Genomic DNA, 72,089 nt, shown 5'->3' on the forward strand with positions numbered 1-72,089 from the left:
AAAGTATCCTGTTTGTACATGATCAATTAGCCATACTGTCATCAAAATAAAAGACACTGCGTGTCCACCCTCATCAAGGAAAGAGAGAGGGAAGAGGGGGAAAAAGTGTGATACCAGCAGATAACTGATCTCAATCTCAGTAGCCAAGAATTTCTTCTTTCTTCCAGAAAGGGCTAATCTTTCATCAGACCCTTTTTTCCCTCTCCCTCTTCCCACCTCACCAGCATGCCTCCATTGTATGGCAGATAGACAGACAGACAGTGAATATGATGAGAGCCGGTGGGGTCCCGGTGAATAAAAAAAAAACAAAACAAAAAAAAACACAGTGCCTTCTGTCTCTCTGCTGCTGGGTTAAAGTCTCAGGACTGCTGTCACTCCATAGAATGTTAGAGAGTCAGGAAGAGAGAGAAAGGGAGGGAGGGAGAGAGAGAGAGAGAGAGAGAGAAAGAGAGAAAGAGAGAAAGAGCACTTACCACAAGGTCACAGGGAACACTTTGAGCGGAGACGATGCTCTCCGGGCGGACCTTTACCTCAACCTGCAATCACGCTGAGATTCCGCGACCCGTCCCGGCTGGCCACTGGGGTGGAAATACCATTCATCTAGCAATCTCTCTTTCTCATCCTTCTTCTTTTTTTTGTATTCTTTCTTCGGCCCATGGCCAGATGCCAGCTACATTTCAATGGCGAGAGAGAAATATTAGAAGATTCGCTATTGTCGCTCCTACCCTTCATAAGAATCAAGATCAAAGGAGTTAAAAGAAGAAAAACATGAAGGATGAATATGTTAAGATCATCAAAAGACGATGGTGTCTTTTGACCTTGCCATTATAAGATATGAAAAGATTAAAAGCTATGAAGTATGGCACTGTCATTGTAGCGTTGTAGTGCAGCTTCCGATCTTTTCTTCTTGCAGAAGACAGAATGTGTGAACGTGTGAAATTCAGAGGTTTTCTAAAGTCCTGGCGTGCACGATTTTCTACGATTGAGAGGTTGGCCTTTTATTGTATTGTGTTAGAGCAGTGGCTTAACTAGGATTTTATGAGCAAAATAAATACAGTAAAAAAACAGTGTCCACCATATGAATTAGCATTATTTAATACATAGAACAAACAATACCATTTGCTTACTTGCTATTTCTATGTTGCGACCAAGCTAGTACTTGAATGTAGGCTAATGGTTGAAGTATTGTAGCTAACATGAGTCATGGCTGTAAAATAGTGTGGGTAGAGATATAAGAGGTTCAGTAAAGACATCAGAGGGCCTGGTTGTCATGGTCTCTGCATGGTATAGGCTGTGATTCATCCATCTGCTCAGCCAGTGTGGTTTCTGGAGTTCTTTTTAATATTCAGTCTGTACTAGAGGCTTCTTAAATTCACACTGCCAACGCTTGAGGTTTTTTAATATTGCGAGTTTGGTTTTCCTGTTAGGTCTCGGAGAAAGTCTGTGAATACACAGTGATTTGTATTGGATCAGTGGCATAAGTAGTATTTAAAAAAAAAAAGCTGACCCCCAAATGAAAAGTACCTTCAGTAAATAAATAAAAGAAACAATACAGTTTGATTGTTCACTCACTATTTCTGTATCTCAGTCAAACTAGTACTCCAGTGTAGATTAATGCTTAAGGTATATATTATTCACTACATGTAAATGTCTGTCTGGTACCGTGCACTGTGAGCCCCAAATTCCTTGTATGCGTAAGCGTACCTGGCCAGTAAAGCTTGATTCTGATTGTGATTCTAAGGGTCTAATAAAGACATTAGTGGAACTGATCCCATGAGACCGGCACCCCCCCCAAAAGCTACAGGTTTCAGTGAAACTGGCCCACCTCCACTGTCAGTAGTTACCCCACCATATTAAATAGAATATATAACTATCTGAAGCAATTTTTCAAGTCACAGAAATTCACAAACATTTGTAAATTCACAGTTTCTAAAGTGTCAATATTTCTAATACTGACTCAGTACTGGAGGCCTCCCACTGTGCCTCAGAGACACCCCCCTCCCCGTGCTCTTAATCCAGTAGTCCGCTAAGGCCTCCAGCACAGATTAGTGGTGTTAGCCTGCAGCGCTTTCAGCCAGACCCTCGACTGAAAGTGGATCCCTCACTGTGCCCGTGACCCCGGTGCTGAGACTGTGGATGAGCGCCATATGGTTGAAGGTGGTCCCAGAGCGAAATCTTTGGGGTCCAGTTCCTCACAGACAGCTGGCCCCTCCGGCCCTTTCTGGGCAGCCGTCAGCCTCTTGTCTGAGGCCAAAAACATGTGCCGCTGCTAGTCTGCTAAATGGTGCAGATATGGATTAGTAAAGTCCTTGCAGAGGCTGCGTTTGTTGGGGTTACAGCTGAGGCAGAGGTTTGCTGTTGTAACATTACATGAAGGTGAATGGAGAAGAGATTTACAATGATTTTTTTTCAGTGCATTTTGTCACTGTTAATGTATAGCGTCTGTACTGTACTTCACATGCTTACATGCTATTGCAACGTTTTTGATGGTTTCTCAGATTCAGCTATTATACATTAGGCATGTTTGGTGCCAAGAGCATTGAGTACAGTCATGAGAAAAAGTTTGTCCACCCCTGGTCAACTTAAATGGCATTTTCCTGCACAATTTCTGTTATTTGTTGAGTGTAACACATTGGGGGAAAAAAACATTACATAGAAGATATGCTGTAATTTTTGCACAGGCCACATTTTTTTGTATTTACTTGCTGTACCTGCTGTTGCAAAAGATGAGTGATTAGTGACCCTATCAGCATGGAAAACGCCCATATGGTCTATATGTGGAAACCTCTATTCAGGCTACAGTGATTTAGCTCTACTAATTCATGCTAAAGTCATAAGGTGTGTTTCAGCCCGGAATGATTTTGGAATGAGGCACAAAACAGGGTAGTCAGAACAGAGGTCATTCACATATATCAGTGTCTTAAAGGCCTGGGGTCTAAAGGGGTAAAGAGAGGGTGGAAAATTATCATGTAGAAATGAACTTTTTGGGACATAAAGCCACGCAAACATCTTTCATTGCCATCTTTTTACTTGCTCTGTAAAAATATCAATACTTTTAGCTAGCCTTAAATGTATGCAATAATTTAAAAATGCCACATAAAGCCAGCTCTGCTTGTGTGGCTAAAACAAACGGAAAAACATGAAAAACAGGATGTGTAACAGAGCGGCTCTCTGATTTGGGGGACAGTAGCACTTTCATATCACTCTAATTCCTGTGCTGCAGATGCAAGCCATATTGGAGTGGGGGATTAAGATGTAACCCAAGAGCTCTCTGAGTGGGGATGAAGCTGCTGCTGGAGGGCCAATAGTAATGGCAGCAGGGCGCGTTTAACAGGGTTTTAGGGTTGGAAGAACAGTAACATGAATTTTGAAGAAGAGCCTGTTAAAACACTCTAAATCCTTCCTCAGAGACACACTCAGCCACTGGTCATCTGATATCATGCTCATTGCTCAGCCCCTTAAAAATGATTCTATTCTTCACTTCTTTAAATTAGGAATAACATAACCAGATTGCAGTTTTCCATGTAGTTCCTAAGCAACAAGCCTTAGTGTGTAATAAGCCTGGGGTTAAACTGAAAAAAAAGAAGAAAACACTTTGTCTTAGGTTTTCTAAGGGGAGCATTTATTTTCCAACTGATAAAATCATAGTAATGTGAGGAGAAAAAAAAAATTCCTGTTTCTTGATATGATTGTGCCCAGGATTGCATTGTATTTTGGGGCAAAGATGCTCTATAGATTGTTTTCTGGGGAGAGGTAATTTCCTAAAAGCACTTTGAATTATTTGGTTACGGGAAAAAAAAGAGGTGATGTAACAGTTGTAGACATGAATCCGATTGCTCACTGTGAAGAAGAAGGAAATCAGCATAAAAGCTCACAACCCTGAGCCGAACAAACCGGCTATCAGGTAGGTCAAAGGTGCCTAGAGGTTAGTCTGTGGGACTATAAGGGTTATCCAAGGCCATCAAAGTGATGAATCTCCATGATACAGATGAACAAAGTGAAATGCAATAATCATAATAAAAACCCATTCCAAAGAAGAGAAGAAAGCGCATGGCAAATATCTCTATACGACTGGCATCTGTTGGGTTGCCTGATGCTCTCACATAGTGAAAAGAGATTACCCTCCAGCATAAATGGAGCTTTTACATTTTTTTTAAATCCAGCAGGCCTAATCCAATCTTATCCCCCTGAATCCAATTTTTAATGCTGGCTACACATAGGATTAGAGTGGTGGAGTTTGCTTTGTAGGCCATTTGACTGAGATGCAGCATCTGTGCCAGTGGAAAAGGGAGCGACGAGAGAGTAGAAGATCAGAGAAACAGAAGGTGGATGCTGGTCATCCTTTTTGCTACACAGCCTGGACATGTGGTGTCTGTCATCTTTTACAGGTTTCACAAACAAGAATTCGAATGATATTATACCGTATACTTTAGCATGTATACAGTACCATGCCAAAGTCAAGAGACCCCCCTTCATTTGTTCAATTCCCAGTCAAAATGGCCTTAAAGTATTTGTAAATTAGCCATTTTTCCTTATCAGGAAAACAAACAGAATCCTCAACAACTAAATATAATGCAAAGTTCAGTTTAAGAAGTTTACAATTGCTCTTTCTTGGGATTCAGATAATCCCAGACATTCAGTGGTGTTGAGGTCTGGATTCCGGGAGGATCAGTCCATAATTCTGGGAATTCCAGTGGCTTTTTTGTTTGATTTGAAAATTGTCTTCTTGTCTTGTTAATTTCTTTTGCTCAGTAACAGCTTCTTGACAGCTATACATCCTTTCAGACCCATAGCACTGAGTTGTCCTCACACAGTGGATTGATAGAACACCTGTTGATTTTTTTCAGGTCTTAAGCAAGAGCAGAGCTTTTTTCCCTCCTGCCTGTCAAAGATGAAAGCTTTAGGTACTGAGGGTGACAGTTTCAGTAGTCTAACAGGGCTTATGGTTATTAGTGGGTATGGTTATTAGGAGTTGCATTATCTCTATATCCTTTAATAGTTTTGTTGAATCAGTTTTTTTCCACTTGATTTCCTTTGATAGTATATAGCTTGTACATTTAGTTTGTATACTGTGGATAATTAATGATAATTGTTCAATTTTATATATATATATTTGAGAATTTGTTAATTTAGCATTTATTGTATTATTTGATTGCTTTTTGCACCCTGATTGTATTGTCCATTTATGTGGGCAACTGCATATCGCATTTGTTGGAGCACAAGAATACCTTGAAACCCATAATACTCACCTGGAAAATCTGAGATTGATCAGGATACTCACACCTGACAGTAAAAAACCTTGTGATTGATTAGAGGTCTCATTTGCATATTGTAGCCACCTGCAGAATCATTACAGAGGCCAATAATGGTTAAAAAAACCGTTAACGATATATTGTGCAGTCCTGCTGTTTGGTATTTTTCTTTTGCATGCAGTAAATGGAGTAATAAATAGGCATTTCCTGTACCTCCAAAGCTCAATGGCCAGAAGAAACATCTGTAAGAATATGCATTCATGTCTCATGGGTTAGTAAACCTTCATGGAAATAAACATGTCCCCAAACACCCCTCCCAGCACAGCCCCACCATTTCCAGGACCACCCCCACCCCAACAGAAGCAATTAACACCAACATCTGTGCTATTAATGTCTAATATACAGTAGGGTAATACACTGTAACACTCATTTGTAAAACCAAGCCCACTAGGCATGACCTCTGGGTGACCAGTTCACATCAGATTTAATGAAAGCAAAAGGGTAGTGAGCTTAAATGCTCACTAAGGAGCTTTTCTCTTTAAGGCACCTAAGGCTGCATCTTTACTGTATGGATCAGAAGGGAGACGTTTCAAAGCGATAAAGGATTACACGTGTGCCCATTTTAAGCAGATAGGGAAAGTCCCTCAGAGGAAAACCTCTTATGCATTGAAACATCGCACAGCTTGGTGTGTTCTGGCTGCTTAAAGGATGTTCTAAAAGATGAGCCAGTGTTAAGTGAACATTAGCATTCTCTTTCAGTGCACGCTCTTACTAGCCATATATTTGATATACGGTGACGACATAAAGAAGATTCATATCAGATAAGTAAAGTAATGAATGTATTGTTGGGCGTCCCAGTGTAGTCTAGTTGTAAGTGGTGTGCATACTGTTTCTAGTTGACCCAGTCACTGAAAGCTTAATGCATAAAATATACCATAAACTCGTGCCATCACACCGATGGTGAATTTTCACTTCATCTACAATACTAAACATTCTTAATTTCGCGTGACCAATGTTAAGTAGGTTTACTTGATTTTCTTTTAATAATGATTATGCGGCAGGTTTAGTTCTGACTTACAAAGGTAGATAAAATACCTACCAGTAGCTAACACTAATGTGAAGTCATGGGTGTGAAAGAGCATTTTTGTAAAAAAGTGTTTTAAAATAGAGAGGACTTTTGATATCGTAGGGGACATCCAGATTTCCAGGTTGTTGACGCAGATAGGTGTTTGGAGTTGGCGATGCTGAAATTTTAAGTGTGGTATGTTGTTACATCATGCGAAAATGAATAAATTACATCAAGTATAACATCATAATGTGCTATAAAGTGGTGAGAGAAGACACATCAAACCACTGATGTATATACCCTGCTCACTCTGACATCTCTCTCATGAATGGAATTAGGACTGAATAGTGACCACTCAAATTGCTGATGTGTCATACCCATATCCACATTGAGCAGGACATATAATGATAAAAGAAAACATACAGTGGGGTGCAAAGAGACCACTAATGAAGATGGTTCTGTTTTTCATTACAGATTACATCATCAGACCTATATCTTATCCTACCTCTAATTAATGTGCAATATCTGCTGCTGACAGAGTGCAATACATACACAAGTTCTGTGCAATATCTGTAATTATTATTGTGCAATATCTACAAGTTCTGTGCAATATCCAGTCATTACCTGCTCAGAAATGTGCAATATCCATACAACTGCATGTGTAAACTGTAAATTTGTATAGTTTCTTAATTCTATTTTTATTTTTTATATTTTTCTGTTAACAGATGCCTTGTTTATTTATTTATTTCTATAGTATATCTTATATTTTGTATTTCGGATGATGCACATCTTTGTCTACTTACTGCTCTTTATCTGCTTACTGTGTATTCTGCTGTAACAATGCAAATTTCCCCCAGTGGGATAATAAAAGTCTATCTTATCTTATCATATCAGCATTACAGTTTGAGTGAACAGCATAATCTTTGAAATTTTAACATCAATTTCTTTTTGGTATTTGCTGTAATGACAACATTCACTGGAGGTGGCACAAATCGATCTGATCACTCTATTTTTCTAATATATTTATAATATATTTTTAAAATATATAAACAAAACAACATAAAAAATACAAAATCCACCTAAAAGAAAGCATACACAGATCTTTACTCACTTAATATATTTTGAAGTTTAGTTCCTTTGTTATTTTTAGAAGTTAAGATAAACAATCCTCAAATCTGGTGGTACTGCAGCCGCCACAGTGGCCCCACATCCCAAGTGCATAAGATCACCTTAACTTTTTTGTTTTTCAGTTAGTCAGCCAACTTGATGAGGAGTGAGGAAGAGTTTTATTCCTGCTGTTCACAGCTGGATTTCAGCGCTAATTTGTTTTTAATTTTTCCTCAGATTTCACGTACACTGATAGTAGCAGCCACATACTTGTCATTGTGCATATTTAAGTGATGATACACAAATACCAGTGGTTTCCATGTGAATATATGATTTGCCTGTGTACCCATGTGTCACATAGACTTCACCTGTGGTTAAGTACTTGGTGAATTGTGTATAGTGTGTTTGTTACAATATTATAAGCTTTAGAACTTCAGGCTCTTTCTGCAACCCTGTAGCAGTTGAGCAATAGTACTGCTATGCTTCACTGCTTTTCTCTGAAAAGATGAATAAAATAAGTCATTCTCCCGCTCCGCAACCCAGCTAGCTGTGGTGGGTCATCCCTAACGTGTTTACATAAGCTGTTTATGTAGTGATAAGCCCAGGTGATGTCAGATTTCCATGCTGAATAAATATTTGCCCGCAGACAGGCAGCTGTTTGTCAGGATGCCATTAAGCCTGCAGGTCTCGTAGCACCTTTTCCGCTGCTGCCGCCTCGGCATTCCCTCGTCTCACAGCATTTGCAGCCTCCTGCTCCACCATTACGTGTTCAAATACAGCCCCTGTGCAGGTGGGCTTCCTGAGGCTTGTTAAAGGTGTGCGGCTGCAGTAACTGTCTGTTGTTTTCAGTTATAGATAGCTTTCTGCTAGTGTTGCATGAAGCAGATAAGTGCCTTGAATTAAGGAAATGATATTTAGCTGGGTTCAGAACACATTTAATTGTTACTCCGAAACTCATGTAGCAGAATGCCATAATATACACGAGAGCGTAGTATATACATAGTATGTTATATAAATACCAATACACAGTTGAATGCAGCAGTTTGAATATCCTTGGTCAGATTACATTTTTGTTGAGGTGAAAATAAGTTAACACATCTACAGAGAACAAATATAAATATGCCAAGTTTTAGCACACAATTGCTGTTTATTTACTGAGTTTAGAGTTTATAATGGAGAGAAATAAACATAAATTACTAAATGTGCCGTAACTTTTGCACACGCCTCATTTTATGTTTGAATCTTTTTTCAAAAAACACTTTAATGTTTAATTCAGCAAGGATACTGCATTTGTACTTCCAAAACTGCCAAATATTCCCCCTTAAAAAACAGACTGGTTGACCTTTAAAAAGCATCCACTTTTAGGCCAGACTGTTTAGCCTTTCTATAAATGGCCCATAATGTTATTGGCCTGCTGTAAGCAATGGATCATTAAGCTCCCTCCAGCCTTGGTGAGGGAAGTATGCCCACTGCACTGGGTATATCACTAAAGTAGAGACATCAGAGCCCAAGTGTAAACATCATTTGGACACTGCAGTTTTTCCGCTCAAACGGGTTTGATGTTGATGAAGAGAGACCTCCTTTGAAAGTGCAACGATCTGCACTGTGCATGATCGATGCTGCCAGGAATGGCTCGTAATTATTTGTGCCACCGAGGGGGGAGGCTGTGCACCAAATGTACAGAACATCGCAAACTTCTTTCTCTTTTTTTATCACCCATACTTCACTGCCCATGCCAATAGCCAGGCTGTAAATCAAGGTGAGTAAAGCCAGTGACGTGTGTTGTGAAGTGAAACGTCATTATGTTTTGCAATTAAAAGGCATGGATGATGCTGTGTGCTGTTTGCTGCTGTTTCATTCAAGTCATTAGAATAAGTATTTGCTATCACACTATGTAGCCATACAAGTATATGCACTGACCATATTGTTTGGTTTGGCTCAGTTGCGATTTTACTGTTGAACTAGGCTTCCTGTTTCCTATTGAAACTATATAAACTTGTTCACAAAACTGTGCATTTTTCACAAGATGTTTTTGAGGACCTTACGTATAGTCCACTTGCACAAAGGACGCAATAGGCAACAGAAAATACATAGAAAAAAAAACAGGATTTCTAAAAGATAAAAAGATAAACAGTGCTGTCATGTTTGAGAAAGAAAAGAAAATCAAGGTACATTCTTGCTTTATATCTGATCCACAGGCATTTCTATACATCCTTCTACTGTGAGAAGACAACTCAGTGCTGTGGGTCTAAAAAAGAAGAAGCTGTTACTGCAAAAATAAATAAACAAAAAAGCAGAAAATCTGACAATCAAATACAGAAGCAGCTGTTGTTCTCTGAACAATGGACTGACCACCCCAGAGTACAGACCTCAGTAGACCTGAACATGTTTGAGATTGCTCAGATTGTGAGAAGAATAAAAGCAAACAACTACTAAGACTGAACTTTGGAAGTGTGGAAAATATCCTTGCAGATTTCTTTGAAAAACTCAGAGCAACTCTCTTGAAAAGAATGGAAGCTGTAATAAAGGCAAAAATGGACACACTAAACACTGAAAAACATGATATTATAATTAATTGTTGAGGCTTCTGTGTTTTGTCTGATGCTGAAAAATGAATAACTTGTACTTAATGGCTTTTTTGACTGGCATTTAAATAAATGAAAGGTGGTCTCTGAGTTCTCCATAGTACTATCTGTAGTATGTTATGCTGTTTGCATAACAAATAAAATATCTGGGTCTGTTTATTACTATTTGATTCAAATCATTTGAATAGGTCTTCGGTGTCAGCGCCTAAAATGTTTATTTTTTAGTGATGGTCACAGGTGCGGGCATGTACATCTATTTCTAAGCATGCCCACGCCTTCAGTTTTTATTCAAAATTCTTTTGAATTTGAATACTTTTTGAGGTCTGATTCATTTAGTTGAGGTCTGATGGAGGATACCAGTAGTCTTGCCTTGTAAAGCACATTTCTAAATTGCACAGGCTGGCTCTATTTACAGTGCATACAATCCAATGAGTTGCCTACATACCGTGTTAGTTGTGGCCCTCCTTATCAAATGTATCATTTGGGAAAAATACGAAAACAACTCTAACATGACATGCATGCCCACGAAAACAAACAAGCTGACAACCGTGTCAACGTCCTTATTATTTTGGTTGGGAAATCTTTTTTGCCCTGACGGCAGAGGAAGCGAAAGCAGAATGCCCCAGTGGTCAATAACATAATGGGAAATTGGAAACTTCGGAAAAATTTCTCGCTCCTCTGGCCAGCCTTGCGCGCTTCCGTATGGAGGCGCACATTGGGCATCAGGTACTGTCATCGGCTGGTGACAGAGTGTTTTATTCTGCATGAGAAGACACCCCGCTCTCAGAGCTGCCATGAAATACGCATTCTGAACCCAAGAGCGAACGTGGCAGAAGGGTTTTTTTTCCGCCAGGTCACTTCAAGCATGCATGCGGAGACTTTATTATAAAATGTAAAAATCCAGTCACTTTTATTTAATCAGCTGAAAAGGCAAAGTGTTTTCCAGATCATTAATCAAGTGCTCTCTCACAGAGGGGGCTTGCCTGCCAAACAGACCTGTTCTGCTTTCTAAGAGATCAGGAGAAAGAAGAAGAAGAAAGGAAGGAAGCAAGGGGGAAATTCATTGTGGCACAGTCATTTAAGAATAGGCCAAGCAGCGTTGTTAATGAGTGAAGCCAAGCACAATGCAAGACCAAGGGACAGCTTCTAAAACAAGGACATGATTTCCTAGGAGGCTGGACTTGTCAAGGCTTGTTGGTGTTTTTTTTTGGAAGGTTGCATTGTGGAAAGGTTCATTTATTCAGACATTGTATGTGTGTCCCTGTGCAACGCAATCAAACCGTTATGAAACTACAATATAAATTGTCGAAGTAGTAGCATGAGAAGAACACTGCACTTTAAATTGCTCTCAAAAACGTCTAGAGTCATACGAGGAAATGAATGAGACTTTTGTCAAACATATCACAAACATATTGTTGACCTTTAGGTTGATTACATTAACAAGAACTGTTGCTGAGTGATGGTAAATGTGTTGTTTTATTAGGCTACCATGACTCCTGAAAGCATCCCATTGTGCTGTACAAATGTGATGATATGCTACCATTACTGATATGTGGGGATTGTTGAAGTAAATGATATAAAAACATCTATGATGCTTTTTGCTGTCTGGTTCCACATGTGTTTCAAGATAGAAATCAAATAATGCTTAATAGTAATAGTTTGCTTACATGGTCAGTAAATTAGTGAACAATTGCACAGTTTTCACAGAATCACTCAATAGATATCCAATATATGACAATCTATGTACTATTTGACAAGTGTTTAACAAGGCTGAGTAGGAGAGAGTAACTGGTTAGCATAAGCTTAGCAACTGCTCGACTCACCTCAGAACATGTTCAGTCCTGGCTAAGTAGCTACCTGGCTAAATTATTTGTCAACCAGGGTGTTCCAGCAACTGAAACTTCTTCAGCAATGTCACAAGGATTAGAATTCTCGAAAGTGTCTCAAACTGGGTTATATGAACATTCAAATATGAAAAACATATCATATGATGTGATAAAGCTCTCCATGCTACTTACATTTCACATGCTGTACTGCACTAAATACAATTAAATTGGACTAATTACGCTCGCTTATCCTTCTGGGTCGCAGGGGGAAGCTGGAGCTTATCTTAGCATTCAATGGGCGGAAGGCTGGAAACAGGTCCATCATAGGGCGTATGTTGAACAATGACTACAAATGATTGTATTCAAACTTTTGGATAGTATTTTTGAATAGCCCACTGCTGCATCTCTTTTATCTGTTTGAACTCAGAAAAAGTAAATATGATATTGCGTATCGAGAGAATGTCTTGACGTATAGTGATATTGTGTTGCGGCCACATCACCCACCCCTACTCTAGAAAACTGTACAACTGAACAGAGCAGAGCTTATTTACCAAGAACAGTCTTGAAGGCACAGGAACAGCCTGTGTAATTTTAAGTGATGAAGAGACGGAAAATGATCAAATTAAAATGAATTCTGACTGTTTTTGATATGCAGTGCCCTCCAAAAATATTGGTAATCATCCTTGGTAATCAAGGGCTGAATGAGATGGAAAGAAGTATATTTTGGAGAACAACTGTTGATATTTGAACTCAACAGCAAAACAGCAAAACCCAGTGCTCCTTCAGAAGCTCCACCCCCAAAATCCATGAATGTGCATTGCCCAGGCGAACAACACTTTTTTAGATCTTCATGAGCATAAAACTCTTTGTGAACATTGTACAGGCAAATACCGTGATATAATGTTAGAGTGAACAACCACACAGTAATAATGTAACTAACATTAACAGTTCGTGGGTAAGCATACTGTTGCTATAGTTGCGGCTGTGAAGCTAAAAAGTTGCTATCAAAAACATCAAACAGGACAAAACAATACTGACCTAATGTTTCTATGCAAAAATCAATCAACATTACCCACCTTTCAAGCAGGACCAACCTCCTCATCCCTTTTCATTTCAACTCTCAGTGAAGCTTAAGTCAGATTATTTTTCACTAGATTCTTGTTCAAATTTTCCTGTTCTGCCTTAAAGGTGCATGCACAGTGTTGTCTGGAGAGTGTCAGCCGTGCCAAAGGACAGGACTAACATGCGTGCGTGGCCTTGTGGACTGGATAAAAAAACAAAAAACAGAGAAGATCGGATTACAATACACACAGAGAAGGTGTGATATCATGCTGTGCTCAGAACACCTTTACTTCACTGTGTCTTTAAGTAGAAAATAGTTGTTTGCTGCTATATTAATGTTTAAAATGTCTTTAATTACTTATGCTATTTCATATTTCATTCAAAATATTAGCCAAAAAACGAATCTTTATTTAATGCAAGATTGAAGGAAAAAACAATCTTGAAGATCTTGAAAAAAAACATCTTATGTCTGTGTGTGCCACAATTGTTGGTATCTAGAAATTCTTAAGAGTGAAATCTAACTGAAGTGCACTTCTATTCATATTGTACATTTTAAAGTTCAGCAATTAGGAATTCTTAAATGGCCAGATATGACTTTCTGATTCACTGGGGAAAATATATGAGATGAAACACAGGACAAATTGCCTCAAGTCCTCAGTTGTTATGAGAAAGACAGGAGAAAACAGCAATGGTATGTGATAAAAAGTTGTTGAGCTGCACAAATCAACAAATAGCTACAAGAATATAGCTAAACAGTAGAAATTGCCCATTTCTACTCTCCCATAGAAATAATTAGGAGGCTTAAAACAACTGATGTTAAGAATTTGCTGGGTAGAGGATGTATGTCTGTACTGACCCCATGCGCAGTGAGGAGGATGGTGAATCTCCAAGGATCACAGATGGGGAATTGCAGACACTAGTTAGGTCTTGGGGTTACAACGTCTCCCAAACCAGAATCAAAGATCACCTATGACCACAAGTTTGGGAGGGTTGCCCTGTTGTCAAACACAGAAAAACTCAAGCTCCTGCAGTTTGCTAAATGTTACTGGAACTTTTAGTGGGGTGTTTTATGGTCAATTGAGACCAAAACAGATGTTTTTGGCAACAAACACCAGGGGTGGGTTTGGTGTGGACACAAAGAAAAGTGCCTCATCCTCAGTGTGAAATATGGTGGTGGATGTTTGATACTGTGGGGCTGTTTTTCTTCCAAAGGTCTGGGACAATTTATTTGGATACATGGTATCACAGACTCAACCGAGTACCAATAGAAATACAATTAAAACCTGACTGCTTCAGCTTTAACTGGGCCATAGTTTGGATCTTCCAGCAGGACAAAGATCTAAAGCACGCCTCAAAATCAACACAAAAATGCTTCGCTGACCACAGAATTAAGGTTTTGCCATGGCCACCTCAGTTCCTTGACGTGCACCCCATAGAAAACCTGTTGGAAGAGCTGAAGAAGAGAGTACACAGTGTGGACCTCAGAGTCTGAAGGATCTGGAGAGGTTCTGTATACAGGCATAGTCTCAGATCTTTTGCCATGTATTTTTGCCTTATAGGAGAAGACTGCTATTACTTCAAAAGGGTTAGATTTTTGTTAATATGTTGTGTAAAACATTAAAGGAACAGCAATGAAAATGTTTTTATAGCCTGCTTTGCTCATGTTTACCAGGGCTGCCAGTATTGGAGGAGGACACTGTATAAACCCACACAAATGGAATTTGTATTTGTATTTTGAAAATACAACAAAATATGCTATTGTTTTGCTGTTGTTTTTTGTTTGCTCTGATGAGTTTTCAGGCAGCAGAAAGACCAAACATTGTGTGTTTTGACCATTTTGCTTACCCTTAGTCAAAACTAAATAACGATTTTTGATGTGTATTCCATTATCACTCTAAACTACCATACAAAAGCATACAGACTGTATGTAGCTGACAGACTGATGCTGTATAACGTATTACTTTTGTCTCAGCCTGCTGCTCTGAATCATTTCTTTTGGTGAACCCAAATACGAACTTCATGTCTTTGAGCCGTGGGCTGAAAGGAGCAACTTTAAATCGCCCAGATGCAGCTCACAGGGAGCCTCTTAAGTGAATATAATTGCAGCGAATGCACAGCAACAGCTTTACACAGTAATAATAGTGGCTCGGCAGTCGGCACAAGCGCCAGGGGCCATTCTCCTCCCAGCAGTGTCTCCTCACCGGCACCAATTTGATCACAGCTATTAAAGGCAAGATGACAGAGATTCAACAAGGCCAACAATAAGGGACAGTTGCAGTCCAGGGTTGTCCTCAGCGCTGGGGTTGCTGCAGTGAAATGGCTGTAGCTTTATACAGTAGCTTGCTCTCTCTCTCTCTCTCGCTCTCTCTCTCTCTCTCGCTCTCTCTCTGTCATTCTGTGCTTTTGATGTTGCTGTTGGTAGCAGGTGTGCACCTGAGGTATGGAAGCATCATGCAATGGACTGCAGTGACCTTGGAGCTATAAGCCTCACTGCATGTTAAGAAAGAATAAAGCATGTTCGTTTGCACACATCCTAACATTTCTATAAGTCCCCACTCTGTATTGATTTATATGCAGCAAGAAAACAGAGGAAAACATTTTGCTGGTTTGGCTGAGCAGCGTTTATGATGTTATTGCATTGTTAATTGTCACTATACTTTTCTGATTATGTATAATTATTATCTAAAATACTGCATGCACGAAAAAAATAATAATTTAAACTTGTACTGTTCAAACTGTGATCCAACAGTAAAAAAAATCCAGTATTCAGAGATTAGATATATACAAGGATTATGCTACAATCTATTAAAATATAAGGCATTAATTGAAATAGTAATCATAATTGTAGTCAAAAAGCTAAATATATACAAAATGATCATATATATATATATATATATATATATCATTCATATGAGGTACTTTATGTTGGGAGGTGTCTGTCCCAAACCCTAATCCCTAAATTTCAATTTGTGAAAATAATACTTTTTTAATACTTTGCAAAATTTTTTTTAATGCATCAGGCATTTCATTTTGAAATAGATTAAGAAAATAGCTTTATGAAAAAATGCTGTTCTACATTTTCATGTCACTACCAACCACACACCTCTATTTTAAAGCAGGAAGTGAGACTGCATCCCTGTCCCTCATGACACCATGGTGAGCTGTTACATCTTATTTGATTTTTTTCCTGATTTTCCTCCTATTTTAATCATATCCAGTCCCACCCACTAGTTAGGACTCCCCCAAACACACAATATTACCTGCACTAGGAGGGCAAAACAGTGTTTCATCCCAGACTTCTTTTTGAATAATGCACAATACACGGCAGCCAATAACAACAGAGCTCATTTGCATATTTTAGTCACTAAAGAACAGTAACAAAAACAGCTTGTTTAAAGGATAAAGAGAGGTTTGGAAAATGGTCATGTAAAAGTGAATCTCATAAAGCCACACAAACACTATAAAGTGGTCCTGTTGGGGGGGGGGGAGCGAATAGAATGCATGCAGATTTAAAACCCTAATGCCTGCCTACAAAGCCAAAAATGGGCCAGCCCCAATACCTATTTGATGGCAATGGTGAAATCTCGAGCTGTACCACAAGCCTCGAGCTTCGAGTACAGCTCAGCTTGACCCGCCATCAAGGCGCGTGGAAGACAAGCGTCGAGAATGTTCTCTGTACTGGCACCCAAGTGGTGGAATGAACTCCCCCTGGCTGTCTGTACAGCAGAGTCTCTTGCTGTCTTCAAACGCAGACTGAAGATGCATCTCTTTACACAGCACGTAAATGAGCATTGAATTAAGTATTGTTTACAATATATTGTGCTGCACTTATATATTATATTGTATTGTATTGCACAGAGTTCTGTGTTCAACTCTGTGACTTTTTGTTTCTGGCAGTATCTGAGCTCAGGACTGTCTTTCTCTGTAACCTATTGGTAACTAGATACTTTCTCTAGATAGACAAAGCACTTCTTGTAAGTCACTCTGGATAAGAGCGCCTGCTAAATGATTTAAATGTAAATGGTAAATATCATATATGTGTAAAATATAGACTCAAATATGTTTTGAGTATTTGTGCTCAGATTATTTATAAAGAGGATGTTCAAAATATGACCTGCAGGTCTAAATTGGCCTGTTAGAATGTTTGCGGTGGCTTGCCAGAAGGTTACCCCATCCCCTTACCCAATGATAGTACAAACCTTTTTTAATACTTTATGTAATTTATTAAATTCTTATTTTTCTTTAAAAACTGTTTGTATTCAAGTATCAAAATATAGTGCAATGTTGTTAAATACATTAAAAAGTTAACATTTTTATTAGTATTTCATTTAGTCTATTTGGCCCTTGGCCCACCACAAACATTGCACTTTAACCCTTAAGACAGAAAGTTTGGGCACCTGAGTGGTGCAACAGTCTAAGCATTGGACGCATCATCAGGAGGTTATGAGTTCGATTCCTGGTGACGCTACAGCCATCTGTAACCGGGAGTCCAAGAGAGCACAATTGGCCTCGCTCTCTCTGGGTGAGTAGCATGGCCCCCCTTCTCCCCACATCACTCAACATGATGCTAGTCAGCACAGGTGTCTGTTAGCTGATGTATCAGATCTGGCGGTTGGCACTTTCCTCCAAGCGTGTTCAGCTGTCCAGTGACATTGCGTGAGCAGAAGTTTGAAAAGATGTGGTGACGCTTCACAGGTCTTGGAGGAAGCCTGTGCTAGCCTTGACCTTCCTAGCATTGAGAGTGTATTGTGATTGGGAGGGTCCTAACTAGCGGGTGGAATTGGTGATGATTAAATTGGGTAAAAATAATGGCACACATATTTAGGCTATTGAAATACTTTTCAATTTTTTTCTTCAAACTATTTATTAGTTTTTTTAAGTGTAGTGGGAGTAAAATTTATACACAATGGTCTATATTTCTGGGGGTGCACCTCCTTGCTCCACTTTGGTGCGCAGCAGTGAGCTGTGATTTAGCCTAGCAAACTAGCAAGCTACAAAGCCCTTGTAAGACCCACTGCATAGCTGGTAAGTTCTTTTTAAAATAATGGCAGAAAAAGAAAACGCAAGTTTTGCCAGTTTCACCTCTACCTGTACACTGGCTTACACAGCAATACAAACCAAGAAAAGAAAATGACCTAAAGGCAAATTAATGTTGTGGCTTTCCAGGGCTGGAAGGAGTTTAATTGAATCTAGTGCATTTCACACATGCTAATTTGGTTGTAAACCTGAGAGAAAATGAAATGCCAGGAAATGTTGTGTATCATACAAATGTCTTTAAGTATCATGATGTTGTAATATTTGCCATATTGGTTAACTTTTGACTAGAGCCTCCCGAGTCATTCTTACAGTCACAGCCCCCAAAGTATTTCAGAACATATGTCAGTATTTCTGACATAGGCTGAACAGGTGCATATACTGTATGTAAATGCATTTGTTTTCTTTACATTTCAGAAAGGGAGAACTGAAGATGTCGTTTTAGTTTTCACATATGGATCATATAGACTGGGGAGTGAATGGTACATTTTGGAATGTCACCAATGTAAAAGTTAAGACGTCCCTGGTCTAATAACATGTTTAACTGGCTTTCTATGTGAACATTAGTTATGTTCTCTACAGAAAACAAATGTCTACATTTAATGCACAATTACTGTTTATTTGCCTGTGCAAAAGTTATGGCACATTTTATCATTTATATATTACACACATGTTGCAGGAGGTACAGATAAATAAATAGAAATTGTGCACTAAAAATTGCAGATAAATGTCATAATGTCAGGTGGTTTTATCTCAGCGGTGGATTCTAAATTACTGTCATACACATAGTACTGTGCAAAAAATCCAGTAAGCTGAGGTCTACTGCTATGGCTTTCCAGTGAAAACAGCCACTACAAGTAAAAGTTATTAATTTTTCAGGAGATAGTTCTAGATAGAGATATAAGTTAATCCACTTATATAATGAAGGAGAAAGGACAATAAGTGGAAAAAATCTGTCAAAAGTTTCCTAACCTGGAGTTCAAAGAGTTATTAAAAGACCAAACTGTCCCATCATGTAAACAGCACTTAAATCTTTCATCTTTGAGAGAGAGGAGGAAATTAAACTCCACTCTTACATCAGATCTGAAAACATACCCTGGCTGTGGGTCTGAAAGTGTGTGTAGCTGTCAAGAAACGGTTAATGAGAAAAGGAGGTAGACTGAAAACAGACACAAAAACTATTGATGTTTTAGGACAACTGAGTGACCATTCCAGAGCCCTGGCTAGTTGGGCTAATGGGATTGGGTGGATCGTTAGAAGCAGAAAATACAGCCAACTTCTAAAGCTGAAAGGCGTGGAAAAATATCCCTGCAGATTTTTCGAAAAACTCAAAGCAGGTTCCCAAAAAAGAGCAAAAGTTGTAATGAACACAAAGTGTCTGTAAATACTCATTAACACTAAAAATGTCTTATATTTAGTTTGTTGCAGCTTTTGTGTAGTTTTTTTTTGTTTGCTTTATTCCCTGACACTGAAAAATAAGTAGTGACTTGTTCTTATTATTTTGACTGAAAATGAAATGCATGAATTGTGGTTTCTGACTTTTCCACAATGCTTTACATACAAAATGAATCCTGTTTAGCTAACAGGCAGTACAGGGTTGGTAATGTAAAAGTTTTTCAGTGTGTGGTCATGATCACATCATACTGAGTAGTTACATTACTGATCACTTCCCAACTTCAGAAACAACATGGCATTAACAGAGCAATTAGGAAAATGATGTGCGTGTGAGTGGGGAGGAGGGACTCTTGTAGCTTTTCCGAATAATAACACTATACGCACCAGATCCAACTGATCTAAGTGGCCTCCTCCATGTAGCTTTCCAAGCACTTTTCCAAAATGGCTCCTGGGAATACTACCCACTCACAGTCAGGGGGAAAAAAGTAAAGCATGTGTGGCATTATCTGTCGAAGGCGGGAAAGAGAGAGATGTTTAGTTCCCATTTTGTTAATAGCATATGGATGGTATGGTTATGTTATCATCCCTTTTGTTGCGCTTTGCCGAGGAGCGCGGCCGCCATGGAAACCTCAAAAAAGCATTAACATACCTGGCTAATATTTCTGTTATTGAGCAAGGTTAAGAGCCCAAGTGCCTAATGCATTGCAGTTAGCTGAGGTCTACTGCTGCGGCTTTGGTGCCCGAGCATTTAGAGCTTTTAGGCTGTGCACATTACCAAACTAGATGAAAAAAAAAATTAAAAATAGAAAATAGACCACCATGGCTGCTTGTAGTCCTGTATCTCCTGCAACATTTGTGTAAGATGTGAAGCAATTTACTATATGACCATTACCTGTATTCAGCAATCTAATGTTTTTAGCAGTATCTACTTAAATTGTATGCATTCTATTTATGAGAATTTAGGAAGGCAAACAGCTCGATGCTGTACTAATCTTCATGAACAGTAAACTGTCCAGTAAATTGTGCGTTTCATTCCAATTGCGATGAAATGGATGTAGAATGTTGCCCTGTCACACTACTAGGAGTGTCTCTGACATCAGTGATTAGATCAGGCAACGGTTCAATGCATCATGGAACTTCAAAATGCACCGTATTTCAATTTGATTTATCATAAAAAAATTAAACATTACACCAGTTTTAGTTTAACTAAATTAAACTGAAATACTGTAAAGGTTTAAACTGTTTAAATTATACACTAATTTGCAAATACACATTGAGTATTTGGCAAACAGGTTCAGTTCTAGCTGGGTGTGAGATACAGCTTCCAGAGTTCTGTGTATTTGGGTACCATGGGCTTATTTACCTACACAGTTTAGCTAAATTACAGCTAAATTTCTAACAAGTTCTAAATATTAATAATAAACAGGTACATACAATACAAGACTGTTCTGGCATCTTTTTACTGCTTTTTTGTCCAATATCACTACTTTCTACCTAGAGATTTTTACAGATTAGTTTCTTGCTTGAATGTATGACTTTACAGCAAAATGTGTTGTTTGTGTTTACCACCTTGACTTCAAATAATTATTAGATATTGTACTATGGACCTTATCAGCGTAATATGTAGAACCTTTTAGATTAGTTAGACTGTCTAGTTATTCGCTACCATTTTACCCAAAACACTTACAGCCCCACAGATGTACAGAGTGAATATCTAGTACCTACTGGGTATTTGAGTGGAGTTTAAGCTACCTTTGAACAACTCAATCAAGTATTCAAGATTCAAGAGTTTTATTGTCATATGCACAGCAGAACAGGCAGTTACACTGTACAATGAAATTCTTACTTTGCTGTTCCTCCATTCACCAAATATAATCTTAAGAGAATAAAAAAAAGAAAATAAAAGAACAACTCTAAAAACAGTAGCAAAAAGTAAAAGTAAAAATGTACAGTATGAAAGTTGAAATAAAATGAAAGTTACACGTGCAAATGTGCAAATATGTAGAGCTCATGATGTTACTCAAAAATGTTGCCTAGTGATACCTCACACTTACATAGAACAGTACATAGAACTGATAGAACTGTAAAAGAAAGTGTTAACCCTATCATGTCTATCGTGTCTTATTTTATGTATTTATTTTTGATGATTGATTTTCTTCATATTCCTTCTATAAACAGTATATGTTTACAAGTGTTTAAAGAAAAAGAAAAGGCTTCAATGTCTTTTTTCAGAAATGTAGCATTACTGGTGCATTTTGTCTGTTCCAATTTAAAATACTGTCTATTGCTGAAGAGTCTTATTACAAAGAATTGTGATTTTTATTTTGTTATATTGCCATACCCTCACTCAGAAACTCTGTGTTTCCACCTGGTTATAGTTTGTTTCCCCTCCTGTCTCAGGTGTATTTACTCCTGTCATTGTTATTAACAGCTCTCATGTTTCAGTTTTGTCTGGGATCATTTCTCTGTGATTTATTTATTGTTTCTTTGTAGTGTTTTGTTTTGTATTCCATTATTTTTAAAATCTAATCCAAAAATCTATGAAGTCTAATAAGCTTTCCCTGTATTTTTATACCTCTGTGCCCTACCATAGGGATATAAAAATACCAGGAGCATGGTGCTGGTGGTGGTGTTTCTGGCCTGGTGTAGCGATAGTACTGGCCTACAGAACACCAGAACCCTCACCAATAACCCCCTCAAACCCTCCCAACTCACTCCCTCACACAGACTCCATCCCCAGCCCCTGAGCAAGGTCACAGGCACTGAGTGCGTAATGACTGGGAGCCCGTGCAGGAGCCATTATCTTGCCTCCGCCGCTGGAGCAGCGCAGTGACCTGGCATTCTATCAAATGGAGGGGAAAACTCCAGCACAGAGATGTAAATCCCTCCTCTGGCTCCCCGGCGAATAGTGCGGCTCAGAGGCACTGACCCGAACACAGCGGTTCCACCCAGATCAGAAATGACAGGGCTGGGGGGAGGACGGGCTGAGGCGCAGGGCTCCGATGAGCTGAGGAAAAGGTGTGTAAAAAAGAAATTATGATTAGGGAGAATAAATGAGATGTCACGCTGAGCAAAATATTACCATCAAATAGACTTCCACAGCCTGGGCTTGAGTGACAGCCTGGGTGAAAAAATACAAGATGCAGGGCAGCGGCCGATTCTGTTTACCCCTGAGTGTGTGTCTGTCTGGGTGTAGAAGAGGAAGAGAGGAAAAACAGCCAACTCAGAAACATCTAGCACTAAAAACTGGATCCCAGATGCAATAAGTAGGGTTTGAATGATATCGACTGATATATCAATGGAAGACACTTCATAACTACGAGTGTATTTGTGTGCATGTGATGTCATCAACCATGCGGCGGTGGGAGGGCAATGTAGTATCATCATGCAGAATGCTTAAAATAAACTACAGTTCACATTCTCTCGGCTGATTTTCAAAGAATGTAATTGTCGTTCATTTATATGTTAATTATATGTTAATGACTGAATACTTTGCAGCTCATAATGCATCACAGAATAATTTGCATATTATTCTGTAAAAGTGTATACAGATAGTGTTAATAGGTCCTTAAAAATGAAATAGTTTTTGATGTCATACAGCCTTTTTTGTATCAACACTAAACACTGTTTGGACTGTCAGCTCTCTTTATGTCTTGCAACTTTGCATCAGAGCATCCTGATCCTTTAAATGCAGAGCTCTGCCTGTTGGTGTGGTGCATGATTGGGTTGTGGTGCAGTGAAATCTGCCTTGCTATGCGATGAAAAAAATCAGCAGATTTTTAACTTAGTGCAAATGAGTGTGGCTACTGCTCTGTGTTTAGCCAGTCAGGCAAGAGTTGGCCAGTCTTCATCAGGATCAGCAAACAAAATGCAAAACTTTCTTTGAGGGTACAGATTCTCAAAATTCTCATCTTCTTTTTTGAATCAATGACAGTTTAGCAGAATAATGAAAAAAATCTGGTTTCATAAAGAGCTGTTCACAGTGAAGATTTGGAAGGAAAGTGTTTAATTGGATAAATTTATGTTGTTCGAGCAAGAAGGAAAAACTGAAATCATATGGAGTTCTAAGGTTACTTGCAAAGGTATCTAGCTTGCTAGTGAGATTCAGTGAGTTGACTAAGTTGTGGATGCCTGACACATTTTGAAAATTTGATATTTTATTCATACTCATTGCAAGCTTCTGTGTTGCACATATATTAAAATTTGTTGTGTTTTAAGGCACTTTTGCTGATTTATTTTACAATTTTTGTGTCTTAAAGATGAGGCTTCTGAAAACTAAATAGAGAAATGAATACGTAATTTGAATTATATCTGAAATTATTTGAATATTCACATTTTTTAAAGCTTTGTGTGTTTTTCATTATTTGAGCATGAAATGTTAAGAAAAATGACAGGTGAGAACTGAATCATATTTCACCATTTGACAGCTGGAATAATTTCAGACACTGAAGCACTGGACGCTATTAGAGTTATAGCGGTTTTCATTTTTGAGCATTTTAAAATCAAATTAGCAAATGCTATTGGCTGATGCAGTTATTAGCTCATTAAAACACATATCAGTCACACTTTATTCATATCATTCCAAGTTGGAAGTGGACATTCCCTTTTTTGGTTTTCTCTGAGGTTAAACTGAATAAACAGTACAGATACGTATTGATCTTAGTGATAATCTTAAAAGCAGGATTTTTAGCACTCATGTGAATTGAAAGCCCCAGAAGTAGCCTCTCTCCCGTAACACTCAATATCTCCATTCTTATTGACCTTTTAACACTGCTATGTAGTCTTGTGTCCTGGGAATTAGTGTAGGTGCCAAAGCTGGGCTTGTGTGAAAACAGTAAGCTCTAGGGACTCCTGAGAGCCAGGCCAGATCCTTCCACACTTCCAGAGGGCCAAATATACCCCTCAGCAATTTAACTCCTTTGATCCTCCTTCCGTCTCAATTTGTCTTTGTCGAGCAAAGTCTCAGCCCTTCAAAAGAAGTTTGCCACAGTGTTTTGGGTGGGTTTTGCCCTGAAGTAAGAAAAAGGCTCTGCTTGGGACATCTGCTCAAATATTTTTAGAAATGGGTGAAAGTGATTTGCCATGCGCTAATATTGCCCACCCAATCAGAATGTTACTAGGGCTGTCAAATAAAATAAAGAATTGTGATTAATCACATTTTTTGTGTAATTCGCATTTGTTTAATGTAGATTGCATGTGCTTAATTTGCTCAATCCTGACCCCAAGGAAAGATTTTTCCTTTTAAAAAGCTATGCTTTTTTGTGGAACTATATGAGCAGAAAAATTAAGCTTCATCAGAGTGTTTATTACTGTCAGTGATTCAATAACATTATGTTTATTATCTGAATGCAGGCTTCATGTGAACCTGTACATGAAAATAGGTGTTACATAACATCCAGTTGTTTTATCCATAGTTCTGTTGTGAGGTATAATTCTGTTAGGTTGGCTGTTGCTGCATCTGTCTTGTGTTTTGTGTACATATGACTCAACATACGACCTTCACTGATAAACAAATTCTTTTTTTAAGTAAAACTGCTAGATGCTTATGTGAAACGTATTTTGTAGGTTAACTGTAGCTCATTATTCTGGAATGTCCCTTCAGTATTTAATAAGAACAACAAAAGTCAATCTGTAATAGTTTTGTTGTGCATGGCTATGGACCTTAAATAGAGCAGCAGTTACATTGTGGTAATTTCTCCTGTGGGCATCAGATACACTCATGCCCATGACTATCAGACACTGCAGGAATTTGGAAAACATTATAATTTTGTGGACATGGTCCTCACTGAGACCAACTGATTAAACAGGTGGAGTCGGGTGAACTCCAGCTCATTTGGCATAAAAACCTGCAGACACTCCGGCCCTTTGTGGATAAGATTGGACACCCCTGGACTAGACAGTTGGAGGTGATCGAGGGTGTCATCTAAGCGTTTTCATTTTCATTTGAAACTTGTACGAAGCATCCGTGGATCAGGCACAGCTAAGTGGGATATTCTTATAGTTAGTATAGTTTGTACAATTGATATGTTGCATTATCTGCACTTATTACGCTTAGTGGCATGAAGGTATAACGGTTAAGACAACACTCATATGTAAGTAAGAAATTCAACCCAGAACTAATTTCCGTCAGTGGTATTTTTTGCCTTTTAAAAGCTGTTCATTCACAGCATCAGAGATGGCCTTAAGCCTGGAACAACTGATGGTACGAAAGGGTGAAACTAGATAAAATGTATTGTGTTAACAGTGTTAAAAGTGTTTAAAAAATGGGTGCCATTAATAAATTTCCCTGTTAAAATACATTATAAACACATTAATTTTGACAGCCCTAAAAATTACTCAAATGACTTCAAATAACTTTTTAAAAAATGAGATTGTGCTTTTTCATTAGGCTGAAAGTTCTCTGATTTTTTTGGACATCTGAGACTCCATGGGGGCCATCATTTGGATCAAAGCTTTGCAAAAGCTTTGTACAGTTTGGCTCCATAATCCCACAAAATCCAATACTATCAAATCAAATTGAACACCCAGTATTTCCTTTTTCATTTTGGGATACATTTCATACAGTAGATTACTGCCCTCATAACTTGATGGCCTTTAGGTAGTTTTAAGGGTGATTACTTAATTTGATTCCTGTCTCATACATTTAGAACATTTATGTTATTTATTTTACTGGACATTGTAAAGAAAGTGTTCTGTCTGAGGGAAAAATATTATATATATATATATATATATATATATATATATAAACAAAGGCTGAAATCTCAGGATTTCATTGAGCTACAGTAGAGCAATATGTAGATGGGAGTCATTCCAAGAATGAGCTAGCTTAGCTGCTTCAGTGGCCTTTCCTCGCACTGTTATTAAATCTCCTATAGCAGCCAGGAGAAGTGCATTAGGAGTGCATTAAAGCACTTCATGACACATTTATGGCATTTCCCTCACTTATGATTTGTGATGCTCCTGCATAGGCCCAGCTTCCCCTAGTATGGATGGAGGTGGAGTAAGAGCAAAGGGAGCACTCCAGTGCAGCACAGGCTACTCCGGCTTTATGATACATGAATCAGTGAGGAACATGATGTGTGTCGTTACTGGTCATTCACTGAGCCACACTTGCAGAGAAATCTCTTCATGTTTTTGAAGGTCCAAGCAAAAATGCATCATTTGGTGTAAAAAATATGGACATATTTGACCATGTGAACATTTACAGTTACAGTACACAAATTACAGTATGCAAAAGTATGGGCTCTTCTGGTCAAATTACATGATTTGTAGTGAAAAGTTTACACAGAAAAAATTTTTTTAATGTGACCCACGCAAATCTGATGGCACATTTTATATTTTATGTTTTTTTTTCAATAAAAAGTAAATAAATAGAAAATGGACTCTAAAATCTCTTATTTTCACTTTCAATTGACAAAACATGTCATCTGACTGGGGTGTTTAGACTTTTGCTTAAGCCTGTACACTGAACTGAAAGTAAAAGCATAATTCAGTCATTGATATGTAAACAAAGTCACTCAGAATGATTTGATGTGACATGGTGCACTGTATAAAAGTACCATGTCTCGATTCTTGATTTATATACAGTGGTGGTGATAGGAACCAAGAGTCACCGTATGTACAGTGCAAATATAGCAATTTTATTCTGAGCATTTCCATGTTGTTACTGGTAGTAACACAGTGATACATCTGAATAAAATAAATTGGTCATACTTTATTTCGATGGTCCACTATAGATGATATACAAGTACTATATTATTACTGTTATTACAATATTATTAACAATATTTCTGGCTTTACTTTGATGATTATTATCAGAATTATGACAAGGTTTATGTTTAAGAGTAGGGTTTAGGGTTTATTTCACTGAGCAAACAAACAGCTAAGTGGCAGTTGTTGCAGGTTTATAGGTGAATAAGCTAAAGTGGTATTTAGAGATATTTAAAAAATGCATTTAGAGTGCACCTCTCAACCTGATATTGCAAAGTCAGAACTAACTATGATAGGATCGATCTCAAGATGAAATGATCCAAACATACAGTTAGAAATACCATCATAACTGAAACAGAGTATTGATGAAAAAAAAGATAATTGCCCTTTTATTTAGACGGATGACTAAAAGTGAAAGATAGCCAATGTAATCTGCTGTCTACTGATATTATCAGCTGGGAAGCTCCTGTTGAGCAGTACAGAGAGAATATCAATTTACTCCAACCGCGCCTGGTGATAGATTGTGGCTAAGACTGACAAGACCTCAGAGAAGTCTTGATGACCTTTGTTACCATATATGTCTCAGCTGGGTCATATACCTGTGGCAACATTCTTAAGTCAAGGGAGCGTTCTGACCTATAACATCTGCCCACTTTTCTGTGAAGGAAGGACTGGTTCTGTGGGCGCACGCACACTGCTTTTCATAAACTTAGAAACATACATAGACACAAGCTTTTATAAACTTACTGTGCAGCGTGTTACCATTTTATTAGGCACATCTGACTTGTAGCTACACTTATTGGCTAATTTATCAGATTCATGTCCCGTGTAAGTACTGTTTGTAGTAATGATGCACCAAAATCTCAGCCACCATAAGTTTTTGTCCAAAAATGGTCAAAAGCAGAACTTTCTGTCTTTGGCTGAAAGAGGGAAAAAGCCTGACATTTTTAGGCCCAAAAAAGCAAAAGCACAATGACGTGCAAACAAAACGGGAGAACACTCACACACAGGGACCAAGTGAGAGAGTTTTTTTTCAGGAATGTACAGAAAAGAGGTGGGAAAATAGAAAGAAAAAATATAGTCCTGGAGCAGCTGGAGAGCAGCATGGACTCCAATGAATAGAAGAGATGTGTACGTGTGGTTGATCTCCAAACTACTCACCTGAGTGAGTGTTAGTGTAACGTTTTATGCCTTTGTCCGCCAGTTGTTTCCCATAAGCAACTGCCAGCTGTCAATGTTTAGTTCACCCTTCGTCTGCATGTACTGTTTTTCCACAACAATAGTGCTGGCCCAGGATGTGTGATGGCTGTTTGGCACCTTGGAGAGTGCTTGGGAACTCTGGGGCAACTCATATCTTTGTTTCCACAAATGTTGCCGCAAGTGTCAGTATCTAACACTTAACATGTACCAAGTTCTAACAGTAAGAAGGGAAGCAGATCAACGGTCTAACACGAACATGATCTGGTGCAGCGGCACTTTATGCAGCCTTTAACCTACATACTTTTTAGCATGCAACTGAAATTCTCTAGTTGAAATCACCTAAATAACACTGAGTATTTCAATGTATTTTGTATTTCTAAACATGGCAATTATTGCCTTTGATGCATCATCAGTATTTTACTATTATGTTCATTCACATTATATATAAAAGAACAATTTAAATTGGTTGTTAGCTTTGGTTTTCAACTGAGTGTGCCCTAAGTTTCAGGCAGGAATTTTCATTTCGGTCCATCACTGCTTTGTAAATTTATCAGCCCCCTTCTAATCTATCAAAGGAAATGGACTGCCCTAAGACCGCCCCAAGACAACCACCACTGACCAAATATTATTTGGATAGTGTACCATTCTCAGCACGGATTGGCTATTTTATTAGACAAACTTATCTTTTTGGTTCGTCTTGTTGATGAAATTAATTTTTGAGTACCTGTGTTCATTTCTCAATACAGAACCATAAAAGTAGGCAGTTTTTTCCTGTCACAACTGTTGACCACAAACACAAACAACAGTTAAGGAGCCTCAAAGCTCATTTACTCAGGATTTTGACTAGTTAGCTGGCTGCCGTTTTTAGAAATGTCGTTTGACTTGAGTGATGCCACCTGATGATTCTGTTAATGATTGTGTTTGACTATTTTGTTGATTATACTAGTTCTGGCTCTAGTTTGGCACACTTGGTACCCTTGTGAGAAGAGTTAACCAAATTCTGTGCAGATACTCAAGTATGGTTCACTTGGCAGTGGTAATGACAACAGCATGCTTGGTCACAGAGTAACCGTACCCCGCTGCACTGCCCTGCCGGGTAAAAATATGCTGTAAATCAAACATCCATCCATCCATCCATCCATTTTCTAAGCCGCTTCTCCGTCAGGGTCGCGGGTGTAAATCAAACATATCAAGTGTATTCAGTGGTTTCTTCTGAGTTTATGTAGTTGGTAAATTGATTACAGTCTTATTTGCAATTTTGCAAGTAAGCAGCTGTTCATGATAGGTTTCCCTACACCTTAATGATTTGGACAGGACAGCATTTTGCCTGACATCATATTAGTAGATGCAAAGCCTGCTGGAAGGCGGAGCTTCCCAACATTTTTTGTGATTATCTATTCTGTTCCTGTTAATTGGCTTATATATTTCAGCATTTTTGCAATCAGTTATCTTTAAATGAAGTCAATTTGGGGTTATTGGGGATATCATGTAATTATCTTGAGAAGAGCTAGATTTTTGGTATTTTATCCCTGATGGTCTTTCGTGTTGCAGTTTCACTCTGTACTGCTATTACAAACTATTGATACAAAACTATTCTATTAATATGAACTATTAGTGTAGCTAGTTTCTGAACTGCTTCTGATTATAATGACCCTTGTGTATGAAAAGCAGTAGAATCAGTGTTCTGACTTAGAACTTACAGTTCTAGATCTAGTTAATTTTTCACCGTTGCATTGACAGCTGGAACCATTAGAGCACATGTGTCAGGCTTCAGTCCTTGCAGGCTAAAACACTGCAGACTTCAGCCCACTGCCTCATTAAATACAACGGAGTCAGCTCATCAGTTAATTAGCCAGGCCTTCATGAACTGTTGGATGAGGGTAAACTATAATCTTTGCAGCACTTAGATCCAGAAGGTCTCCAGTTTGACATGCCTGTGTAGAATCAAGCAAAGCTTTTTTTTTTTACCTCTGTTCCACTCTACACTCTGTCTGTGGAGGTTAGCATAAATGCTAATAATGTTAGCACAACTTACTACCTAGCTTATGTCACCTTTGTGAACTCTTTGCAAAGCAATAATTTTAATAATTAGCACTCAACGCATCAGTATACCATTCTAATTGGTGATGTAATATGCTTGTTGATATGCTGCTCAACCAGCATTTCATCGAAAACTACAGCAAAAAGGTGCAACACTGGATGCTGATAAAAACTTTTTGTCTTACTCAAGGTAAGACATCATTGTCTCCCATTTCTGGACGATACGTCAAGATTCATTTGTCAGAAATATATTTCCACTCTTCCTGGATCTAGCTAACATCAGCTAGAATTTTTAGTCTAGTTAGCAACAGAGCTGCTCTTCATCTGCTCTCTCAGTCATATCCTTGACAGCGTTGAGGCAGTTGTATTTGTGAGTGGCAATGTGTAATAGACAAACTCACAAGTATGTAAGCCAGCAAACCTGTAACATTTTATAGTAGTGTTAAACTATAAAGTGGCGTTTCATTGAATTGTTAGTCTGTATGTTTCTTTGATCTTCTTATGCTGAAATGGAATGAATACCTGAATAGTGTTTTCATACACTGGGACTTTGAATGGTTGACCAAGTACTTAAGTACCCATGCATATCCCTGTCATCAACATTTTAAAAGGCACAGGTGTTATTGTAGCTGAATTATTCTGAATAAGCAGTTAACTTCAGTTCATAAGCATGTCCATCCATATCATGTACCTTTGAGTTAGTGATAATCTATCACTACAAAATATTTATGTAGTCAGTTTTGAGTTGCACTTACTTTTAAGGTTTAATCATTTAGAACTGTCTGTTTCGCCCTTTAAAGCATCACTGCTCCTTAGTAGTGTTAGCTGGAGAGATTTAGCTTTTTTTTCTCCTGAAACTAGTGCTGAACTGCAAGCCCAGATTTGTTATTGTCAGTAGTTTACTTTCTACATAAAACTGCAATGTAAATTTATTGAAAAAATGCCTTTCCATAATTGTCTTTAGCGTAATTGTTATTCAATCCTTTTGTTTACAGATCATTTTCCATCCACTGTGACATGCATATGATGTGTAGTGCACATTCTGCGTTTGACTGGCTTGAACTGAGCCACAGCCAATCAAAGTACATGATTTGGAGATAGTTGAGGTGGAAATGTCCTTGCACAGAGATGGACAATGAGGGGCCCAACTGGCTTTGGTTAGGTTGCTTTAGCTAATGGGAGTTTCTGATTGAGAGAGTGTTGTATTTGGAGTGTTTTAAGGCACCTTTGATAGAGAGAGAGAGTAAAGAGAAAAGCAAGAAAAACAACCCAAAAACAGAAAAACAAAGTATTGCTGAGAGGAATTTTTCTACAAAAAAGGCTCTAGAATTGCTGTCCTAGCAATGAATGGCACATAGTGTGATGAATCTTTGAGTCCACATCATGTGATTCAAGAGTGATTTTGGCATCATGCAGATGATACAGGCTGTGCAAAAAGCACAAAATGTTGACCCCTTTCTTATGTGTGGTTTATAGAGTGTGGATAGAATTAAACTATGGATAGAAAATGCCAAGAGAATGTTCATTTTAAGCCATGTTCCATAAAAATGTAAATGTAAAAAAGTACACTGCCCAGAAAAAGGGTGAAATTTAAAAACTTTAGATAACTTATATTTAGGTCAAAGGGTTTTGTGTTAAAATTTCCTTTTTATATTAGAAGTTAACTAAGCTCCTTTTGTGTGCTACTGTGGTTTTATGCACATATATAATGTGTAGATGTATATATTAAATGGCATTTTATTAGTTCAGGTGGTGTTGAATCTGGGGATATACTACACTTTATGGTTCTATCAAAAATATTCGCGCAAAAATATAAGTACAAAGCACAAAGTATGCAATGGTGGGTGTGTTTCAGTGTAGGTCTTAATGATATTGACTGATAGGAATAAACATTTTGAGTTGCATCAGCTGAAAATGTATCATCATTATGCAATAAAAATATGGGTAACTGTTCTAAGTTTGGATTTATAGTGTAGCCCTCCAGCAGTAGTCAGTTTGTATCTGGCTAATAAACTAGCAATGCAGTGTTCACAGTATATTTGTATAGGTTTTATTTCTAAAATCTGATAGATCTGCTTTACACTTTTCTAAGCTTATACTTGTACTTTTCTAAGCTTAGTTGCAGAGATTTCATGTTTTTTTTGGGAAAGGCTTGCTTTATTGTCAACCATTCATTTGGATATGCACACCTGGATGCATACAGGTCAGCATATTCATCTTTGTGCCTTATTTGTATGGCCAGGTCAAGAGTAATATGAAGATAAATGCAACAAAGAACAAGTGGCTTGAAGTGGAGCATTTTTGATCTCTCTCAAAGCAATGTCTCTAATCATACAGAGGGCACCCATTGGTCTCCGGCTTCTTCGTCTCCCTATTATTGTGTAGTTTCTCTGAAGACTCTTAAGGCTTTTGGGCATAATGAATACCTCTTGAGCGAGTCGAGATTCTCCTCCATTTACTGTTGATTGTGTCTTTGGAGCAACATATGAAGTACTGGCAAATGACATGTTGTGTTATATATACCATGTTGCATTCTCAGAATCCGCCTATGCACCCTCGAATCCTTAGCGAGCTCATTTCAAGACAGAGGTTGGCTCTCGTTCCGAGTTTATTCATCCCCAAATCCTTTGACAGGATTACTGTTATTAGAGTGGTGGACGGGCATGCTGTGATTGAGAGCTAATCTACAGTATCGCAGCGGGCAGAGGCACAGAGAACAAGAGGAATGATGTATAATCAGAAGCAGGCGCTTGTACCTGGAGGACTGAATACATGAAGCACGGCTTTGAGGGTATTTTGAATCAGACAGACCCTCAGTGGTCAGGAACAGTGGGAGGTGTTAAGCGTGGTTACATGCGCATAGAGAACAAGCTTCTGCTGCTGACTGAACACTTAACCCAGGAGCCAGGGTTATGAGCACTACCCGGGAGAAAGGCAGTCTAGAGTTGCTGTTTTTCGATCAGCGTTGCACTTCAGTTTATATTGATTAAGATCAGTATCAATAGACGGAACAAGACTCTGGTCAGCAACAAAAGATCACAGTTCTTTAAGGAAATAGGCTTTAACCAACCTTTTTGGGCCATTTTAGGAATATTCTTTCAGTTTAGACAAAGTGATTAATCGGGAAATAAAATGTGTGGTGGCTAATAGTCTGTATGTAACAAAATATTTCATGTCATATACAGTGTTTCTTTTATCACTACTCAGTGCTAATATACAAAGTGAAGCCCTGCCCACAAGCAGTACCAATACCTGGAAGATTCCTGTAATCATTAGATACTGAAAGATACTGAAACTTCACATGAACCATGAACATTTACATTCTCTTCTATAAAGCATGTGTTTCACAGTCCCTTTATTCAGCCTCCCCAGTGGTGTAGACACTGGCAAATGTCAAAAAGAGGCAGCGATTATACTGCCGGAGTTGCAAATACACAGTGATGCCTTTTCATCTGACATTTCTGAACAAGCATGTGCACTCATTCAGGCTAGAATTCAAACTGACGCTTCTTTTAGATGTCAGAATCATTTGCTCCCTCAGAGCAACATTAGTAGGTGGCTGAAGTCTGAGGCGTTTTACTATTAATTAATTTGCTTGCTCAAAATGTAATTCTTGATAAGGTACAGTCTTCCTTGCTGGTATAAGAACTTCTTATGCCATCATTGTGATGGCTAACTAGAGTACACTTAACATAAATTAGCATGTGGCATAAACTGTCATGACCATGAATCATAAGATCTTGTCATAAAATGTTTCTTTGGGAGCTGTGAAAGTGACTTGATTCCCTGACAGTACAGAGTGTGTTTTCTACTTGTTTCCAAAGCCAAACAATAAAAAGTTAGCTTGTGTTAAAGTGAATGTCTAATTCTGTGCATCGAGTCATCAAGTGCAAGACATAAATGGACCATAAATTAGGTGACTATACTTCCACTTTTTCCAGGACATGTCCTCTTTTTGCGACCTAAAACATGTGTGGTTAAACTTTTAAATTGCCTAAAATGTCCAGGATTTGCCTTTGCTTTCATTTTGATATTTGCTTGCTACTGTCTGCCCCATGCTGCCCTCCTGCTCCCAGTGTCACTCTATCCAAAAAAATGTTTCATGCCTACCGTGACAGGTTGCTTAGGTATTTACATTTTTAAGCTGTCTGATTTTAACTCATTAATGTGGTCAACATTTGGGTATAAGTTGTGACTATCATGAGCTGCAAAGCCTGTTCTCTTGTTGATGTCTACACAGTCTTGCAATCGTATTATATCATTGGATTAGATAGGATAATGACTGCAGTGCTGTCAGAAGTCCATAGCCTGATGTCAAGACATTCTGTGACAGTGCATTTTGAAAATATGTTTCAAAGCTGTTCTGATGCCGGGGCTGATGAAAAGACATTAGAGGCATGAGACACTACAGAAATATTTGACTTGAGGCTACTGGTTAGAGGTTGTTTCCAAGGCCTGGGTAAAAATATATGTGTTGCAAATATTGCCAGAAAAATTGGTAAGCAATTTTATTTCATAATGCATGGGCAGTTCAGTCCAGAGTATAGTCTTGCATAGCTTGCATAGATGTAAGCTCATAATGAGAACACATGTCTGGGGACTCGTTAATCTTTTGGTTTTGAATTGCAGTGAAATACACCCCCTCAACTTAACTCCCCTCTTTTAACTTCTGGAGTACAATTGCTAACATAGTTACAACAAGCTAGCCAGCAAAACACTATCATTAGTTAAGATTTAATCCTTGCAAGACGATACTGCATGTAATGTTTTTACTGCATGTAATGTGTTCTTCTCACATGTACACGCTTCACACATTTAAATGCTTAACTGGAATGTTTATGTCAATGCATATTTACATCACTTCCATGGGCTAATGACAGGCTTATCTGCCCTACAATACTTTGAGCTTTATCTTCACAAAGTGTTGGATTTGTTCTTAACCTCAGGAACTGTTTGTTCCTGTGCCAGGCATGTTTAGGAGCTCACATCCTGGGCCCACATGCAGTGCTGCTTCTTTCGATACACAAATGACTAAAGTCAAATAAGCCATTACGGATTTCTAAAGTGTAAGCCTCAGCAATTTGTGATGTGTAGTCAAAGTATGACTATGCATATGTAACAACAAGGAGTCGTGGCATTTTTCTGCCATCCATAAGGACATAGTAGTAGCAGATGTGACAGGATGGCTTAGATGCACCATTACCTGTCAGTGGCTGAAAAATGACAAAAAAACTGCTGACAGTGAGATAAAACAAGGAGACACAGGTCGCTGTATGCTGTATTGTTTATATATGTTGCTATTATGATCTCTTGTTTCATTATAGTGTGAGCAATTGATCAAAAACATTTGAAAGCTTTCTGTCACTTGCTTTTTGCAATGCTAATTTCTGCCATCGGGTGAATCTGAAATGGCTCCAAACTCCCATTGCAGTGCATTAAAAAGGTAATAAAACACCCCAAATAATGTGAAATGTGCAAGTTTTGCTCAGGGCCCCAGGCTAAGATTGACACTGTCTGTAAGAATATCCAAACTGTTAAATGAGGTTTCCCAAAGAGTGCCAGTCAACCTAGCAAATAAGCTCTCGTCCATCTCCATGCAGTGGCATGTCATTTGAAAACGTTCTCATGCCGTCATCATTTTTAGGTAAAGAGCCAGTTTTGGCAATTAACAAAATAAAAGAAACGGATTCTGTTCCATATGCTTTCATGGATCAATCTGGTGATTTATGTCCTTTCTTGAATGTAAGACTCTGGCTTTCTACTGTTGTTTTTCATCTTGGCAACTTCCCTTGATGAGCCACCATGGCATGGTATGTGACAGCCAACACAGTGTTTCATCTGGCCTTTCCAAAGACACTCAGCTCAGCCCACTGGTCTCCATAGCGTACAGAGTGCACAAGGGCGTACAATGGTCAAGCATTAGAGGTTTGTGGATGACATTTACTTGTTAGAGCACTGACCCACACCTCACCCTCCATCATTTGACCAGATCTGGTGGATTTAAAAAGATAGTCTCAGGAGAAACACATGGCTTACACTTATAAAGGGACCATATCCATTTCTGCAATTGTTTGGCAGAGGCGGTGAAGCTTTGCTTAGCATGGTGGAAAAAGCATCGGCATGAGAAACTTATCTGCATAACCGATCTCTTGAATTATCTTATAAAGTTATGCAAGATCCAGAGAACTTTATTCTATGTAAATGCCCACACGTCTTTTTATATGATATTTAACATTAAAGGCTCTTAAAGTGTCACTCTTGGAATAATGAATGGCTAAATAACCCAACCTAGAAAAGAGGGGTTAATGGTAGATCTTCTGAAGCATGTCATTAAGACAATTTGAGAAACTATGATTCACGCTTCCACTGGAGAAATTCAATATTTATCCTAGGCAGCATTTTTTGTGCACTAATCTGTTTTTAGCTGTCATTGTTCACCATCCCATTGTATTTGTGAGCCCAGGTCTTTGTACTGCTTAAATAATGCTTTGAAGTAAAGACACTTGCTTGGTTTTGCTATTTGTCTACATTCAAGGAAAAAGCAGGAATGTATATAGACATTTCCTACGGTAGTCTTATTGCTTAGTTAACAGTTGTTCCCATAAGCGGGTCACACACGACTAGTCATAGAAGTAGGTTTATTTGTAGCCGCAATTCAATGACAGGCGACACGGTGGCAGGGCACATTGAGATTTTCTCAACCTTATGCAAATTAAAAGCAAGTTTCATCGATTTTTCCAAACTTATGTTTAATTAAATTGTCAAGAGTGCTTCAGAGTATTATGACGTGAAATACGCCGTTCCAGAGCAAGGTCGAATTTATGGTGCCAAAAGGAACCAGTTGTTTAGAGCTGTTAGTGCCTTTAAAAGCTACATCATAGAAAAGTAGTTCATGTGTAAAGTAGGAATGTTTATGGATACTTTGGATGGCTGGTCATGGTGGAGAGGTACAAGCAAAGCATTGTAAGGCAAACTAGTACCCAAGGAAGAAGTGTTTTTCAGATTGCCCACTATTTAACCATCATCAATTTTTTTTCTTTTTGTCATACGCTAGAAAATGTACATGGCCATACAGAACGAGCAGCCTCAAATGCAAATGTAAGCAAAAGAAATGATGTAAAACAAAATGTGTGTCTGTTAGGGTGTCTCAGACCTTGTTGTACACATTAAAAAACTTGAGAAGGCGCAGACATTCTCGCTCACACTGACTGGATAGAAACTCAATTCTACATTCTACGTTCTGGATTGTTGCCATGGTTATGTTGTATGACTGTGTTTACTTTCTTGCTGCTTTGCTGCTTTCAGAAACAGAATGTGTTGCCAGCTAATCAGAACTAGGATCAGTATACATTTATCCGATTATTTGTTTTTTCATTTTCAATTAGTTTTCCACTTATTACCTAGTCCGAGCAGAAAACACACCCTGTATTCCCTGCACTGCACTTTCAGACTAACTGGAATTTTTGGGAAACCCTTGAATCTGGCAACCCTGTGTGATGGAGAAAAAACTCGTGAGTGAAATGCACCATGTGTGGAAAAAAAAGTAGTACTTCTGGTTGCCGTAGCAACCCTGCGGCTTAAAATCTTGCCATTAATGCAGTTTGATTGTAGCAGCTGTTTTCAGACTGTTCTGTGTGGTTTCACTGCTGCTTCATTAGCTGCATCATCATGCACATTTTCATAGAAACTACAAATCCTATTATGTCCTATTATGATGTTGTGTTGCTGCCGCATTACTATGAAATTCTACAGCGCTGTGATATCTGTCAACTGCAGTGCTTTTTTTTTTTTGAGCGACACTTGTCACCTAGACTATAAATTGGCCTTGAACGGGACATTAGCAACTCGTCACTTGCTAGTGTGAATGTACAGTAAGACAGGCACTGTATTTTTAGTGATTTAATGAAGACAACTGTGGTTTGAGTCCAGTATAAATCCAGAACTTGATATGTCAGTAGTTTTTACAAATCTGCTAAGTAATAGTTCCAGAGTGAGTTACCTTCTGTAATTGGCTGAACTTGGAGTTCCCTCAGTAATAGTAGTCCTGTTCAAATTGACATCACAGTAATGTAATAACAATACCAGGTAATAAAAAATGGTACCTTAAATTTTTTTCTTTTTTGTGAGCTGAAGACAAGGCCAACTGCTTAAATGGAGCTGTTTTGACCAAATTGCTTAATCCTCAAGTTCATGATGATGGGCATCACCCCACACTGAAATGAGATATGAAGTCTTGTCCCTCGTCCAATGTCGTGCTTTGTTGTTTTTTTTTTGTTTTTTTTGTTTTTTTGGTGAATATTTGCCACAGACATAAAAACCTGAGTAATTATGTTTTAATCCAGCCTATTTGGAGTAATTCGAGGAAATTCCGAATATATTTTATCCCGTAAAAATCGGGCAGTCAAATGCCTTATAAATTATGTTGTCGGTTCTCCTGTGGTAAAACTAATCCAGCTTTTAGTTTCCATATACTGACTGCTGAACTGAGCACAATTTGGTATATTTCAAAACTTTAACAATGATTACATATTACACAGTTTCCATGTTAAAAAAAGACAGCTAGGATATATAATACCAACGACAAAAACAGCAATAAAAAGTGTGCTTATGCATTTTTAACCCTTACGCTCAAAATTAATCAGTGCATGAACTTAATTATGCCACGCATTTCTGTTCATTTAGAGTCAGTATATGCAGAGTTTATTACCTCAGCATGAAGTTCAATCACTGATGGATCAAAATGGAACCATTTCAGTACCATCTAATTAGGAGTGTTAAGAGGAAAAAAACAAACCCACAAATTGAAAAGTAAAAAATTACGATAACCACTGCATTATCTTAACAAGCATAAAAGTTCACCAACAGTATGCAGATGTCCAAGTAGCTAGCTAGCTAAATTTCCCGTTCCACCTTAAATAGTCCAGCAGTATTGATGCCTGAAGCACTAGAATGTAACTGCTGCTCCACTTAAGGTGGAACAGGAAAATTAAAATAACAAGCTGGCGAATAGCTGACTTCAGCTTCATATCACCAAAGAATAAGGGGTGGGCCATAATAAATAATTATTGCATCACACCCCCCCCCTTTTGAAAGCATATGATTCCCTAAAGTTAACCAAAGCCCAGCAGCGAGGTTGCTGAAACTGCTACAGAGCACCACTAGTAGCCTGTAAATAATGCTTCTTTTTATTTGAGGGTTGTCCCATTTTGTAGGGGAAGATTTCAACCAACTCCTGTTGTAACTCAGTTCCAAGAGGCAAGATAACACTTGATCAACAGAAATGTGATTGGGCCTTTCTGTCCACAGCATTCTAAAGGAGTACAGCTATACGTGATATTAACGCAGACAAGCGATTCTGCATGGAGAATGTGCTGTAAGGATGCTGAGGAGACTCCAAGACCCACTTTTGTGCTTTCACTCTACAGCTCTCAGCATCTAAGTACAGCCCATGAAGCTGCTGTAAACTTTCGGTAATTCAATCTGCAGATCTTTGAATTGCTGTGCCAATCAGTCAAATCGACTATAATGTGTAATCAGTCATACATTGGGTATAATTATGGATTATGAGGTGTGATGAGCTTTTTTTCTTTTAATCTTACAAATGAAATGTTTAGTCTGAACAGTTGAGAGGGAAAAGCGGTGTTATATCTAAAATATTGCCTATGTTGCTGCATAAAATTTTAAAGATTAAAAAATGAGAAATAACTCTTTTCACAGTGATCTTTGCTTGTCTTTATACTTTCATTCACATAAACTTGCCTTCAATGCCCATCCAGTGAAAGGAATTATAGTCAGTGTTCTCTCTCTCTCTCTCTCTCTCTCTCCCTCTATTTCAGCAGTACTCAAGATACAGCAGAGGGCAGTCTTACTCTAGCATGTCTGCATATTCAAAAGCACTATATTCTAAATTAATTCTATTTCTCATTCACATTAGAATCACTGGAACACAACCATGAACTTAGGTACAGTCATAGATACAGTAGATACAGTGGAGAACTCAAATATTAGAAATATATGAAATGGATGGATAATACATGGAGTAACATCCAGAGCACTTAGCAAGCCCACATAGAGCACAGACTCAGCTGAATGGTGTGGCAGTAACATCATATAACAGTACAGCTAATTGGGAGATAATTTATTAAATTAAACTGGGTTGGGATTATTATTTGTTTTATAGGTGTCTCAAATCCAGATTATCCTGGGGCAGATAGGTGGGCAGTCTTCTTCCAGCTAAAACAATGTAGGGAAAAAGTATTGTTTTTTTTAGATATGTATTTATGTATTTTAGCTGTGTAACATATACACCCGCATCTTAGTCAGTGTTTATTAGCAGTTGGTCTGTTACTGCAGCAACAATTCTTCTTCTTCTTATTAGTAGTCCAGAGGTCTGAGACTGCATATCAACTAGAGGCATAAATATATAGTGTGTAATAGATACTTTAGTGCTCACCAAATCAAGTAAATATAAATTTAACATTAGAAGTGTAGAGCACTCCAATTTTAAAAACATTGGTATTCCTGTTGAATGTAAATAAAGTTGCTGCGAGTGAAGTGTTAGCAAAGCAACGCATTGAATTCTGTGCTCTTAGTGGATTTGTTTAATTTGTCCCCATTCATGTCTTTATTCTGAGCGTGCATCTACTGCTATGTCATGAATCACCGCATACAGGCAGATGTAACTATTATTATTGTCAATTAGAGTAATAGCAAAGTTATTTATAGTTAAATTACAGTCATCCTCGCTCACTATGTGGTGTTCATGCTATGTCATAGTTTTCTTTTGAATGGTACTTTTTATTGCAATGCTGTTTTCTTTCTTTTTACTTCATAGTTATCAATATTCTGATATTGGCGTTCACGATACTGATATTGCAGATGGTGGCAACAGATAAGCCTTTTATCTGTAACCTGTGTTTTTTACTGATGGCTGTGACCATCTTGACCAATCACAGTTACACACAGTGGAGTCCAGAAGTCTGGAAATAAACAGCAGAAAGAAAGAAAGAAGCATGTTATGACAAGTAAAATGTATAAGAAATATTCCAAATTATGCACATTTCATGGTCAGTATAAAAGTTGAAGCAAATTTGTGAGATTAATGTTAAGGCCTTTCTTTTTTAGGTCATATCTCTTCCATTGGAGCTCATATTCAGATGACTCTCAGGTGGATTTGATTTGCTCATCAGAGGCTTTTGTACAAATTTATGGAGTCCGTGCAGCTCGCGCGCCATTTATTTTTTGATAAATCAAGGTATTTGCATGAACAAACAAACCGAAGCCCGCTTTACACCATGTGATTACTGGTATGTATGTTTACTGCATGCCACGTTGTGCGAAGAGCTGCAAATAAAATCTCTGCCAAACTCCAAGTCAGACTGTGTGAATTCAGTTATGGTGCAGGTGCGATTAAACGATAAAGACTTTTTGGTAGTAGATGTGCAATACAAGAAAATTTGACATGTGCTTTTGCTGTTTTGCCAGAAAATAAGGCCATGCAAGTGGGAAAAAAACCTCAGCATTATAGCAGCAATGCCATAATGCTGAATTTTAAAAGGCTAGGAAGGAGCTGTTCATGGCTGGAGGTAAAAGGGTGATTTGGAATGCTCATTCTCCAAAGCGGGCTTGAGGTCAGTGGGCTAAATTTTATGTCCACTATGTGGTAGCTAGCTCTGCTGTATCACTGCAGGTCACCCCTATATGTGAACTGTTGGCTGGTCTTGACTAATGACCTAAGCTAATATTTTAAAATTTGTGTGCAAGACATTTTTTACAGTCTGTCATCTCTAACATCTCTCTCCCTTTCCCACATGATTCTGTGCTGCTCTCTATTGCTTGTTTTTACATGTGTGTCATAGAAGGCAGCCACTCTGTGACTGAAATGTTCAACTCTAGAGCTTTATTGTGGACTGTCTTTGGTCACAGGGGCAGTAAAACGACCACCAATCTTAACCCACGATCAAGAAATTTGTTCAGGATTTGCATTTTTTTGTCTGTGACAGCATCATCGTGACAGTTATTGCACAGTGTAAACTTGCCTTTAAATAGTTTTGGTCAAAACTGTGCAGGCCACTTTTTAACCACAGCATATGTAGCTATGTAACTGCAATATGATACTTTATCCATGTTTTGTAGCTCTATGAAGTATGCATTTATAAACGGTTTTTACAGTCTGTCAAACGCATATAACCAGTACAGACTTCAATAGCAAGGAGTTTCTACCTGCTTGCAACACCTCTGGAGAGTGCAAGTTCTCTGCAGACTGTAGTGCCATTTCACTGGATGGCTCTGAGCCAGCTTATCTGTCCCTTTCCTCTCCTAAAAGGAGCTTGGGGAGCAATATGCCAGCTAATCACTTCGAACCTGTGGCAGAAATACGCATTTACCATTTGTTATCATCCATATGTAGATACAGTAATCGGTGCTGCCATGGTGCTGGCCTAAATATTTTACTGCGGTGTGGACAAACAGCTCACAATTGTCCTTGTGATTGAGAATGTGTTATGATTAGTCATGACCACATATTTAAGAATTTGAAACTCTGGAACAGTAATTTAATGTCTAAACTTATGTAAATAGTAAAAAAGTAAATAAATAAAAATGTGTTTATTCCATTTCTTTCATTTTTTCATAGGTAGGAAAAATACATAGACTTATTTGTTTCAAATGCAGTATACTGTATGTGATGTATAAACATTACAGTCATTAGAAAGTTAAAACCACTAAGCTAACAAATCTTTTCAAGTCACTACATTGACAGCAAAAACAGCTTTAGTTTCCTTATACTACTTATACTACCTGTTAGAACTTTTCTTTAATGAAAAGACGTAAATCAAAGCCACATTCAATGCCATTAACATATACATAGTAAACGCATATCACTGTTGTCGGAAGAAAACTTTGTATCTCCAAAAATACATTTTTCCAAGCCATTTTAGGACATTTCTTTAAGTCCGTTCACCATGAAATTTACATGCAATATAAAGCACAACGGGTGTTTTAGAATTATTTTAAAAACTGAAAAATGTAAAAAATTGAGATAGAAGGTTTTCTTCCAACAACAGCGATATGGTTGTACAAATCAATAAAAGGGTTAAAAAAAATGGGCTGATGAAAAATTACATTTACACAGTGTTCCACTGATATGTGGGGTGTGCAAATGTTGCTTCTTTAGTTTAGCACTGGAGCTACAAGGCTAACATTGCAAAAAATATAACTCCAGACATTAAAAAAAGAGAAAAGTATTCAGTTCTTTCTGGACTCAGGATGAAATCTTCATTCATCTTACTTTATGACTCATCATGGTATTACTGAAATTCGCTTTTGGTGCAGCGTAAACAGCACCTTGAGAACAGACGACTTCTTGAGAGGCTGTGGCCACGTTACAAAGAATAAAGCAAAACAGAAGTAATATCACAAACAAAAATATTGATTATCTTTGTGTTTTTGTATTTTTGCCAATGTAATCAGGCTTAGCCGAAACGTCTGTGCCGCCGAGGACAGATGTCTCGCTCTTGATCTAATTCACTTGTGCCTCGAAATGAAAGAAAAGTGCCATAATTTGCTCATATTTCTGTATACATGAATCTCGACGCTCTTCAAAGCACACAAAAATACCATCAGATGAAGATTGGGCACCACAAAAAAATAAAGCCATTTTCACACAATGAAGTCATTTTGGGACCGAGGCCTTGAGCCCGAAAAAACCAGGCCAATTTTCTTTCTGTGGAGAATGCAGAAGAAAAGAATATTGTTTCACGCTCATCTCTTGTTGACTATTCAAGGCTCTGGGAAGCTTTGAGACGATGCTGAAACACCGTTGTCCGAGCGCAGGTCGTCTGCACTGCACTTGAGGTAATTATGTTAGATGCATTTGAAGGTGGATGCCTGACAGCTGTCTGCCTCTCTTTGATCGTCGCTGATGGCAGGGGTCATGCCTCAGGATGCTTTTTTGCTGTCTGAAATATGTTATATACAGAAAGCTCATACTTTTTCTTCTGATATGACATATATAGCCAGGCTCTAACATACTATTTTGTAATTGGGCAGATTAGTTGAATAAGACAAGGTTGAAGTCAATATGCATTTGTGTATAACCAAGCTTTGATTTCTCCTGTGGAGAAAGCTCGTTGAAATTTAATGGATCATATTTAGTAGCAGCAGTTTCTTATGAAACAAACAGTGGGTCATTAGAGGGCAGGAGGTATAACCCTTTAATTTGCTGTATGGAGAGTTTTTGTCTGAATGGAGTGCTTATTTTGTGTTGAAAAGTCAAAGGGAGGTAAGTACGGCCAATGCTTTGCCAAACAGACTGTTGTAGTGTGGCAGTATCCAAGTGGTGCTTTTTCCAGGGACCGTAGATTTTTAGTATGCTGACCATCACGCACAATTTCATAGTTGCTTGTGGAGTTTGAACCACTCAATCTAAAAGCAGCTAGATTTTGTCATTTAAATGGGAATTCCCTAGATGCAGAATCATAAACAATTGTAAATTTCAAGAGAACAGGGTTGCAATGTAACAGAATACAAGTATTTGGAGTACTGTATATTTTCAGCACACAGAAATTATGTATCTGTGTTAAGTCCATGTTACATTTTAAAAAGGCAATAATTTTAGAAGATTACTTATAAAGTACATACCATTAAAAAAGTATTTACCATCTTTAAAAGAAACACCATCACTTCTTGTTAATTAACCATTGCAAAATCAATGCATGTGTAGAAAACATGCTCATTAGGCATAAGAAGAAACACAACAAATGGCTCTTTTTACAAAGAATGAGGTTCCTGCTGAAGCCTGAGTAGACTGATGAATCAGTGTTATATATTTTAGTGTTCCTGAATTCTTTTTAGGGATGATGGAACTGAACTGTTTCCTCAGTAGTGGACATTTAGGAGTAGTGGGTTTACGAGGGATAAGCTTAGTACCACTGTTCTACTGGACTTATGGATACATTACGTGGTACTATTCGATTAATAGAAGTATTGCATGAAGAAAACTACCAGTCATTAAAATCAATCCCTGTTCTAAGCCACTTATCCTTCTGGGTCATGGGGAGAGCTGGAGGCTTTCCCAGCAGTTACTGTTTGGCTCATATTGTGAGTACTTTAATTCAAGCCTGTGATATTAGAGTTAAGTTAGAGTGGTTTAGCTATCTTTTATCCTGTTGACTAGCTGACCAGCTTAGTTCTAGGAAAATAAGTTTTCAGCCCCTGAAACAAAAACAAGTTCTTACTTCATCAGTGCAGTCTGTGCTCCATGCGATCGGCATTAGAGTCAAAGATGAATCCATTAACAGAAGAAGGGTTTTTCGTGCTGTGGCGCAGTAATACAGAGTTCAGCTTTTGTAAGTCAGTCAGCCAATCAATCGATTTTAGGACCGGAACTATTCGTTTTATACAATCAATTATATAATTGTAAAATAAACTGACACTCAGTTGTGAAAATGTATATTCTATTGGTAAGCTGCATTAACATGGCTGTCTGCCTTGTGAGTTTTCGCATGAGCCTGGACCAATGAACTGAATGCACTGCATGGCAGGCATATCACCTTCATGATTTACAGCACTTACATGAGCACTGAATTAAGTATTGATTGTAATGTATTGTACAACAGCAGCTTTTTGTTTCTGGCAGTATCTGAGCTCAACACTGTCTTTCTCTCTAACCTCTTGATAACTAGCAAAGATACTTTCTCTAGATAGACAAAACACTTCTTGTTAGTTGCTCTGGATAAGAGCATTTGCTTTATACTGTAAATGTAAATGTAAATGATTTAAAATGAAATTTTGGTCCAGCTGAAATGAGCAGATAATTCAACAAAAACCATCTGGTATTGATGGCAGAGAGTTCACAACCCAACTTGAGAGCAATCTAAAAAGAGGCTCTGAGCAATCTAAAAAGCCCTGTTTGGAAATACTTCAAAATAGAACCGTATTCAAACGTCAGTAGATGAGAAAATTTTGGAACCTTAATAAAGGTTTATGCAAGCTACGTAAGCTACAGCTAGTCTGCGATTCCAGTACTAGAAACCTGTGTGCACATACACACAGCACTAAACCAAGAACAAGTAGTGAAATGGGTGAAAATTCTTATTCCTCAATTTAATAGTTATCGAATTGGCGAAGATCTACACCTTTCTTGAGCCTTTTACCTTCCATAGTTGCAGTGTTGGGGACTGTGAATTTAAGGGGCGACTGAATCAGATGCAACATTCTTGTTGTACTGGTTTGCCTTCTTATGGACAGAATGCGCAAAAATGGATATTGAAATAGTTTGAACCTGTTTTGTCATTTTTGGCCTGTTTTTGCAGCCCTAGTCATGAGACAGATGAGCAGCATGAGTCACATGAACAGTAGCTCAGACATGAGTGAGACCTATCAGCAGCATGCTCATCATGTCAGCTGTGTGGAGTTAGTAATGCAGCCAACTTGATCATGTGTAGTAGCCTAGAGTTTCAGTTGTGAGTGCCTTAAGAAGCCATGTCTACTTTGTTCCACCATGCATGTTTACACTGAAAATGCTTTTTATTTATTTTTATGTTGAGTTATAAGTTATGGTCTACACTCCAACTTAGTTTTTGCTATGTCATTGAGGTTTGGCTACATTGTCTGTTAAAACCTTTGCACAAAGTTGCACTTTAAATTTCATTTTCAATGTTTGAATTGCACTGACCAAACAAAGATCCTTCTAAAAGTTCTGTTTGAATAAAACAGCAGTTTTGCATATCATTCGTGTTATGGGCTATGCATTTCTTCCTTTAGGGGAGTAGAATATTTGTTTCACAGTTTGAGCATGGTGTTATTTAGATGGCTAGGCTGAGCAAAGTGCATCCACACAAATGTATTATTAATAATTTACTTGTTTAAGAGAGAGAGAAAGACGGTATCAGATTGATATCATTATCGGACATGAAAAAGTGATACCGCGCAACTGTACATTACTCAATATAATAAGGACAATATATTTATATTTAGGACAAAAGATTTATTTTTATTCACTGTCTAAAATGACCAATGAACCCTGTATTGCTGATAATGGTAAAATAGTGACACGTGATTTTTTTACTGGGGGGGGGGTTGCATGCACCTCTCTTATCATAAATGGACATTAAAGATTATGTTTTCAGTAGGGCTGAGTAGTATTACAATAGATATTGGTACCGTGATAAATTGTGTCGCAATACGATATCTCTTCTGACCATATTGTGTATATCGTCAGTACTTGTAGAACACTGACCAACTGCCTCTTTCATTATAAAAATAGCAAAATTTCACCGTTTTTGATCTAATGATCTAATAGATGAAAATCTAGCACTACTGGTTCTTTCTTTTCTTTCCCAACTGGTCAGATGTCTGATCGATATAAATATCATGACAATATTGGCCACCTCTAGTTTTAAAACGCTTAGAAAGCTTATTGCAAAACAATCATAAAAGAATATCTCAGGCATCAGGCAGCAAATTTTGCAACCATTTCATGTACTGGCTTTCTATTAGGGAGCTTTTAGAGGTATAAAACATGTGGACATCTGGTTCCTATCACCACCACTGTGAGCAACTGTAACTCAGTTTCTCTTGAAATCAAACCACTCTGACTTGTTTATGTCTTAACCATTGAATTGTGCAGTAATTTTGAAAAATCAGTGGAATTCCTTTTAAGCATCACTACAGTGCTTCATTTTAATCATATTTGTATTAGTAAGGTACAAATAATGACTGATTCAGCCTGACCTACCCAAATGTCTACTTCAACCAGTTTTTTTGAGCTATACATCTTTATGTATTAATTCAAATGTTGGTTAATCAAATCATCAACATTCAGTTCACCTTTAATTACGAAATAGGATGTAGCTTTGAATTATGCATCAGTTACTAATGTGCAGGCTTTAAGCAATACACCAACATATACATTGCTTTCAATAAGTTGTCCATGAAAAATAAATGAAAACTCATTAGAATAGAACATCAATGCATTCAAGAGGAAAATGAGATAAGGCATGAAGCTAATAAAACCTCTCAGGCATGTCCCTCTTCTTACCTAGGATTTATTAGCATATGACTGTTTTCAATCATTAACTTAGATTGTGATTAACCCTAGCAGGAGTCTATCCTTACAGCCCTACTGCCAAAAGGGCAGTGGGCGTGTTTTCAATTACGCTCTTCAACTGCTGCTAATTAGGCTTACATTAATCAATACTACTATCAATAGTATGATGAGGTCTTTTATCCAGGCGCAGGATTTATTTGAAGGGTGAATTTTAAGACCTGCTGGGATATTTGACTCTAACGTCAAGGGTCATCAGATGGGTCAGGAGAGCACAAAATAGTAAATCTGCGGTGAAAGTGCAATAGATTCTGGCTTATTACTTTGCTCTGACTGAGTGGCCTCTGACTGCACTGCAGTGTTTATGGACATGGTTTGTTTAGAGGAGAACTGGTCTTCTGACAGTGATGTTAGGTGGCTAGTAATGCAAGATCTGTGAGAAAATGTATTAATGTCATAAAAGAGATGCTCACAGTTATTTACAGAACAGTAAGTTTGGTTGTGAATGTGCTTTAGAGGTAGCACTAATACCCAGTATTGGTATCAGACTGATACCAGTTCATTTCCAGTCAGAATGTCTGTTAAGTGCTATTTATTATTTTTAGAAGATTAGACATACGATAATACACTTGCATAAGAAAGGGAAAAGTAAAAGGAAAATAAATGAAAAAACAAGAGTTTTCAAAATTGGAGTTCTAAATTATCAAAAGATGGGGAAAAGGTAGGACTCCTGACAATCGTGGAAGACTTGGTAGGCCACCAAAACTGTCACCATCAGATAAACAATACTTGAAGTCTTTATCTTTGAGAGAGAGGAGAAAATCAAGCTTCACTCTCGCTTTAAATCTAAAAAAACGACAGGTGCTTCCACTTCAAGATATCAGCTCATTGCTGTGGATCTGAAAGGACGTAGCTGTCAAGAAAGTATTACCAAGAAAAGAAAAGAAAGAAGCTGCTCAGAACAATGGGCTTGCGTCCCAGAGCCCCAGACCGAGTTTGGGATTACTTGGATTGTGAGAAGCAAAAAATGAAGTTGTTGGGGGGAAAAAAGAAGAAGCTGTAATACATGAAAAGGGTGGGTGGGACTAAACCCTGAAAATTTTTTTTGCTTTTTTTCCCTGTTGCTGCGAAAAGTGATATCTTGTACTTAATGATTGGAAATAAATTAAATGAAAGGTGGTCTCTGTCCTTCGCACAGCTTTTTTATGAACCTTTATGAAGTGTAGAAATTAGGCTAAACTAAAATGGATTAACATTACAAACAAATGAGGCATTTATTTGTTGAGTAATTTTAAAATGCAGATATTTTATCTAAATATTCTGCTTTTCCAGAATACAAAAAAAACTTCAACATCCAATATTGGTATCCAACATCGCTCAAATCTAAAATCAGTCTGATGGAGATCATTTTTTTGTGCCGACACCTGTATGATTCTGATATCATTGTGTGTCTCTAATCATCAGTTTCAGCACTGGCATTGGTAGCGGAAAAGAAGACATAGTATTCTCATCCAACATTCAGTTTTAGACACAACCAAACAAAATACTTTTTTTCTAATACAATGTATATTGTTTGTTTCAAAGGTTCATTTTGTAAGACCTAATAATGACGTGTGCTCTGCCAACCTAGACTCAGCCATTCTATTCCAAGAAGCTTAAAGCCTTGAAGCTGATATAGCTGTCTGCATCCAGTCTCTACCACGTTCAATATCTTTGGGTTGGGCGATACCCACTATTCCCAGCGGCCGGACAGACCCAGACACAGTTTGTGTAGCACTGTCAGCTGAGCTTTAACTTGCTCCAGCTCAAGCGGCCGGCCTTGGGCTGCAGGTAGAGCCTCTGCTGTGGCCTCATGACGGATAGCCATGCCTCCTCTCCCGGCTGGAGTCAGTAAACCTGCTGCCCGGCTCTCTGGGGAGGCTGCCCAGCCTGGCTCTAATGCGGTGGCTGAGAAGTCGCATTCACGATGCTGTAACCAGATCACTGCTCAAGCCTGCGCTAAAAAGCTAACAGTCTGGACTCGGAAGGCGTCTGTGGTCAGGCTCCCCCTACCCCACTCTTATCAGTTTCCTTCGCCGGCCAAACAGGAGGGAAGCTGCCTTTATTTAAAGTGAGATAAATGAGTGGCATGGGCCGCAATATGAGTTTTTTGTTTGATACGATAACAATAGTCAAAAACTCTGAATGCCTCACCCATTGGGTGCACCTTTATGATTAAAAGTGATATTTGATATCAGTGAAGACATTCAAAGAAATGTATGAAGGTGATTGATTTATAAACTGAAAATATGTTGAGTTCAACTGCTATTGCTTTTGATGTTCAAGTGGTGAAGTCCATATATGCTGACTCTCTATACATATATAGATATATGTGATCATATATACGTGGTCACATATATCTATGCACATGCATATTCATATTGTTTTATTTGAATGGAAATTCATGGCATAATTAAGTTAAACTTATGCAACTCTATAGCATTTTTGGGTACTTTGCAGCAAAAATAATAATCCTGAACTGCGCAAAATATTGTTATGCCTGCCAATGTGGTGTCCTTTTTATCAGCTTTTTACTGGCATGTGAAACTGAATACGCAATGAAAAAAAAGTGTAATATAACTATATGCTATTAAGTGGATATACAACACCTTTCTAAAAGAAAAGTGAAAATGCAACAATGGAAGTTTTGTGAATTCACTAGATTTCTAGAATAGGTTTCTAGAATAACATGTTGTACATACAGTAACAAACAAAAAAGACAAGCTACAGGAAAAAAGCAGGAAACACGTTTTAAAGGAAATCTAAAAGAAGCCCCAAACAACTACATATTTAAATTTTCAGGATTTACTGTGTCAACTCTTATGCCTCTATACAACTTTTATTCTTTTTCAGAGTCTTGCTTTCAGCTTATCTAAGAAATCTGCAGGGATGTTTTTCACACCCTCAAAGTTCAGTATTGGAAGTTGGCATATTCTGTATCTCACAATCCAATTAATTCCAAAGTGGTATGGGTTCTTGGGTGAGTGGAACATTGATCTGAGAATACCAGCAGCTGTTTGATTCCCAAAGGCTCAGTGTAAGGATGGAAAGAAACATCTGTGCATTTCTTTCAAATCTAAAGCAAGAGTGGAGTTCGATTTGATGAACTGTTTATCTGATGGTGACAGTTTTGGTTGTCAGGCCTTGCACAGTTGTTAAAAGTTCCATTTTCTCTGCATCTTTTAGTAATTTATTGAACTTCAGTTTTGGAAACTCCTGTTTTTTTCACTTATTTCCCTTTTTTGAATTTTGCCCTTCCTAATGCAAGTAGACTATCTTATATCTAATATCTCCTAAAAAATGATTAATTTGTACTTAATGTCCCCTTTTCTGTCTGAAAGGTGGTCTCTGACTTTTGCACTGTACTGTAATTGCTCATAGGAAACAATGAAATGCTTGTGAATCTTTTTATTTGGCTTTCTTCTATATGATAAGAACGAAAAAGTGTTTTGATAGCAGTAAAGACAAGATGCAGGTTTTATTGCTTGGAAGCCAAAATACTTTTCTACTGCTTGTCTTTAAACTACATAGATGTTGTTACACTTGCTTGTCCCTCTGTTGGGTCTCTTTGGTACCTACAGCCCATATTACATAGTTTAGCAGAGTAGGGGTTAAGCAACTGACTGAAAACCAATAAAGAACAGTGGGAACACAACAATAGAACCGTTTAGATTAAGCAGTGTCCAGATCAACATGCCTTACTTGCTTGTGATAATCGAGTATGCAGCAAAATGACTGCAAATGTCTAATTGTATCTGAAAGGAAGAATTCATATAATAATGTGAAATGCTAACTTTTTCATAGTTAGACATGGAAAATACAATCTGCCCTTAGACTACACTATTAGGTCCTTATGTGCTTTTTATTGGTAGAGCTATGCAGGTATGTTGTTTTGGGTAAACAGTGACTAGACAACTGACTAAAAACCAAGGAAGTACACTGTAACTATAGCAAAAACTATAGATAGGTGGGGAAATGTTTGAAATAAGCATTCACTAAGCATTCACTGTGCACTTTCAGAAACAGTAGAAATGTAATTGCTAGTAATAACCAAGTAAGCACTGGAATTACACCTAAAGTTCAATAGTGCTAAACCACAATGTCCATAAGCAGAGTTTATATGTGACATTGCAGTGTCATTGGAATGAAGGAGCTACTGTACATATCCCATTATCCATTTATAGCACAGCTTGGTAGGACCAACAATGTCTGCATGGCTTTCATACATTAGCATGTTTTTCCTGTGATGAAGAGACTTGACTCCCTGGGTAGATGCTGTTCTGCAGCCTGAAGGAAAGGAGAAGACACTCTTAGCGCAAGGCAGAGGCCAGATTCACAACAACGTATTGATATTCACCCCTTCCATTCTCCTGGCGAGGATATGGTTTCAGTAGCCTCCAAGGTTGGCGCCAAGCTCCGTCTTCTATGGACCACAAACCAGAATTAATTGCAAATCAATCGAACAAAGTACAACGGATCAGTAAACCAATTAGTAATTTTAGCTGGTCATCTTAGTTTTTTTTTTTCTTCAGTGTTTTTAACTATATATTTTTCTGTTCTGTTAAACAGAAGGTCTCACTGTCAACAATACTGTTCTTTATTCAGAGCATAAAAAGATAGGGGTTGTTAGATTATTTACTGTATTTTGTTTGTGACATTTTTATTTTTATTTTATTTATATACATATGTCATGTACATTTGTCTTTCATTATTCATCATTGTTTCGTATTGGTTAGTTGGTGTTCAAATTTTCACTATATAACTGATCTCAGAGATTCAGATGTCGTCTTTGGCAAAATCCAAATTGAGTGTAGATATGTATCATATTCAACATTTTAGAGAATGGCTGGTTTCTGTAGATACCAAATGTAAAAATCTTTAAAAAATGAGATCTATAGATCTTTAGAACCTACATACCTTTAGAACCTTTAGAAGTACATAACCTTTAATAACCTTTTATATACGTTTACTTGCATGTTCTGTTGATTTTCTGATTAAAAATAAGGTAATACGTCCTCTTCTGCACATTTTAATGCATAATTAGTGATTATGTGCTGAATATAACATAGTGCAGGGAAAAAAAGTACACTAATCTCAGTCAACAATTAGACATTTAGCACAAAAATTTGCAAAAAACATTGAGAATTTTTGCATGTGTGTGTGTGTGTGTGTGTGTGTGTATGTATATATATATATATATATATATATATATATATATATATATATATATATATACACACACACATATTAATGTTGAATCCATACAAATATTGACATTTTTTATGTTAAGGTTGTGATTCTCATTAATTATTTTGATGCACAAAAAAATACTAGGAGGGAAAATGACAGGCTCGGCTAATACCATGATGCACCATCTTGAGGCATAAGATCTTTTAATGTATTCTCTGGCTGTGCCTGAAAGGAGGAAAGAGGGAGTTGAATAGATCCATTAATTTAATTGAAGCAGGCCCCGACAAGAGATAAAACATCTCCCACATCTCTCCAGGCTGCTGCTGGCTTTATAGTAAACAACCAATGATCCATAAACAAAAAACGCGAGAGCAGGAGACCCTCTCTATAGAGACTTCAAGGCCACAAAAATATGACACAGGCAGAGGAGAATGGACACTGAAGAGCCCCCTCTTCCCTTCTCTCCCGAGCCGTACGTGTGCATTCAGCTTGGATGGGGCTCATTGTGCCGCTGCTTTGGGATTTTGATGTTAATAATTCTGTTCCTGGTCCCAATGCTGGTGGTTGTCAAAGAGAAACCTGCAAGTGCAGAAAATAACTAGTGCTTCCTTTTTTTTTTTTTTGCAAACGTTGCTGAGCCCATTTTAAGAATGCTAAAGTGATGGACTCAATTGATTCTTTTAGACTGATGTTGGAGAAATGCATTGGACACCATACCATTTCAGTACGTTCTGTGTAGCAACAGCAAAGAGAAAGTTCGTTCAGGTTAAAATGCAGTTTTCTTTAAATTGTACTTTGAGTAATGCTAACTTTAATGAGAAAAAAATATAGGAACATAAAATCGTGTAGTCGACGGATGAAGGATGCACCTGTTCAAGAAGGGAGGGGACCAACCTCAGATACTTCCACAGCATTTTAGTCAAACACTTATAATTAATTATTTTTTTACATAAGCAGAGTAGCTCTGGTTTCACAAGCCCTCACTACGCTGTCACATTATGATCCCATGCTTTATTTGATGTTTGTATAGTTGCTTTAGAGTGTTATTGGCCTGAGCATCTTCAAAGCTCACTGTAAGGGTTGCTCATCTATCCTTTCATAATTGATGTGCTGTCTGTCTACTGTGCAAGTGCCTTTGTTTATTTCATTTCCGGTCAAAAAGGCCATTAAATATGCATTATTTATTTTATAATTGCAGATGCACTTGCAAAATGAAGGGCAAAGTAGAAAAGAAAGGGTTTCCAAAATTGGAGTTCAAAAAATAATTAATTATTAATTACTTATTAAGATACAGAAAAAATGGGAATTCTTAATAAACATACAGGACCTGGTAGACCACCAAAGCTGTCCTCATGAGATAAACTTTCATCTTTGAGAGAGAGGAGAAAATCAAGCCCCACTCTTTCTTTCACTCCTGAAAGGTGATTCTGTCCATCTTTCCACTATGAGAAGACAACACTGTAAGTCTGAAAGGATGTGTTACTGTCAAGAAGATGTTAGGGAGATACAGAGAAAAAGAGGCTCCTAACAACTGTACAAGACCTGGTATATCACCAGAACTGTTATCATCAGATAAACGGCACTTTCATTCTTGAGAGAGAGGATGTGTACCTGTCAAGAAGATGATACTGAGAAAAGAAAACACACAAAAAGCAAGAATATTTGCAATTCAAGCAAAGCAGCTCCTGGTGTTTTCAGAACAATGGACTGACCATGCCAGAACCCAGACAGTGTTCTGGAATTGACTGGGTTATGAGAAACAGATACTGAACTTTCAAGGTGTAGAAAAAACATCCCTGCAGATTTCTTCAAAAAGTTGAGTCTCCCAAAAAGAGTCAAAGTAGATAAATGCAAAGGGACAAACTAAATACTGAAAGAAATGGAATTAAACTTAGTTGTTGGGGTTTCCTTTTGATTTTCTTTCAAATATGTTTTCTGCCTTTTTCCTGACTCTGAAAAATGAATAAGTAAATGAAGGCTGCTCTCTGATGTTTGCACAGCACATACCTCTGAATTTATACCACTACTGTTGTTGCATTTTGACTTTTATATTTGTAGATACAGTTTATAATCTTTGATTGTAGAACATTTGCAAATAAAAGAAAGAAGCTGCTGGTGTTCTCAGATCGATGTACTGTCCACTCCAGAGTCCAGACCTCAACATCACTGAATGTGTTTGGGATTACTTTGATTATGACAAGAGGAAAATACAATCAATGAAAGCATGGAGAAGAAAAAGAATAGAAGCTGTAATAAAGGCAAAGAGTGGACACACTAAATACTGAAAAATGTGATATGATATTTAGTTGTTGAGGCTTCTGTGCAGTTTTCCATTAAAAGTTCCCTGCTTCATTTCCAGGCACTGAAAAATGAAAACCTTGCACTTAATGGTTGTTTTCACTGTAAACTGATAAAATGCAGGGTGGTCTCTGGCTGGTCTCTCTTTACTGTAAGTCCATCAAATATAATTCACATAAACATGGATCTGTTCATTTTTATCTCAGAAACGCTGTCTGCATGGGTAAATATCTCAGTAGCCCAAAGTCTCTCCAGTGAAAATTTCTTTCAGTTAATTTCTTGCTACATCAGCACATTTGAGGGCACATTTCAAACAATGAAAAGAGCAGCAGGGGCTCTGATCTCACATATGTTCAGAATGTGAAGGTCGCTTTTTATTTGTATTTATTTATTTCTTTATCTGTGTTGGACTAGCAATTTTTATGCTATTTTTAAGAGGACCGACAATGATTTGTGGTTAAAAAGAAGGCATGTGATGAAGTGGAGCACAGAGCTCCATGCATTCACCTCTCATACCGCTACAGCATTATCTGGCTAGGATTGGATTTCTGTGGAAGTGCTGGCCTAAGGGGAAACGGGCATGTGTGAATAGGCACCGCTAGGCTTTCGGAAAGAAAAGCGCAGAGAAATCTGAGCTACTCGAGTACGGGCTTGGCTGAGCTATGTACAGGTCCACAAACTTAGCCTGTTAATTGAGAAGAGTTTGGGTTTCTGGGTGAAAAGATGGCTAATATCAATAATGTAGGCATCAAAAACTTTTAACTGTTATGCGAGGATACCGAAAGCTCTGTGGTCAAAATTAATACAAGATGTGAAGAGATCAGTGGTTCTTGGAGAGGTATCATCTGTTGCAAAGAGCCTCGATTAGGTTTTCACTGTCTCACTTGGGTTGTGCGATATATAGTTTGTTAATTGTTACTGTGATATTGGCCTTTGCAACACTGATATTGAAGAAGAGTCCTCTAATCAATCATGTTTTTTACTGTGTGCTGTGAGCACATTGACCAGTCACAGTTCCAGATGAGTGTTTTTAGTAAATAAATGTATTCATACAGTCTAACAAAAGTAAATAATTTTGGTAGCACTTTTGTTTGCGATACAGTAAGTAAGTAGTATTTAAGAGTAATTTTCACGTACATATTTTGCACGTAGATGGTAATTAACATAAACACTCACAATTTGACAGGTTAAGATAAAGAATTTAGAAGTAATTTTCTGGTATATACTTTGCAAGTTCAATATGTAAGTACAGAGTAATTGATGTGAGAAATGTCAGGTATTTTTCAGCTTTTATCCATCCATCCATCCATTTTCTAAGCCGCTTCTCCGTCAGGGTCATGGGGGGGTGCTGGAGCCTATCCCAGCAGTCTTCGGGCAGAAGGCAGGATACACCCTGGACCAGTTGCCAGTCCATCGCAGGGCAGACAGACATAGACAGTCACTCACACCTACGGGCAATTTAGCATGTCCAATCAACCTGACTGCATGTCTTTGGACTGTGGGAGGAAACCGGAGAACCCGGAGGAAACACATGCAGACAGGGGGAGAAGATGCAAACTCCACACAGAGAGGACCCCGGTCACCCGGCTGGGGAATCGAACCCAGGCCCTCCTCGCTGTGAGCCGACAGCACTACCCACCCCGCCACCGTGCCGCGTGCAGCTTTTAATGATTCAGAATTTCGGCAAATGGGTGCATACGTGACTGAGAATTACAGAGTAAAATTGGTTCCATAATAATCTGTACAATTACTGGCAAGCTCTCTGGAATACTGTAGTAACAGGGCTGTAAAGTTCATCATCATATGCAGAAATTATCCAGACATACTACCAGATACATACAGGTAAGTTGTCTGTAATATGATGGAAACAGGACTGTAAAATAAACTTTGTCCATTGTATTTACACAGCAGCTATATGTTATTTGTCTTGTGGAATGCAAAGCATCACCATAACTACACATAATGTTCATAACCATACTTAATGTTATGGCTCTACTCTAGCTTAACCCTTGTGTGGGACTCATTTTCAATGTTTACCAAAAGAAAAAATATGTGATTTATTATTATTTCATTTACCTCAGATTCATTGGCCTTTGCTCTATGTATTTTATATGTTCTGTGAAGAACATATAAAATAACACATTTTCATTGACTTCATGCTGAGCATCCCCTACGCATTTATATTACACATGTGGTTTTGGGCTGAACCCATGTGGAATGGAAGTGTAAAGGTGCTGTGTCCCTTCACTCTGTTCTCCTCCTATATGGCCTTTGGTTAGGGTGTGTGTGTAGGGTGTGTGTGTGTGTCTGTGTGTGTAAGTGTTTGTATATGTGTGTATATGTGTATGAGGGTTGACAACATGGCAACATGGACAGGCTGCTGACTGGCTACAGCTGCTAAAGGAGAGCCCTATGCTGGCCACTTTTATTACTTTTATTATTACTTTTATTTTAAACATCTGGTATTTTTACGTAAATTGTTATGGCTGTATTGATTAAAACAAAAAACAAAACAAAAAAAAAACAATGGTGGCTCCACCAGACCACGGAGTAACAAAAACATGAACATCACACAAGTTTAAGCACAACAGTCTTAAATGTTGTGTGTATTGTAGTGTGAAATATAGATGAGTACACAGAGACACAGAAGCCTCCCTTTGTGCCTAATTACCAAACACACACACTCTGTTACAGCTGCATTTGCACCTAAAGAGACAGACAGGCTATATGCAGAATATCTGTGAAACACTAAAGAAACCTAAAGGGCAGAGCTAAAACAGCAGAGAAACAAATGTACAGTAATGAGCAGAGGTGGACGAAGTACACAAATCAGGTACTTGAGTTAAAGTAGAGATACCCAAGGTAAAATATCACTCCAGTAAAAGTAGAAGTCCTTACTCTAGACCTCAACTTGAGTAAAAGTACAAAAGTATTTGGCTTCAAATGTACTTAAGTATCAAAAGTAAAGGTACTAAAAGACTAAAAGTACTAAAAATGACTCTGATGTCCTGTTATCATTTTTGTAACTCGCTTCATGAACTCATTTTAGGTGAAAATCCTCCAGTGTCTCTCTTGGTAAACCAGTCTTTTAATAGAACTTCATTAATTAGTGACGCTGACGTCTATTAAAATGATCATAAGCACAAAACACTGAAGGCACACAGTTTCAATCAGGGAGAACCGAGTGGCTCTGAAATCACTTTTTACACACAAGTTTCAGAAAAGTTTCAGTTTAAGATTACTTTGTAAATTAGTTACAAGTTGAATAAAAACTGGCTTTGAACTCAGGATCACAAATGAGTTTCCCTTTACTTTGTTGATCTGTTGGCCTCTGTTCATAAACGGAAACTAACCGAAACTAATTTACTTTAAAATAATGTGTTTGTAGGAATTCAGAAAAAAAGAAACACACCAGTCACGACTGCATATGTGGACATATTTCTATATTATGGTCTATTTACACAAAGTTATGTTAATTCCATCATTTAGGTGACGAATGTGCTCCCAAATCTTTATGCTGCTGCACTGACGTTAAACCGTGTGCTGCACTGGGTCGGTATGACCAACAGGTCAAAACAAGCTCAGAACAAAGTGACCGCTGTGCCCTGATCGGTGCTCTTGCTTTGCGCTTCTTTTGTTTTGACATGTTACGTTTTTATACACACAAAAAACAAAAGGAACGACAGATTTCTCAAAATGTAGTGGAGTAAAAAGTGAGATATGACTTTGAAATGTAGTGGACTGAAAGTAAAAAGTTGCCCAAAATGGAAATACTTCAGTAAAGTACAGATACATGAAAAACTACTTAAGTACAGTAACTAATTACATTTACTTACTTACTGTCCACCACTGGTAATGAGTCTAGCTAGCAAACCGGCCAGTTAGTGATCTGCCACAGACCCACATGCTACAAAACGCAAGGAAACCTGTACAACTGAGTGCAGTACAGGTGGGAGCTGTAGTTCTGTGCACACACTTATTAGGTTCTGTCCTGAACTACTGTCGGCCGTTTGGATTCAGTACCTTAATTTGTATAGCTGCTTTTCTCACATCTCTGGCAGAAAACTTTCCTGTGTAAGTGGAATATGTCTCTCGTATTGTCGCTCAAAGTTAGTTGTTCGAATTTTCTGATTGTTTTCTCCCCAAAAAAAGCTGATCTAAGCTTTGTGACTTTTTAGTGTTTGACAATTTCCTGTTGCGAATTAAACCAGCTGCTTTTAATGCAGATAAGTCCATTTGTCTTTAAATTATTGATGTTTTTCTTAAAAATCTAAATCTGTTGTGGAGGCGCAACACAGCAGCAAAAGAGCTGCGTGTTGCCGACCCCTTATGTATGGTTATGAACACTGTGCATAGTTAATGCTATGCATATCACAAAAACACAAGAAGCAAGTAGTTTCTGTGAAGGAAAGTTACTCTTTATTTTACAGTCCTGTTTCCGTATTATAGAGAACTATTTTATGTGGAATTAATTACTATAGCAGAGAATGGTACTTACTGTACCTGTCTTATTCTGACATGTCTACCTGTAATCTGTCTTTATCAGGCATGTACTTCCTGAAGCAGTCATTATTATTGTATTTTTCACATCATATTGTATTTCTCACATTCTATATTAAAAGTTTGTAATCACTCTATGAACTGAGGAGTGAATAGTACGGTTTAAAACTTCAACAATGTTCTTTTATTTCAAAAAAGTGAGGGAAATGTAGTTCTCCATGTTATATGGCTGAGCAGACCTATAACAGTCACTCATGCAGTGAGGCTACGTCTGTGTTGCGATAAAAAAAAACCTGCTGGAAGAGAAAGGAACAAGTGTTGAAGGTGTTTAAGCAGCCCTTTTGAGATTACAAATGCCTCGTTGTCATCTTCTTGGCTGGGACTTCTCAGAAATGATACAGAAGGGCTGAAAAAAGAGCCTTTTAAGTGCGTAATGGTATCACCTCCAGATCATTTGCCTGCTCAGACTCTACTTGTATGCCTAAAAGTAACTTTAGAATACAGCAGTGAATCAATAGTGAAATTATCTGTTGTGCCTCCCTATTCTTATCTTACATTATCTACAGTATATGCTCCCAATTTAGGTGCATTTTGCAGAATGAATGGTTGTGCTGTATAGAGATGGAGTAGCAGGGATTAGAATGTTGTTTTAGTGGTGAACACTAAGTAGTTCATGTATCCCTGTTAAGTGGTCGGAAAAAATGATACAGTACAGTCTCTTCACCGCAGACTGTTTCATCTCATAGACACCCCCAGCCCCCCACTTCTCGTCTACCTACTTCGATGGCCATTCTAACCCTTTTTTTCTGCCTCTTTGGGTCATAACATACTTTTAGGCAAGACTAAAAACAGTACCAGATTACAGTTTCAGCTTTAGTAGCTTTGAGGCAATGATATGCCTAATAGTGTACCTGAAACCTGTCTTTTCAAGGTCATTTTCACCGCCAATGGTCACAAAGCTTTGATAAAATCTTATTGTGGGTACCATGCATCATGGTCCAAAGGTATTTCCGAAGCTTATTTGAGTGTAGTCTAAACAAGCGAGGCATTAAAATCATACAAGTGCTAATGCAAAAAGAAAAATGAGAAAAAATATCATTGACCACTTAAATGAAGACTTTTTCATCGTGGGAATATTTTGCCTTGTAAGATTACAAAGCAAAAATGTTATCATTGATCAATATTGGTTTAAGTAACTACAATGAATTCCAGAATAATAGACTCACCTTATAAAGATAAATAATGGAAATTTTGGTCATGTGAGCTGCCTTTGAGGTGTGTGTGATCACATTATTTGGTTAACACATATCTCCTTGATAACATTTACAGCTTATCTAAGGAAAAACTGTGTGCTCAGTGGCGATATTAAACGCGCTACATAGGATTTTCTGTTCAAGCTTCGCTTATCATATTCCTATTGCTGGAGAATTGTGATTGTTTTTGTATCAAAAGGAACTGACGAGTTAGCTTTCCCAGGCTGACGGCATAGCACAGGTTGAGGGCCAAGCATTGCAAACAGCTTTGTCACTGTTTACATCTACGTCAAATCTTTTGTCCTGCCAGTAGTACTGGATGATTATTTCTTAGGTTTTATATTCTACAAGAATCCTTTCTTGTTTTTTATCGTTATATGAATGGTTTCATTCAAAAATGCTGTATATCCTTTTATAACTATTTTGAATATAGAGTTTTTGAAAACAATGCAACTGATGTTAATGGAGAACACATTTTAGGTCACATTTAGAGTATAAATGCTGTGTTAAATAAGCATTAGAACATTGTCTCCCTCATCACGCAGAAGCTGGCGATCTGGGAGTTTGCTTCTTCCACAACACACAGCCAATCAGCACATCTTTTCAAGTTGCAGTATCATAGGCGGTGTTAACTGTTACTTAAAACAGCATGATCAACTGAAAAAAAGGATTATGTTACAGTTATTTAATGTTATCAGACATGAAATGGGCTTTAGTGTTTAATGGAGCTGTGCTTGTTGGTGCTTTGCAGGTGCAAGACACTTGTATACCAGACATAATTTACATTTAACATGTAGTCGTGGGCTGGAGGGTAGGGAACTAGCCCTGTGACCGGAAGGTTGCTGGTTCGATCCCCTTGGCTGACAGTCTATGGCTGAAGTGCCCTTGAGCAAGGCACCTACCCCCCAATTGCTCCCTGGGCGCTGTGGATAGGGCTGCCCACTGCTCCGGGCAAGTGTGCTCACTGCCTCCTAGTGCATGCGCTCACTAGCGGGCATGTATGTGGGTGTTTCACTGCACAGATGGGTTAAATGCAGAAGTCTAATTGCACAGTGTGCAAACACAGTGACAAATGGTTGTAAATTCTAAAATGTTTATTCTCAGACTTGAGTGAAGTCTGTTGTTTCAAGCTATTAGTTAAACAGACTTGCTGGCACACAAACAACCTGCAACCTGTTACATAGCTATGTGTCTGTGCTCTGCCAGCTTTACGTGGTTCGTAAATTTCTGCTTTGTGATTTACATTAAAAAATTGTTTTAAAAAATTGTAATTGTGTAACGTTGTGGAGCGATGATGAGACGGACGCATATGCGTAGAAAAGCAAGATTTATGGGCAAATCCATACTCAGGGTCAAGACGGTCCAGGTTCAGGTGGCCAACACGGAGCGATTGGGGTATAGACATGATAAACACAGGAATACAGACTAAACAAAAACAGAGAGTAGAGGACAGTGGAACAAACACCAAACAATGTCAAACAATACATAGAAAGACCAGCAAACTCACAGGGGAAAAGACAGGCCTTAAGTAAAACAGGGATAACGAGGATTCACAAGACACAGGTGGTAAACACAGGTGGTTACTATCAGGGGTGGAGTCTGAAAACAAGGGGGCAGGACAAGGAGGTATCAAAACAAAGAAAGCACATAGACCAGACCAAAACAAAGCATCATGGATGACTGGAAGGTAAACACGGGCACATGGACAGGACTGGGAGGAGCCAATCATGACAAATTGTAAATAACAATGATGGTAAAGGCTTGCACATATGAAAAAGGGGGGTGTTCAGACAATGAGCAAGGATGCCTTCTCTCCAGTCACTCATCCAATGTGGAGGAACAGTTATTTGTAACCTTTCTTTTTCTTTTTGTGTTTTATTTTAGAAAGATCATCTCTGACTAATATTTATTGTCACGTGTTACTTTTAAAATGTTTATTCCTGTGTTTGAGTTTACCTCCATGTCAATCAAGTGTATTAACCTGCCACCCAAAAATCTTCTTCTTAAGCACTAGTTGTGTTTAAAAAGTCATCATTTGAACACCCTCCAAAGTAAGTAACTTGATACAACAAGTAAGAGTAGTGTGTTATGTTACTAATTATCACTAAAAAAGGATTCTGAGTAATCTAAAGCTTATACTGTGACTTTGCAATGCATTATTGGTCATAAGAAAGCTGTTTTGTTATCACTGTTATAACAAAACTTTGTTTCCCTGAAATGGTTTATAGTTTGAGCCTATCAAACTAAAAAAACTTTGTAGGAGAAAAAAGTTCTAAACTTTTGGTAAAAGCAAAAAAGTTTTGCTAAAATCAGTGATGCTTGGATGAGAAGGCTGACTGTCCAATTCTGTACATGACTTGAAGTCAGGGTTGGTCAGTATTTTGAAAACATAGTGATGGCTGAATATACTTTTGTAAATGTATTAATTAATGTATTTCATTACAATACATGAAAAGTAATTTTTCAGAATACATTTAGAATGCATTTATAGTACATTTTGGTGAGACAGATGTGAAAAACTCTCTTCTTTACTTAATTCATATGGTTCCTATCACTTACTGGTTGGCAGTTTTCTTCATGTAATTATTCTGATATGTTTCATGAAAAAATCCTTAATTTTTAAAAATCTAAACTGTTTTTTGCACATCAGTCTACTCAGCCTTTTGCAGAGCTCAGTAACACTGAGATTAATAAGAGATCATCGCATTGATTTATAATTCTACTCAGGCTTTAGCAGAGCTCAGTAACACTGAGATTAATAACTGATCATCACATTGATTTATCAGTCTACTCAGGCTTTAGCAGAGCTCAGTAACACTGAGATTAATAACTGATCACATTGATTTATCAGTCTACTCAGGCTTTAGCAGAGCTCAGTAACACTGAGATTAATAACTGATCACATTGATTTATCAGTCTACTCAGGCTTTAGCAGAGCTCAGTAACACTGAGATTAATAACTGATCATCTCAGTGATTTATCAGTCTACTCAGTCTTTAGCAGAGCTCAGTAACACTGAGATTAATAACTGATCATCTCAGTGATTTATCAGTCTACTCAGGCTTTAGCAGAGCTCAGTAACACTGAGATTAATAACTGATCACATTGATTTATCAGTCTACTCAGGCTTTAGCAGAGCTCAGTAACACTGAGATTAATAACTGATCATCACATTGATTTATCAGTCTACTCAGGCTTTAGCAGAGCTCAGTAACACTGAAATTAATAACTGATCATCTCAGTGATTTATCAGTCTACTCAGTCTTTAGCAGAGCTCAGTAACACTGAGATTAATAACTGATCACATTGATTTATCAGTCTACTCAGGCTTTAGCAGAGCTCAGTAACACTGAGATTAATAACTGATCACATTGATTTATCAGTCTACTCAGGCTTTAGCAGGAGCATCAGAGCTTTGCAAAAATGCCATTAACTGGGTTTCTCCTTAGAGTTCATCTAACAATATGTTTGCATTGTTTCTAAATTAGTTCATGAACAAGCTTTCATGATGTTTCTTTTAAATATTGTATGTTTTTTTTATTAATGGATAAGTATTCTAAAAGAATTCTCCTAAATACATAAAAGCAGCTGAATTCTGAATACTGGCTGTACAAAATGTTACTTATGAATACAGATACTTATTTCTTGTATTCCGTATGTGTAATCTAATACTTGTATTCCATTACATCTCAAGCCCAGCTTTCTGCCTTAAACAGCAGTGCAGATTCTCCCTGCTCTCTTGGATTCACGTCCGTGAATAGCTGTAGAATCACTGGAAAGCAAACTACACATAACCTTTAGCCCATTGCATCACTGCAGAGCCTCAGAAGAATGCTTTAGTAAAAGCCTTGACCATAACCTGATGTACATTGAAGACTTCAAGTCATCCATAAGCTGGGAACAAGGCATTTGTTTTCTCAGGATTTGGGAGAAATACATACTTTTCCAATCAAATGACAAGCAGTGAGCCAGTAAATATACTGAGGAAACATGACAGACAAAATAAATTATTGCTTCTTTAAGAAAAATGGCCTTTGCAATCGATACCACAGATCTCAGATCTTTTAATCTTATCTGTGTTCCCATCTTTTCTCCTTTGAGATTTTGTTAAAAGTGTTTCAAACAAGAGGAATAAAAGAATTCATGCTCACTGTGGTAGATTCAAAATGCCAGTCACAAGTTGAGTAATCTGAGCTCACCTTTCAAAAGAAGTCAATAATAAAGCAATGTTGTATAAATACCCTCATTCTTCCAATGGCTGACATCTAATCTGATCAGGCCTTGTTATTGCCCACACCTTGCTGGCCCTAGTTGGGGTTTGATTATCTGATGAACCGCCATCATCCCCCATAGGAGGATGAAAAGGTGAAACAGAGATGTAACACTCATGAGAGAATGCAGGACCTTTATTTCTACCTGAACATCTGTGCAGGTCACAAAGAGGAGGTCTGAAAACATAAGCATTTCCCATGTGCTTATATAGGTATTATAGTTACATTATATGACAAAGAAATACTGTAAAGGATATTTATCTTTCTGTATGTGTCATACATGCTAGCATCAGATGTTTTGAAATCTCACAGGAAGAAACACAGGCAGCTTAGGCTCCAGATGTTTTAAAGCTGTCAATCAAAGCCTTTGCCCCCAGACATGAAAGAAACTTGAATAGGATCAATCTGGACAATATCAAGTGTTTGTCTTTTAGATCGACCGGATATCTGTTACATTGGAGTGAAAATTATTTACATTCCTCACAAGCACCTGTGCGTGCATGCAGTAGATTTTTCACAGTCGACAGAACTTCTGCTTGCTAAGGTTCAACAGCAAAACAGCAAAGCCGATCCTAAACTTTCACCGATCATTTCCAAGCTGGTGAAAGCCTTATATGAGCACTCACTGGAAAGCAATCCTTGTGACCAGTTAGATACTGGAGCCTTGTTTATAAAACATTTATCCACACAGATTTGTTCTTAGTCGACCTGAAATCAGAATTTTAGTCTTGCTAGTTTTTAAAGAGACTATTTAAAATTTATTTCTAATCTTTGATTGAACAATACAGATGTTTTCTTCACTTCTAAAACACCTGAGTTTTGATTACATCACTGTGCACCAGCAAGGGGGGAAGAACAGCAACCCATAATATTTCAGGCAAGTGGTGTGGCTCATCTTCTGCTAATATACGTTTTTTTTCTTGCTTTTAAGTTCAATTACATAAAGACCCAAACAGTTCACTTACTGACAAATAGCTATGTTAGCCCTTCATGAAGGTCTCACTAACCGAGCACTCCAGAGGTAATGCATTTTTCAGGGAAGTGTTGATTAAAGAGTTTGTACACTTATCTAGAGTAAAATTCACATACATTTTATAAAAGATGCCGTAAGACTTAGTAGTGGTATTCAATTCGTCTTCTTGGGATGTTTCCTTTTTTCCCCTCCCCTCCTCAAAAACAAAAGGATTCTAAGATGCTGAGTGCAGCAGCTGTGATTGAGAAGCAATGAAAAAGTCAAAGACTTTATGTCAGACTGTCTGACTTATTTAATCACCATGAGTGGTGGGGAAGACAGACTTTGATTAAGCACGGTTCGCCGATCAATAAAGTCCTTGAACTTGCATAAGTCACTGTGGCTGCTGGCAATATTACTCATAGCCTATGTTTTATTCACGGAGGTCTGAGAGCATGTAACCCCTGCAGCAGTATGCACACCTGAGTGATTTCCTGGCTGAAAAATAGAAACGTTGACCCCTTTTTTTTTGCAGATATGTCTCGAAATGGTATGAAAGCTGACTTTGCACAGACATACTGTGTGTATATTGCTGGTAATACTGAAGGCAGAACAGCTAGGAACGAATCATGCTAGCATAAAACAGCCCCCCCTCCCACTTCACAGACACATGTAGAGCATTCAGCATTTCACTTGGGCTTGCGTTTTTCAATCCTTGCACACCTCTGAGGTCACCCAGAGGCCTCTGCAGCAGCTGACCTCCAGGAGTCAGGCTGCATGGCACTGTTTCAAAAAGATAGCCCACCCTGTTCCATGCCTTAAACAAACCCAAATTTTACTCTCATTGATTAAATGTAGATTGAATGAGCGGCGAGGGAAAAAATGACACGTCCTGCCAGGGTTGAGCCCTCCCCATCATTGTTTAATGCACTTTGACAGATTCAATCTGGCGGGCCCGGAGGAAGGCCACGTGTGTCGGTCGTCGGGGCTGCAGACAAAAGGCCAGAGCAAGCTCCCCAGTGTGGTGAGTTCAGGAAAAAAAAGTTGCAGGTCATTAAGGCCTTAGCCTGCTGCCTGCCTCCTCTAATCATAGAGCCAGTGTTAAAGGGAATGAGTCCTTACAGCTGGCTCATGGGCTGACCTGGGATAATCATCAAGAGTGTCCCCTCCCCAGACTGGGGCTATTGTTGCTTCTTAGGGACATCTAGCAGTATCCGCCTTGTCGACGTGACCCGGCAGATGGGGGCTCTCTCTCTTCTTTCATCTTGAATAGAGAGAGAAAGCAACCCTAGGTGAATTGGAGAAAGCACCTTGATTTGGTGGATACCTTGGACAAGGCACGGTGGAAAAGCGGAGTTGGGAGCAGAGCCAAATGCAGGTCTCTTCCCATTCAGGGCCACATTCAAGCAGTGGTGACTTGGTGTCGCCTCGCATTCAGTCCCGAACACAATGCGGACTGTGGTCTCACAAAAAAAGAGTAACACCAAGGTTCCTCCCGCATAGAAATTTATAAAGCCACTGCCTTGCAGATTTCCTGCTTCAAGTCAGAGAAATAAATGAAACATTGGGCCAATAAATGATCATCAGAAGCCTTTTCATCTCATGTACTGCAGTGCTTTTTGTCCCATTGCTAATAGTATGCGTTCCTGACAGGAGCAGCAGCACAAATTATAAAAAATAACAAGCTTTAATTTCAGTTCACTGTACCTGTTCAATTCCATTAATTAATGCTTTGCACACCAAAATGTTTCTTTATAGGTATTTTTGTGAGATTGGATTAGGTTTACAGAATGTTAATGAAGAATTGTTAAAAAATGTTCAGTCTGATGAGAAATTTAGTGCACAACTTAAACATGTACTTAAATCTAGAGGGAGTTATACATTTCAGAATCCCTGATATGTCCTAACATGTGAAAGTAACACTGTTAGCCCAGATTGCAGAGATCATCAGCCTGTTGTTGTTGTCATCTATACCTTGATCATCTGCTGAGAATGGAAGCAGTTAAAGAGAGGAAGCTGAACAAAGGGTGAATAGTATAGTAGGATAGCTATATAGCAGCAGGAACAGGACATTGTATTTTAAATAAAAATCCAAATATCTAAAGTAATAAATATCTAAATCTAAAATAATATTTAAATGACACTGTCATATCCAAAGTAGATTTTCCTGTTCTGAGAATGCTTTTTGATCACTAGCCACGTTTACATGCAGCCTAATAATCCGTTAATAATCCGACTAAAAGCTCAATCGGAATAGAATACGTCCATGTAAACACCTCAGTCGGAATAGTCTAGTCCGATTGAGGCCATTCGGAATACAATGTCTGATTGAACGAGGTGGGTAATCCTGTAAATAATCCATTAAATAGAAGAATAATATCAGTGTAAACGCCTGAATCCGATTACACTCCAATCGGAACGTCTAAGTACGTTCTGCGCATGCGCGGCGTGGTATAGTGAGAGGTTTATACCGTTCAACATGGCGGAGCTGAAACTGGTCTGCAGAGGAGACGAAGTTTATGCTCTGAGCTTTAAAAGACGGCGGTGGGATGGACGTCCAGCTTATGTGTCTCAAAACATGTCTTCCTCTCGCCGCTTCCTTTATAAGTACAGGTACAGGACGTTTTACTGAGTCTGATGTCAGCAATTAAAACCACAAGCTCGCCAACTGAAAACTCATCTCACGCAGACTGGACCTCACGTGATGTTCGCTGTCACTCACAGACTGGACCTCACGTGAAGTTCGCTGTCACTCACAGACTGGACCTCACGTGAAGTTCGCTGACACTCTCAGTGCTGCTCCACGCATGCGCATCATTTTGCATCGGATTACTTGTACTGAGCATGTAAATGAAGATTTTTATCAGATTGTTGAACAGAGTGAGCAGATAAACACCTCAGTCTGAATCTCTAATCCCATTGAATACAATTGGCATAAATCTTTGCATGTAAACAAAGACACTGAGTGACTGATGAATTCTTTATGATTTCTGATTTATGATCTATGCTTTCACAGTGCTGCAACTTTGTACAAGCCAACTTTTTCTAGGCTTGAGCATATTGTGTGCACCTAAGCTGTGGCACACTAGTACACTAGTAGCCTAGCGCTGCAAAGCGACATTATAATTAAATCTAAATGAAATATGTTAGAATAATCATCTTGTCTAGCTACAGACTCTACGGCAGTCTAAAACCGAATCATTATATGACAATGGTTACTGGTACTGATAATATTGGCCACTATCGCCTGGCTGTAATAGCTTCAGTTCAGAAGTGCTTTGCTTACTGGTGAGATTATCAGATATCAACTGTGAATTGTCAGATCGCTAAAATTTAAATACAAATATGGATATACAATTATGTGAAGTGTTAATATTGGCAGATTTAAATGCCAAAGATGTATCAGTTAGGCAATAACAGCCATCTTGAGTTCAGATTCAGATTCAGATTCCTTGTAAGTAATACAGTAGAACAGATACTGGAAATGTGGGGACCCGTTTTATTAGTATTTGCATTCAGAAGTGAACCAAATGTTTCAAAAGAAAAATACTTTGTATGTATGTCCTTTTACAGTTGACCTCTTTAGTGTGGAAAAAAAACATTGGTCACTTTTGATAGGTACAGATTTGAACCATACTAATGGCACAGACTAATAGGTCCACAAATCACTGGGTATCAATTCAGCAAACAAGCTGTCCAACAGCAAATGTTTGGGAATAAAACTCATCTGAGTTGAATGTATCAGCCCTGGTGTTTCAATGGGTTAGACGGTTGGGTTAGAGCTTTTAGCTATCCAGACAGGTTCCATTCTGGCAAACTGATGCTCCACTGGTGCTGGCAAGTTCAAAGAAAAACATCAACATTGCAGGGGGCAATTTAATTAAGTATATATATATATATATATATATATATATATATATATATATATATATATATATATATATATACACACATATATAAAAAACCTAAGATCCCAGAGAGAAATACTACAAATATCATCCTAAATATCACAATCTATACAGATGTGTTTTAACAAACAGGTACAGCAATCTTTAGACTTAGACATAATAGTGGAAAATTAAATTACAACAAATAATGCCATTTTGTCCTCTTTTTGTAAAAACAGCATCTTATTAGGCATTCAGCCAAACAACGAAACATGAACGTGATGTCCTTCATCTGAAAAGCAACATAATTAGGAAAATCTCTGAATGAGAGCGGGTGACTGCATCTTTGAAAGAGTGTGTGCTGGGTGAGCGGGAGGGTGTAAGAAAAAAAGAGATGGGAAGAGTGAGAGCACCAAACTAGATAAAAAGCTTTCAATGAGCATGCAGGGGATAGCAATATGGTCTTGTTATCGAACACTGCTTTTTGTAATTTGGAGGCGGGCTGGCAGGTGGAACCTACTTGTAAAACTGAGTAAACTAAAAGAGAGATGGCTTTTGACAAGGTGAAATCCCTCAAATCGAAAAAAGAAGCCCATTGAAAAAAAATTATATACATATATGTGTGCGTGTGTGTGTGTGTGTGTGTGTGTGTGTGTGCTTCTTTTGTTGTTTTGTGTATCTTATATTTATATCGAGATTATATTAATGTTGCCCTGTGATGGACTAATGACCTGTCCACTGCCTTCTGCCCATTGACCGATGGGCGCAGAAGGATAAGCAGCTTACTAAATGTGTGTGTGTGTGTGTGTGTGTGTGTGTGTATTAATGTCAAGGCTATCTTGCCTTTTAAATAAATTTTTTTGTTTGTTTATGAAACTATTCATAGATTTGACAAGTCCTTGTCAAACTGAATACCACATCACAAGTGACTATCAGTGAGATGTTTTGTTTTTTTGTTTTTAACAGATTCATTTTTCATACTCAGTAATGCACAGCCTTGGTCACCTGGAACTCAAAGTAGCTTTTCATCAACACCGTCAACAATATAATCATGGTCTTAGATCAGGAAAGTTTGATCTGAGAAAACTCAAGGAAAATATCAGCATGCTTTGTTTTTTTGTTGTCTGCACTTCTTATGTTGTGTAAATGGTGTATACAGTACGTACATGGTATATGGTACATGCATTTTTATTAATGGTACAAAAGACATAAATTGTTCTTTTTCTGCTGTAGGTCTTCCATATCAGATGAAGTTTTGCAAGCGTCCTCCTTTTTGAGAAACTCTGTGACCTCCCTCTCTTTCTAAACTTCATATTTGTTAAGAAATTGAAGCACTGCTCTCAAGCAACACTCCGAAAAATAAAAGTTCCTAAGTG

Source organism: Pygocentrus nattereri, chromosome 20 (genome assembly GCF_015220715.1).
Source record: "Pygocentrus nattereri isolate fPygNat1 chromosome 20, fPygNat1.pri, whole genome shotgun sequence".
Classification (NCBI taxonomy): domain Eukaryota; kingdom Metazoa; phylum Chordata; class Actinopteri; order Characiformes; family Serrasalmidae; genus Pygocentrus; species Pygocentrus nattereri.